This window comes from Phalangium opilio, unplaced genomic scaffold (genome assembly GCF_054372755.1).
Source record: "Phalangium opilio isolate 3A_F unplaced genomic scaffold, DU_Popi_V2 ptg001662l_1, whole genome shotgun sequence".
Taxonomy (NCBI): domain Eukaryota; kingdom Metazoa; phylum Arthropoda; class Arachnida; order Opiliones; family Phalangiidae; genus Phalangium; species Phalangium opilio.
This window is the reverse complement of record NW_028324260.1, coordinates 10,544-82,351: the sequence shown is the minus strand read 5'-3', so window position 1 is coordinate 82,351 and position 71,808 is coordinate 10,544. Positions and strand designations below refer to the sequence as shown.

Sequence of the window (71,808 nt, the reverse complement as noted above, 5' to 3'; positions counted from 1 at the left end):
TGGTAGACTGTATAACAACATAATGGCCAGTAGGTCGTCGTTTACAGCTACTCCCATGTCAGCCAACTTGTCTACTGCGTCGAAGAATTCTCGGACGTGGTCCCGAACATCTTCTCCCTCCTTCATTTTCTTGAGGGTCAGTTTCTTCAGCAGCGTCGCTTTCCGGGCAGGTCCACTGGACTGGTAGATGGATTCGAGCTTCTTCCATAGTTCCCGTGAGGTGGTGCAATTCTTTACTTGCTTCAACTCCGACGGACTGATCGCCAAGATTAGGTCCGCTCTTGCTTTTCGATCATTACTGTCCCAGGTAGCGACCGCCTGGGCGTTGCCTTCCGTTCCCCGTACCAGAGTTGGCCTTGTTGAAGTTCCATCTACGTACTCCCAGAGATCGTTCTTTTGAAGCAGGGCTTCCATTTGCATTTTCCAGGTATCATAATTATCTTTAGTTAACGTCTCGATTCGTCCCAGGTGATTTCCGGCCATTCTTCGTCTGACTCCGCACCTTAAAGGACAATCTTCCCGGCGTTGAACTTCGTATGACTTCTAAAACCTCTGCGCAGTGGAAGCGTGCTGGGCCCATAACTTGTTGTTGTTTGACGCAAGAACGACTCTGGGATTAACTGGTTATGAACTCTTTATTAAATTAAGTAAAACATTTATGTTAATTTCCGTGAACGCTACTGACAACTGATAACTGGGAACTGATCAGCTGTGAACTGACGACTGAGAACTGACAAACGTTATCGGAATGTTATCCGGTTATATAGTTAAGGCATCGCGATAAAAAATAAAGATTACAAGAATGACCGCGATGCATAAAAAACACAAGTATAGAAAATAGAATCTGGATATAGATAAAAAACAACCGGTATTATCTCTAATTTACAACAGATTTAGAACTCTAGATAAATTCCTAATCCAACTGCAAAAGTTTATATGGAAAACGAATTTTCAAGGTGAAAGATAACGTAGTGTAAAACGGATGATTTCGAAGTTCAGACTAAATAACAGAAAATCAATGAAACACCATCTCCCCATTAACATTAATTTATGTTTTGATATTATTGCAGTTTGGTTTCAAATAAGTTAATAGGTATTTACGTAACAGAAAACGTTATCAAATGACAGAATTGCGATTAAGTTTTCTTCACAGGAAACTAAAAAAGTGGATGAAAGTGACATGAAGTGTCTATAATTCATTTTAAAGTACCGGCAAAACACTAAAAATTCGTTAAAGTTTCGCTAAATGTTTAGTAAACGTTTCGTTATTCGACTTAAATATATCCGATATTGTTAATATATGACTATTATAAAACAGATAATGAAGTTGAATGACGAAAAAGAGGTCGAAAGTGTTGTTAATCTACTAAAATTCAGATGAAACTGATGTGAAATGAAAGCATTCGATTGAAAGCGAACTAATACGACTAAGGAAGTGGATCAAAGTTTTGTTAAACTACTAAAATGTGGTTCAAATCACATTCAAAGGAACTAAAAAGCAGTTGAACGTTCATGAAGTGACAAAGGTACGATTGTAAGTAATGTGTTTAATATTTTTATAAATTTAACACTTTGGAACAGAAAAACTCCAATGCAAAACCAGATGAACAGGCGTAGGTTCAATAGACAATGACCAGGGGAGGGCCGCCACACGCGTTTTTTCCCCCGGCGCGTGTTTTATTAGGCGGGCCCCTCCCGGTCATTGTCTATTGAACCTACGCATGTCCATCTGGTTTAGCATTGGAGTTTTTCTGTTCCAAAGTGGTTAAATTTATAAAAATATTAAACACATTACTTACAATCGTACCTTTGTCACTTCATGAACGTTCAACTGCTTTTTAGTTCCTTTGAATGTGATTTGAACCACATTTTAGTAGTTTAACAAAACTTTGATCCACTTCCTTAGTCGTATTAGTTCGCATTCAATCGAATGCTTTCATTTCACATCAGTTTCATCTGAATTTTAGTAGATTAACAACACTTTCGACCTCTTTTTCGTCATTCAACTTCATTATCTGTTTTATAATAGTCATATATTAACAATATCGGATATATTTAAGTCGAATAACGAAACGTTTACTAAACATTTAGCGAAACTTTAACGAATTTTTAGTGTTTTGCCGATACTTTAAAATGAATTATAGACACTTCATGTCACTTTCAACCACTTTTTTAGTTTCCTGTGAAGAAAACTTATTCGCAATTCTGTCATTTGATAACGTTTTCTGTTACGTAAATACCTATAAACTTAGTTGAAACCAAACTGCAATAATATCAAAACATAAATTAATGTTAATGGGGAGATGGTGTTTCATTGATTTTCTGTTATTTAGTCTGAACTTCGAAATCATCCGTTTTACACTACGTTATCTTTCACCTTAAAAATTCGTTTTCCATATAAACTTTTGAAGTTGGATTAGGAATTTATCTAGAGTTCTAAATCTCACAAAACTAAAGTAATTTAAAATCACGAATTAATGTATTCCGATTAAGAGTAAGACGTTTATATTCTAGGAATTCATACATTACTAGGTAATAAGGTATTCATCACATTTATATCACATGGGAATTTTGGATATGGAACTTTGAAATTCGATTTCAAAACCATAGAAGTTAGTAAAGCGATGTAGAATTTCGGAAAAAGTAATTTTAATCGCCGAAATAATAAAAATTAGAACAGAAACATGAAAAGCTTGGGGAAAAATAATAAATAAACTTGCAACAAAATAAGAAAAGTTTGAAACGTTTCAGTAGGAACAACAAAAGTTTGAAAAGAAATAAAAAACGTATCAGCAGAAATAACATAAGTTTGAACAGTAATAAAAAACCGTTTCAGCAGAAATAAGAAATGTCTGAACAGAAACAGGGAAAAATTGAACATAAATAGTAAAACTTTGAACATAAATAGTAAAACTTTGAACATAAATAGTAAAACTTTGAACATAAATAGTGAAACTTTAAACATAAATAGTGAAACTTTAAACAAAAAGACTGAAACTTTAAACAGAAAGATCGAAACTTTGAACATAAATAGTGGAACTTTGAACAATAGGGAAACTTTGAACAGAAAGAGTGAAACTTCGAACATACATAATGAGTAAAACTTTGAACAGAAATAGTGAAACTTTGAACATAAAGAGTGAAACTTTGAACATAAAGAGTGAAACTTTTAACAGAAAGAGTGAAACTTTTAACAGAAAGAGTGAAACTTTGAACATAAATAGTGAAACTTTGAACAGAAAGAGTGAAACTTTGAACAGAAAGAGTGAAACTTTGAACAGAAAGAGTGATACTTTGAACAGAAATAGTAAAACTTTGAACAGAAATAGTGAAACTTAAAACATAAATAGTAAAACTTTGAACAGAAATAGTGAAACTTTGAACAGAAATAAGAAAATTTTGAACAGTCATTAACAAAAGTTCGAACAGAAATAACAAGGGTTTGAACAAAAAAAAACAAAGAATTGAACAGAAATTCGAAATTTTTGAATAGTAAAAGGAAAAGTTAAGAATAATAAGAAATATTAAGCAGATGACGCGCAAATTTATCAGATGAAGGAATCATTAACTAGATAATTTGAAAATATAGTATATGAAGGAAAAATTAAGCAAAGGAACGAAAAATTAAAAAGTTTTAAAACAGAAATAAGAAAAGTTTGAACAGAAATAACAAACGTTTGAACAGAAATAACAAAGGTTTAAACAGAAATAACAGAGGTTTGAACAGGAATAACAAAGGTTTGAGTGAAAATAACACAGTTTTGAATAAATATAACAGAGGTTTGAATAAAAATAACAAACGTTTGAACAGTAATAGGAAACGTATGAAAAGTAATAGGAAAGGTGTGAACAGTAATAGGAAACGTATGAAAAGTAATAGGAGAGGTGTGAACAGTAATAGGAAACGTATGAAAAGTAATAGGAGAGGTGTGAACAGTAATAGGAAACGTATGAAAAGTAATAGGAAAGTTGTGAACAGTAAAAGGAAAGGTATGAACAGTAATAGGAAAGGTGTGAACAGTAATTGGAAAGGTGTGAACAGTAATTGGAAAGATGTGAACAGTAATAGGAAAGGTGTGAACAGTAATTGGAAAGGTTTGAACAGTAATTGGAAAGGTATGAACAGTATTAGTAAAGGTGTGAACAGTAATTGGAAAGGTGTGAACAGTAATAGGAAAGGTGTGAACAGTACTAGGAAAGGTGTGAACAGTAATTGGAAAGGTATGAACAGTAATAGGAAAGGTATGAACAGTAATAGGAAAGGTGTGAACGGAAATAGGAAAGGTGTGAACAGTAATTGGAAAGGTTTGAACAGTAATGGGAAAGGTATGAACAGTATTAGTAAAGGTGTGAACAGTAATTGGAAAGGTGTGAACAGTAATAGGAAAGGTGTGAACAGTAATTGGAAAGGTATGAACAGTAATAGGAAAGGTATGAACAGTAATAGGAAAGGTGTGAACGGAAATAGTGAAACACTGAACAGAAATAGTGATACACCGAACAGAAATAGTGAAACACCGAACAGAAATAGTGAAACACCGAACAGAAATAGTGAAACACCGAACAGAAATAGTGAAACACCGAACAGAAATAGTGAAACACCGAACAGAAATAGTGAAACTCTGAAAAGAAATAGTGAAACACTGAACAGAAGTAGTGAAACTGAACAGAAAGAGTGAAACTTTGAGCAGAAAGAGTGAAACTTTGAACGGAAAGAGTGAAACTGCACGGAAAGAGGGAAACACTGAACAGAAATAGTGAAACTCTGAAGAGAAATAGTGAAACTCTGAACAGAAATAGTGAAACACTGAACAGAAATAGTGAAACACTGAACAGAAATAGTGAAACTCTGAACAAAAATAGTGAAACACTGAACAGAAATAATGAAACACTGAACAGAAATAGTGAAACACCGAACAGAAATATTGAAACGCCGAACAGAAATAGTGAAACACCGAACAGAAATAGTGAAACTCTGAACAGAAATAGCGGAACACTGAACCGAAATAGTGAAACACTGAACAGAAATAGTGAAACACTGAACAGAAATAGTGAAACACTGAACAGAAATAGTGAAACACCGAACAGAAATAGTGAAACACCGAACAGAAATAGTGAAACTCTGAAAAGAAATAGTGAAACACTGAACAGAAGTAGTGAAACTGAACAGAAAGAGTGAAACTTTGAGCAGAAAGAGTGAAACTTTGAACGGAAAGAGTGAAACTGCACGGAAAGAGGGAAACACTGAACAGAAATAGTGAAACTCTGAAGAGAAATAGTGAAACTCTGAACAGAAATAGTGAAACACTGAACAGAAATAGTGAAACACTGAACAGAAATAGTGAAACTCTGAACAAAAATAGTGAAACACTGAACAGAAATAATGAAACACTGAACAGAAATAGTGAAACACCGAACAGAAATATTGAAACGCCGAACAGAAATAGTGAAACACCGAACAGAAATAGTGAAACTCTGAACAGAAATAGCGGAACACTGAACAGAAATAGTGAAACACTGAACAGAAATAGTGAAACACTGAACAGAAATAGTGAAACACTGAACAGAAATAGTGAAACACCGAACAGAAATAGTGAAACACCGAACAGAAATAGTGAAACTCTGAACAGAAATAGTGAAACTCTGAACAGAAATAGTGAAACTCTGAACAAAAATAGTGAAACTCTGAACAAAAATTGTGAAACTATGATCAAAAATTGTGAAACTATGATCAAAAATAGTGAAACTCTGAACAGAAATAGTGAAACTATGAACAAAAATAGTGAAACTCTAAAACAGAAATAGGGTAGGTTTGAACACTAATAGGAAAGTTTGCTCTAATCATGTTGACTTTAGAAATGAATTAAACGCATGGACTAAAGCGTGGGTAGTTCGAAAGTCTACCCGCCATATTTCTGAAATTAGTTCACTTCTGCACTTATCAATTTAACCTTTGCTTGCTCACGCTCGGAGGAAATTTACCGATGATTTTGAAATGAGTTTTACCCTTTTATCATTGTTTAGTAAGGTTTGAATTTGATTTTGTTTGTGTTTAGGAGATACAATTGCCATCTTTTCTATTTACTGTTAATCCATACTTTTAGGAAGATCAAATATTTGTTCATTTCCTCGACATGTATGTGAAAGAATGGATAAATCGAGGCATATGCTTTTATCATTTCAAAATCATTATTGGTTCTCTTATCAGATCGAAGGTTCACTTTGCTGTTGGCAATGTGAGACAGAGTTTATTTCCCTTATCAGTTCAAATAATAATATATTATGATAAGAGAAATTTTATGTTTTTAATAATAAAACTTAATAAAAAGAGTTTCATACAAGCGCTTATCATGATTTCTAATTATTGACATAGGCCGTTTATTTACCATTCGAGTTTCTCCATTCCCGTTCACCAACCTCGTATTTACATTTCCTATCCCTGAAATATGCCTATCAATAAGAGAAATTGGTTTAAGTTCAAATAATTTCTAAAGTTTATATTTAGAAGTATTAAGCTGAAATAGTATTAAATATGAATATAAATAGTATTAAATTTGAAATATGCTTATATTAAGGTTAATGAAAAAGTATTAAATTTGAATATTTATTATTTAAATTCATTTCTATGTATTATACGAATTTTTTAGAGTTGTATACACTTGAACTTAAATACAGTGTTAGTAACGATATCGGTTCTACCGTTATATACGTTTGAACCAATATATCCGAAAGGTAATATGACACAAAGGCCTAACATTTTCAGGGTGCGTCTGATTCACTGACGTCATAGGAGGACGTGTCATTGACGTCACAGCAGGATTGTGAGAAAAATGTTTGATTCGCTGGCACCATAAGAAGAAAAATGCTGTGGGCGCCATGTTTGATTCATTGACGCCATAAGAAGAAAAATGCGGTGGACGCCATGTTTGATTCATTGACGCCATTTTTACTGGTGCCATCTGACACGATGCTGGCACTGACTGACGACATGTCTGATTCATTGACGCCATATTTACTAGTGCCATCTGACACGATGCTGGCACTGACTGACGCCATGTTTGATTCATTGACGCCATATTTTTTAGACCAATCACGTTCTTATAGTGAACATGGCGTTTAATCCACGTGTATGACAAGGGTTATTTACCACGTTGTCGAATATGACGCTTAAGCCTAACATTGACGCCATGATTGATTCACTGAGCCAGACACGTCACTGACGTCACAACAGGATTGTCAGAAAAATGTTTGATTCACTGGTGCCATAAGAAGAAAAAATGCTGCGGGCGTCCATTGACGCCATATTTACTGGTGCCAGATTTGGCACGTGACGCCATGACCCCAATTCGGTACTTCTCTACTACTTAGCTTCCTTCGTTCACGATGTGAATCCGTGTATTCTGGTCCTCGTATGAGGGCGTGGGTTCGAATCCCACTTCTGACACGATATGTTTTATAAAAATAACTCGAAGAGATGTAATTTTAAACGTCTAAATTACTTAAAACCACGTCAGGATGGCCGAGCGGTCTTAGGCGCTAGACTCAAGGGGCTTAGTTTCCTTGGTTCACGATGTGAATCTGTGTATTCTGGTCCTTGTATGAGGGCGAGAGTTCGAATCCAATTTTGACACGATATGTTTTAAGAAAATAACTGGATGAGATGTAATTTTAAAACGTCCGAATTACACAAAACCACGTCTGGATGGCCGAGCCGTCTTAGGCGCGAGACTCAAGGGGCTTAGCTTCCTTCGTTCACGATGTGAATCTGTGTGTTCTGGTCCTCGTATGAGGGCGTGGGTTCGAATCCCACTTCTGACACGATATGTTTTAAGAAAATAACTGGGTGAGATATAATTTTAAAACGTCCAAATTACATAAAACCACGTCTGGATGGCCGAGCGGTCTAAGGCGCGAGACTCAAGGGGCTTAGCTTCCTTCGTTCACGATGTAAATCTGTGTATTCTGTTCCTTGTATGAGGGCGAGGGTTCGAATCCAATTTTGACACGATGTTTTAAGAAAATAACTGGATGAGATGTAATTTTAAAACGTCCGAATTACACAAAACCACGTCAGGATGGCCGAGCGGTCTAAGGCGCCAGACTCAAGGGGTTTAGCTTCCTTCGTTCACGATGTGAATCTGTGTGGCCGATCGGTCTTAGACGCTAGACTCAAGGGGCTTAGCTTCCTTCGTTCACGATGTGAATCATTGTATTCTGGTCCTCGTATGAGGGCGTGGGTTCGAATCCCACTTCTGACACGATATGTTTTAAGAAAATAACTGGGTGAGATATAATTTTAAAACGTCCAAATTACACAAAACCACGTCAGGATGGCTGAGCGGTCTAGGGCGCCAGACTCAAGGGGATTAGGTTCCTTCATTCACGATGTGAATCTGTGTATTTTGGTCCTCCTTTGAGGGCGTGGGTTCGAATCCCTCTTCTGACAAGATATGTTTTAAGAAAATAACTGGATGAGATGTAATTTTAAAACGTCCAAAGTACACAGAACCACGTCAGGATGGCCGAGCGGTCTAAGAAGCGAGACTCAAGGGGCTTAGCTTCCTTCGTTCACGATGTGAATCTGTGTATTCTGGTCCTCGTATGAGGGCATGGGTACGAATTCCACTTCTAACACGATATGTTTTATAAAAGTAACTCGAAGAGATGTAATTTTAAACGTCTAAATTTCTTAAAACCACGTCAGGATGGCCGTGCGGTCTTAGGCGCTAGACTCAAGGGGCTTAGCTTCCTTCGTTCACGATGTGAATCTGTGTATTCTAGTCCTCGTATGAGGGCGTGGGTTCGAATCCCACTTCTGACACGATATGTTTTAAGAAAATAACTGGGTGAGATATAATTTTAAAACGACCAAATTACATAAAACCACGTCTGGATGGCCGAGCGGTGTAAGGCGCGAGACTCAAGGGGCTTAGCTTCCTTCGTTCACGATGTGAATCTGTGTATTCTGGTCCTCGTATGAGGGCGTGGGTACGAATTCCACTTCTAACACGATATGTTTTATAAAAATAACTCGAAGAGATGTAATTTTAAACGTCTAAATTACTTAGAACCACGTCTGGACGGCCGAGCCGTCTTAGGCGCTAGACTCAAGGGGCTTAGTTTCCTTCGTTCACGATGTGAATCTGTGTATTCTGGTTATTGTATGAGGGCGAGTGTTCGAATCCAATTTTGACACGATATGTTTTAAGAAAATAACTGGATGAGATGTAATTTTAAAACGTCCGATTTACACAAAACCACGTCAGGATGGCCGAGCGGTCTAAGGCGCGAGACTCAAGGGGCTTAGCTTCCTTCGTTCACGATGTGAATCTGTGTATTCTGGTCCTCGTATGAGGGCGTGGGTTCGAATCCCACTTCTGAAACGATATTGTTTATGAAAATAACTGGATGAGATGTAATTTTAAAACGTCCAAATTACACAAAACCACGTCAGGATGGCCGAGCGGTCTAATGCGCCAGACTCAAGAGTCTTAGCTTCCTTCGTTCACGATCTGAATCTGTGTATTCTGGTCCTCCTTTGAGGGCGTGGGTTCGAATCCCTCTTCTGATACGATATGTTTTCAGAAAATAACTGGATGAGATATAATTTTGAAACTTCCAAATTACATAAAGCCACGTCAGGATGGCCGAGCGGTCTTAGGCGCCAGACTCAAGGGGCTTAGCTTCCTTCGCTCACGATGTGAATCTGTTTATTCTGGTCCTTGTATGAGGGCGAGGGTTCGAATCCAATTTTGACACGATATGTTTTAAGAAAATAACTGGATGAGATATAATTTTAAAACGTCCAAATTACATAAAACCACGTCTGGATGGCCGAGCGATCTACGGCGCGAGACTCAAGGGGCTTAGTTTCCTTCGTTCACGATGTAAATCTGTGTATTCTGGTCCTAGTATGAGGGCATGGATTCGAATACCACTTCTGATACGATATTGTTTATGAAAATAACTCGAAGGGATGTAATTTTAAACGTCTAAATTACTTAAAACCACGTCAGGATGGCCGAGCGGTCTTAGGCGCTAGACTCAAGGGGCTTAGCTTCCTTCGTTCACGATGTGAATCTGTGTATTCTGGTCCTCGTATGAGGGCGTGGATTCGAATCCCACTTCTGACACGATATTGTTTATGAAAATAACTGGATGAGATGTAATTTTAAAACGTCCAAAGTACACAGAACCACGTCAGGATGGCCGAGCGGTCTAAGAAGCGAGACTCAAGGGGCTTAGCTTCCTTCGTTCACGATGTGAATCTGTGTATTCTGGTCCTCGTATGAGGGCGTGGGTTCGAATTCCACTTCTAACACGATATGTTTTATAAAAGTAACTCGAAGAGATGTAATTTTAAACGTCTAAATTTCTTAAAACCACGTCAGGATGGCCGTGCGGTCTTAGGCGCTAGACTCAAGGGGCTTAGCTTCCTTCGTTCACGATGTGAATCTGTGTATTCTAGTCCTCGTATGAGGGCGTGGGTTCGAATCCCACTTCTGACACGATATGTTTTAAGAAAATAACTGGGTGAGATATAATTTTAAAACGACCAAATTACATAAAACCACGTCTGGATGGCCGAGCGGTGTAAGGCGCGAGACTCAAGGGGCTTAGCTTCCTTCGTTCACGATGTGAATCTGTGTATTCTGGTCCTCGTATGAGGGCGTGGGTTCGAATCCCACTTCTGAAACGATATTGTTTATGAAAATAACTGGATGAGATGTAATTTTAAAACGTCCAAATTACACAAAACCACGTCAGGATGGCCGAGCGGTCTAATGCGCCAGACTCAAGGGGCTTAGCTTCCTTCGTTCACGATGTGAATCTGTGTATTCTGGTCCTCGTATGAGGTCGTGGGTTCGAATCCCACTTCTGACACGATATGTTTTATAAAAATAACTCGAAGAGATGTAATTTTAAACGTCTAAATTACTTAGAACCACGTCTGGACGGCCGAGCCGTCTTAGGCGCTAGACTCAAGGGGCTTAGTTTCCTTCGTTCACGATGTGAATCTGTGTATTCTGGTTATTGTATGAGGGCGAGTGTTCGAATCCAATTTTGACACGATATGTTTTAAGAAAATAACTGGATGAGATGTAATTTTAAAACGTCCGATTTACACAAAACCACATCAGGATGGCCGAGCGGTCTAAGGCGCGAGACTCAAGGGGCTTAGCTTCCTTCGTTCACGATGTGAATCTGTGTATTCTGGTCCTCGTATGAGGGCGTGGGTTCGAATCCCACTTCTGAAACGATATTGTTTATGAAAATAACTGGATGAGATGTAATTTTAAAACGTCCAAATTACACAAAACCACGTCAGGATGGCCGAGCGGTCTAATGCGCCAGACTCAAGAGTCTTAGCTTCCTTCGTTCACGATCTGAATCTGTGTATTCTGGTCCTCCTTTGAGGGCGTGGGTTCGAATCCCTCTTCTGATACGATATGTTTTCAGAAAATAACTGGATGAGATATAATTTTGAAACTTCCAAATTACATAAAGCCACGTCAGGATGGCCGAGCGGTCTTTGGCGCCAGACTCAAGGGGCTTAGCTTCCTTCGCTCACGATGTGAATCTGTTTATTCTGGTCCTTGTATGAGGGCGAGGGTTCGAATCCAATTTTGACACGATATGTTTTAAGAAAATAACTGGATGAGATATAATTTTAAAACGTCCAAATTACATAAAACCACGTCTGGATGGCCGAGCGATCTACGGCGCGAGACTCAAGGGGCTTAGTTTCCTTCGTTCACGATGTAAATCTGTGTATTCTGGTCCTAGTATGAGGGCATGGATTCGAATACCACTTCTGATACGATATTGTTTATGAAAATAACTCGAAGGGATGTAATTTTAAACGTCTAAATTACTTAAAACCACGTCAGGATGGCCGAGCGGTCTTAGGCGCTAGACTCAAGGGGCTTAGCTTCCTTCGTTCACGATGTGAATCTGTGTATTCTGGTCCTTGTATGAGGGCGAGGGTTCGAATCCAATTTTGACACGATGTTTTAAGAAAATAACTGGATGAGATGTAATTTTAAAACGTCCGAATTACACAAAACCACGACAGGATGCCCGAGCGGTCTAAGACGCCAGACTCAAGGGGTTTAGCTTCCTTCTTTCACGATGTGAATCTGTGTGGCCGATCGGTCTTAGACGCTAGACTCAAGGGGCTTAGCTTCCTTCGTTCACGATGTGAATCATTGTTTTCTGGTCCTCGTATGAGGGCGTGGGTTCGAATCCCACTTCTGACACGATATGTTTTAAGAAAATAACTGGGTTAAATATAATTTTAAAACGTCCAAATTACACAAAACCATGTCAGGATGGCCGAGCGGTCTAGGGCGCCAGACTCAAGGGGATTAGCTTCCATCATTCACGATGTGAATCTGTGTATTTTGGTCCTCCTTTGAGGGCGTGGGTTCGAATCCCTCTTCTGACAAGATATGTTTTAAGAAAATAACTGGATGAGATGTAATTTTAAAACGTCCAAATGACACAGAACCACGTCAGGATGGCCGAGCGGTCTTAGGCGCTAGACTCAAGGGGCTTAGCTTCCTTCGTTCACGATGTGAATCTGTGTATTCTAGTCCTCGTATGAGGGCGTGGGTTCGAATCCCACTTCTGACACGATATGTTTTAAGAAAATAACTGGGTGAGATATAATTTTAAAACGACCAAATTACATAAAACCACGTCTGGATGGCCGAGCGGTGTAAGGCGCGAGACTCAAGGGGCTTAGCTTCCTTCGTTCACGATGTGAATCTGTGTATTCTGGTCCTCGTATGAGGGCGTGGGTTCAAATCCCACTTCTGAAACGATATTGTTTATGAAAATAACTCGAAGAGATGTAATTTTAAACGTCTAAATTACTTAAAACCACGTCAGGATGGCCGAGCGGTCTTAGGCGCTAGACTCAAGGGGCTTAGCTTCCTTCGTTCACGATATGAATCTGTGTATTCTGGTCCTCGTATGAGGGCGTGGGTTCGAATCAAATTTTGACACGATATGTTTTAAGAAAATAACTGGGTGAGATATAATTTTAAAACGTCCAAATTACATAAAACCACGTCAGGATGGCCGAGCGGTCTAAGGCGCGAGACTCAAGGGGCTTAGCTTCCTTCGTTCACGATATGAATCTGTGTATTCTGGTCCTCGTATGAGGGCGTGGGTTCGAATTCCACTTCTGACACGATATGTTTTATAAAAGTAACTCGAAGAGATGTAATTTTAAACGTCTAAATTACTTAAAACCACGTCAGGATGGCCGAGCGGTCTTAGGCGCTAGACTCAAGGGGCTTAGCTTCCTTCGTTCACGATGTGAATCTGTGTATTCTGGTCCTCGTATGAGGGCGTGGGTTCGAATCCCACTTCTGACACGATATTGTTTATGAAAATAACTGGATGAGGTGTAATTTTAAAACGTCCAAATTACACAAAACAACGTCAGGATGGCCGAGCGGTCTAAGGCGCGAGACTCAAGGGGCTTAGCTTCCTTCGTTCACGATATGAATCTGTGTATTCTGGTCCTCGTATGAGGGCGTGGGTTCGAATTCCACTTCTGACACGATATGTTTTATAAAAGTAACTCAAAGAGATGTAATTTTAAACGTCTAAATTACTTAAAACCACGTCAGGATGGCCGAGCGGTCTTAGGCGCTAGACTCAAGGGGCTTAGCTTCCTTCGTTCACGATGTGAATCTGTGTATTCTGGTCCTCGTATGAGGGCGTGGGTTCGAATCCCACTTCTGACACGATATGTTTTAAGAAAATAACTGGGTTAAATATAATTTTAAAACGTCCAAATTACACAAAACCATGTCAGGATGGCCGAGCGGTCTAGGGCGCCAGACTCAAGGGGATTAGCTTCCATCATTCACGATGTGAATCTGTGTATTTTGGTCCTCCTTTGAGGGCGTGGGTTCGAATCCCTCTTCTGACAAGATATGTTTTAAGAAAATAACTGGATGAGATGTAATTTTAAAACGTCCAAATTACACAGAACCACGTCAGGATGGCCGAGCGGTCTTAGGCGCTAGACTCAAGGGGCTTAGCTTCCTTCGTTCACGATGTGAATCTGTGTATTCTAGTCCTCGTATGAGGGCGTGGGTTCGAATCCCACTTCTGACACGATATGTTTTAAGAAAATAACTGGGTGAGATATAATTTTAAAACGACCAAATTACATAAAACCACGTCTGGATGGCCGAGCGGTGTAAGGCGCGAGACTCAAGGGGCTTAGCTTCCTTCGTTCACGATGTGAATCTGTGTATTCTGGTCCTCGTATGAGGGCGTGGGTTCAAATCCCACTTCTGAAACGATATTGTTTATGAAAATAACTCGAAGAGATGTAATTTTAAACGTCTAAATTACTTAAAACCACGTCAGGATGGCCGAGCGGTCTTAGGCGCTAGACTCAAGGGGCTTAGCTTCCTTCGTTCACGATATGAATCTGTGTATTCTGGTCCTCGTATGAGGGCGTGGGTTCGAATCAAATTTTGACACGATATGTTTTAAGAAAATAACTGGGTGAGATATAATTTTAAAACGTCCAAATTACATAAAACCACGTCAGGATGGCCGAGCGGTCTAAGGCGCGAGACTCAAGGGGCTTAGCTTCCTTCGTTCACGATATGAATCTGTGTATTCTGGTCCTCGTATGAGGGCGTGGGTTCGAATTCCACTTCTGACACGATATGTTTTATAAAAGTAACTCGAAGAGATGTAATTTTAAACGTCTAAATTACTTAAAACCACGTCAGGATGGCCGAGCGGTCTTAGGCGCTAGACTCAAGGGGCTTAGCTTCCTTCGTTCACGATGTGAATCTGTGTATTCTGGTCCTCGTATGAGGGCGTGGGTTCGAATCCCACTTCTGACACGATATTGTTTATGAAAATAACTGGATGAGGTGTAATTTTAAAACGTCCAAATTACACAAAACAACGTCAGGATGGCCGAGCGGTCTAAGGCGCGAGACTCAAGGGGCTTAGCTTCCTTCGTTCACGATATGAATCTGTGTATTCTGGTCCTCGTATGAGGGCGTGGGTTCGAATTCCACTTCTGACACGATATGTTTTATAAAAGTAACTCAAAGAGATGTAATTTTAAACGTCTAAATTACTTAAAACCACGTCAGGATGGCCGAGCGGTCTTAGGCGCTAGACTCAAGGGGCTTAGCTTCCTTCGTTCACGATGTGAATCTGTGTATTCTGGTCCTCGTATGAGGGCGTGGGTTCAAATCCCACTTCTGAAACGATATTGTTTATGAAAATAACTCGAAGAGATGTAATTTTAAACGTCTAAATTACTTAAAACCACGTCAGGATGGCCGAGCGGTCTTAGGCGCTAGACTCAAGGGGCTTAGCTTCCTTCGTTCACGATATGAATCTGTGTATTCTGGTCCTCGTATGAGGGCGTGGGTTCGAATCAAATTTTGACACGATATGTTTTAAGAAAATAACTGGGTGAGATATAATTTTAAAACGTCCAAATTACATAAAACCACGTCAGGATGGCCGAGCGGTCTAAGGCGCGAGACTCAAGGGGCTTAGCTTCCTTCGTTCACGATATGAATCTGTGTATTCTGGTCCTCGTATGAGGGCGTGGGTTCGAATTCCACTTCTGACACGATATGTTTTATAAAAGTAACTCGAAGAGATGTAATTTTAAACGTCTAAATTACTTAAAACCACGTCAGGATGGCCGAGCGGTCTTAGGCGCTAGACTCAAGGGGCTTAGCTTCCTTCGTTCACGATGTGAATCTGTGTATTCTGGTCCTCGTATGAGGGCGTGGGTTCGAATTTTACTTCTGACACGATATGTTTTAAGAAAATAACTGGGTGAGATATAATTTTAAAACGTCCAAATTACATAAAACCACGTCTGGATGGCCGAGCGGTCTAAGGCGCGAGACTCAAGGGGCTTAGCTTCCTTCGTTCACGATGTAAATCTGTGTATTCTGGTCCTTGTATGAGGGCGAGGGTTCGAATCCAATTTTGACACGATATGTTTTAAGAAAATAACTGGATGAGATGTAATTTTAAACCGTCCGAATTACACAAAACCACGTCAGGATGGCAGAGCGGTCTAAGGCGCCAGACTTAAGGGGCTTAGCTTCCTTCGTTCACGATGTGAATCTGTGTATTCTGGTCCTCGTATGAGGGCGTGGGTTCAAATCCCACTTCTGAAACGATATTGTTTATGAAAATAACTCGAAGAGATGTAATTTTAAACGTCTAAATTACTTAAAACCACGTCAGGATGGCCGAGCGGTCTTAGGCGCTAGACTCAAGGGGCTTAGCTTCCTTCGTTCACGATATGAATCTGTGTATTCTGGTCCTCGTATGAGGGCGTGGGTTCGAATCATATTTTGACACGATATGTTTTAAGAAAATAACTGGGTGAGATATAATTTTAAAACGTCCAAATTACATAAAACCACGTCAGGATGGCCGAGCGGTCTAAGGCGCGAGACTCAAGGGGCTTAGCTTCCTTCGTTCACGATATGAATCTGTGTATTCTGGTCCTCGTATGAGGGCGTGGGTTCGAATTCCACTTCTGACACGATATGTTTTATAAAAGTAACTCGAAGAGATGTAATTTTAAACGTCTAAATTACTTAAAACCACGTCAGGATGGCCGAGCGGTCTTAGGCGCTAGACTCAAGGGGCTTAGCTTCCTTCGTTCACGATGTGAATCTGTGTATTCTGGTCCTCGTATGAGGGCGTGGGTTCGAATCCCACTTCTGACACGATATTGTTTATGAAAATAACTGGATGAGGTGTAATTTTAAAACGTCCAAATTACACAAAACAACGTCAGGATGGCCGAGCGGTCTAAGGCGCGAGACTCAAGGGGCTTAGCTTCCTTCGTTCACGATATGAATCTGTGTATTCTGGTCCTCGTATGAGGGCGTGGGTTCGAATTCCACTTCTGACACGATATGTTTTATAAAAGTAACTCAAAGAGATGTAATTTTAAACGTCTAAATTACTTAAAACCACGTCAGGATGGCCGAGCGGTCTTAGGCGCTAGACTCAAGGGGCTTAGCTTCCTTCGTTCACGATGTGAATCTGTGTATTCTGGTCCTCGTATGAGGGCGTGGGTTCAAATCCCACTTCTGAAACGATATTGTTTATGAAAATAACTCGAAGAGATGTAATTTTAAACGTCTAAATTACTTAAAACCACGTCAGGATGGCCGAGCGGTCTTAGGCGCTAGACTCAAGGGGCTTAGCTTCCTTCGTTCACGATATGAATCTGTGTATTCTGGTCCTCGTATGAGGGCGTGGGTTCGAATCAAATTTTGACACGATATGTTTTAAGAAAATAACTGGGTGAGATATAATTTTAAAACGTCCAAATTACATAAAACCACGTCAGGATGGCCGAGCGGTCTAAGGCGCGAGACTCAAGGGGCTTAGCTTCCTTCGTTCACGATATGAATCTGTGTATTCTGGTCCTCGTATGAGGGCGTGGGTTCGAATTCCACTTCTGACACGATATGTTTTATAAAAGTAACTCGAAGAGATGTAATTTTAAACGTCTAAATTACTTAAAACCACGTCAGGATGGCCGAGCGGTCTTAGGCGCTAGACTCAAGGGGCTTAGCTTCCTTCGTTCACGATGTGAATCTGTGTATTCTGGTCCTCGTATGAGGGCGTGGGTTCGAATTTTACTTCTGACACGATATGTTTTAAGAAAATAACTGGGTGAGATATAATTTTAAAACGTCCAAATTACATAAAACCACGTCTGGATGGCCGAGCGGTCTAAGGCGCGAGACTCAAGGGGCTTAGCTTCCTTCGTTCACGATGTAAATCTGTGTATTCTGGTCCTTGTATGAGGGCGAGGGTTCGAATCCAATTTTGACACGATATGTTTTAAGAAAATAACTGGATGAGATGTAATTTTAAACCGTCCGAATTACACAAAACCACGTCAGGATGGCAGAGCGGTCTAAGGCGCCAGACTTAAGGGGATTAGCTTCCTTCGTTCACGATGTGAATCTGTGTATTCTGGTCCTCCTTTGAGGGCGTGGGTTCGAATCCCTCTTCTGACACGATATGTTTTAAGAAAATAACTGGATGAGATGTAATTTTAAAACGTCCAAATTACACAGAACCACGTCAGGATGGCCGAGCGGTCTAAGGCGCCTGACTCAAGGGGCTTAGCTTCCTTCGTTCACGATGTTAATCTGTGTATTCTGGTCCTCGTATGAGGGCGTGGGTTCGAATTCCACTTCTGACACTATATGTTTTAAGAAAATAACTGGGTGAGATATAATTTTAAAACGTCCAAATTACATAAAACCACGTCTGGATGGCCGAGCGGTCTAAGGCGCGAGACTCAAGGGGCTTAGCTTTCTTCGTTCACGAAGTAAATCTGTGTATTCTGGTCCTCGTATGAGGGCGTGGGTTCGAATCCCACTTCTGAAACGATATTGTTTATGAAAATAACTGGATGAGATGTAATTTTAAAAACGTCCAAATTACACAAAACCACGTCAGGATGGCCGAGCGGTCTAATGCGCCAGACTCAAGGGGCTTAGCTTCCTTCGTTCACGATGTGAATCTGTGTATTCTGGTCCTCCGTATGAGGGCGTGGGTTCGAATCCCACTTCTGACACGATATGTTTTATAAAAATAACTCGAAGAGATGTAATTTTAAACGTCTAAATTACTTAAAACCACGTCTGGATGGCCGAGCCGTCTTAGGCGCTAGACTCAAGAGGCTTAGTTTCCTTAATCACGATGTGAATCTGTGTATTCTGGTCCTTGTATGAGGGCGAGGGTTCGAATCCAATTTTGACACGATGTTTTAAGAAAATAACTGGATGAGATGTAATTTTAAAACGTCCGAATTACACAAAACCACGTCAGGATGCCCGAGCGGTCTAAGACGCCAGACTCAAGGGGTTTAGCTTCCTTCTTTCACGATGTGAATCTGTGTGGCCGATCGGTCTTAGACGCTAGACTCAAGGGGCTTAGCTTCCTTCGTTCACGATGTGAATCATTGTTTTCTGGTCCTCGTATGAGGGCGTGGGTTCGAATCCCACTTCTGACACGATATGTTTTAAGAAAATAACTGGGTTAAATATAATTTTAAAACGTCCAAATTACACAAAACCACGTCAGGATGGCCGAGCGGTCTAGGGCGCCAGACTCAAGGGGATTAGCTTCCATCATTCACGATGTGAATCTGTGTATTTTGGTCCTCCTTTGAGGGCGTGGGTTCGAATCCCTCTTCTGACAAGATATGTTTTAAGAAAATAACTGGATGAGATGTAATTTTAAAACGTCCAAATTACACAGAACCACGTCAGGATGGCCGAGCGGTCTTAGGCGCTAGACTCAAGGGGCTTAGCTTCCTTCGTTCACGATATGAATCTGTGTATTCTGGTCCTCGTATGAGGGCGTGGGTTCGAATCAAATTTTGACACGATATGTTTTAAGAAAATAACTGGGTGAGATATAATTTTAAAACGTCCAAATTACATAAAACCACGTCAGGATGGCCGAGCGGTCTAAGGCGCGAGACTCAAGGGGCTTAGCTTCCTTCGTTCACGATATGAATCTGTGTATTCTGGTCCTCGTATGAGGGCGTGGGTTCGAATTCCACTTCTGACACGATATGTTTTATAAAAGTAACTCGAAGAGATGTAATTTTAAACGTCTAAATTACTTAAAACCACGTCAGGATGGCCGAGCGGTCTTAGGCGCTAGACTCAAGGGGCTTAGCTTCCTTCGTTCACGATGTGAATCTGTGTATTCTGGTCCTCGTATGAGGGCGTGGGTTCGAATTTTACTTCTGACACGATATGTTTTAAGAAAATAACTGGGTGAGATATAATTTTAAAACGTCCAAATTACATAAAACCACGTCTGGATGGCCGAGCGGTCTAAGGCGCGAGACTCAAGGGGCTTAGTTTCCTTAATCACGATGTGAATCTGTGTATTCTGGTCCTCCTTTGAGGGCGTGGGTTCGAATCCCTCTTCTGACACGATATGTTTTAAGAAAATAACTGGATGAGATGTAATTTTAAAACGTCCAAATTAAACAGAACCACGTCAGGATGGCCGAGCGGTCTTAGACGCTAGACTCAAGGGGCTTAGCTTCCTTCGTTCACGATGTGAATCATTGTATTCTGGTCCTCGTATGAGGGCGTGGGTTCGAATCCCACTTCTGACACGATATGTTTTAAGAAAATAACTGGGTGAGATATAATTTTAAAACGTCCAAATTACACAAAACCACGTCAGGATGGCCGAGCGGTCTAGGGCGCCAGACTCAAGGGGATTAGCTTCCTTCATTCACGATGTGAATCTGTGTATTTTGGTCCTCCTTTGAGGGCGTGGGTTCGAATCCCTCTTCTGACAAGATATGTTTTAAGAAAATAACTGGATGAGATGTAATTATAAAACGTCCAAATTACACAGAACCACGTCAGGATGGCCGAGCGGTCTAAGAAGCGAGACTCAAGGGGCCTAGCTTCCTTCGTTCACGATGTGAATCTGTGTATTCTGGTCCTTGTATGAGGGCGAGGGTTCGAATCATATTTTGACACGATATGTTTTAAGAAAATAACTGGATGAGATGTAATTTTAAAACGTCCAAATTACACAAAAAAACGTCAGGATGGGCGAGCGGTCTAAGGCGCGAGACTCAAGGGGCTTAGCTTCCTTCGTTCACGATATGAATCTGTGTATTCTGGTCCTCGTATGAGGGCGTGGGTTCGAATTTCACTTCTGACACGATATGTTTTAAGAAAATAACTGGATGAGATGTAATTTTAAAACGTCCAAATTACACAAAACCACGTCAGGATGGCCGAGCGGTCTAAGGCGCGAGACTCAAGGGGCCTAGCTTCCTTCGTTCAAGATGTAAATCTGTGTATTCTGGTCCTCGTATGAGGGCGTGGGTTCGAATCCCACTTCTGACACGATATTGTTTATGAAAATAACTGGATGAGATGTAATTTTAAAACGTCCAAGTTACACAAAACCACGTCAGGATGGCCGAGCGGTCTAATGAGCCAGACTCAAGGGGCTTAGCTTCCTTTGTTCACGATGTGAATCTGTGTATTCTGGTCCTCGTATGAGGGCGTGGGTTCGAATCCCACTTCTGACACGATATGTTTTAAGAAAATAACTGGGTGAGATATAATTTTAAAACGTCCAAATTACATAAAATTACGTCTGGATGGCCTAGCGGTCTAAGGCGCGAGACCCAAGGGGCTTAGCTTCCTTCGTTCACGATGTAAATCTGTGTATTCTGGTCCTCGTATGAGGGCGTGGGTTCGAATCCCACTTCTGACACGATATTGTTTATGAAAATAACTGGATGAGATGTAATTTTAAACGTCTAAATTACTTAAAACCACGTCAGGATGGCCGAGCGGTCTTAGGCGCTAGACTCAAGGGGCTTAGCTTCCTTCGTTCACGATATGAATCTGTGTATTCTGGTCCTCGTATGAGGGCGTGGGTTCGAATCAAATTTTGACACGATATGTTTTAAGAAAATAACTGGGTGAGATATAATTTTAAAACGTCCAAATTACATAAAACCACGTCTGGATGGCCGAGCGGTCTAAGGCGCGAGACTCAAGGGGCTTAGCTTCCTTCGTTCACGATGTAAATCTGTGTTTCTGGTCCTCGTATGAGGGCGTGGGTTCGAATCCCACTTCTGACACGATATTGTTTATGAAAATAACTGGATGAGATGTAATTTTAAAACGTCCAAATTACACAAAACCACGTCAGGATGGCCGAGCGGTCTAATGCGCCAGACTCAAGGGGCTTAGCTTCCTTCGTTCACGATGTAAATCTGTGTAATCTGGTCCTCGTATGAGGGCGTGGGTTCGAATTTCACTTCTGACACGATATGTTTTAAGAAAATAACTGGATGAGATGTAATTTTAAAACGTCCAAATTACACAAAACCACGTCAGGATGGCCGAGCGGTCTAAGGCGCGAGACTCAAGGGGCCTAGCTTCCTTCGTTCAAGATGTAAATCTGTGTATTCTGGTCCTCGTATGAGGGCGTGGGTTCGAATCCCACTTCTGACACGATATTGTTTATGAAAATAACTGGATGAGATGTAATTTTAAAACGTCCAAGTTACACAAAACCACGTCAGGATGGCCGAGCGGTCTAATGAGCCAGACTCAAGGGGCTTAGCTTCCTTTGTTCACGATGTGAATCTGTGTATTCTGGTCCTCGTATGAGGGCGTGGGTTCGAATCCCACTTCTGACACGATATGTTTTAAGAAAATAACTGGGTGAGATATAATTTTAAAACGTCCAAATTACATAAAACCACGTCTGGATGGCCGAGCGGTCTAAGGCGCGAGACTCAAGGGGCTTAGCTTCCTTCGTTCACGATGTAAATTTGTGTTTCTGGTCCTCGTATGAGGGCGTGGGTTCGAATCCCACTTCTGACACGATATTGTTTATGAAAATAACTGGATGAGATGTAATTTTAAAACGTCCAAATTACACAAAACCACGTCAGGATGGCCGAGCGGTCTAATGCGCCAGACTCAAGGGGCTTAGCTTCCTTCGTTCACGATGTGAATCTGTGTATTCTGGTCCTCGTATGAGGGCGTGGGTTCGAATCCCACTTCCGACACGATATGTTTTAAGAAAATAACTGGGTGAGATATAACTTTAAAACGTCCAAATTACATAAAACCACGTATAGATGGCCGAGCGGTCTAAGGCGCGAGACTCAAGGGGCTTAGCTTCCTTCGTTCACGATGTAAATCTGTGTATTCTGGTCCTCGTATGAGGGCGTGGGTTCGAATCCCACTTCTGACAAGATATTGTTTATGAAAATAACTGGATGAGATGTAATTTTAAAACGTCCAAATTACACAAAACCACGTCAGGATGGCCGAGCGGTCTAAGGCGCGAGACTCAAGGGGCTTAGCTTCCTTCGTTCACGATTTGAATCTGTTTATTCTGGTCCTTGTATGAGGGCGAGGGTTCGAATCATATTTTGACACGATATGTTTTAAGAAAATAACTGGATGAGATGTAATTTTAAAACGTCCAAATTAATCAGAACCACGTCAGGATGGCCGAGCGGTCTAAGGCGCCGGACTCAAGGGGCTTAGCATACTTCGTTCACGATGTGAATCTGTGTATTCTGGTCCTCGTATGAGGGTGTGGGTTCGAATTCCACTTCTGACACGATATGTTTTAAGAAAATAACTGGATGAGATGTAATTTTAAAACGTCCAAGTTACACAAAACCACGTCAGGATGGCCGAGCGGTCTAATGAGCCAGACTCAAGGGGCTTAGCTTCCTTTGTTCACGATGTGAATCTGTGTATTCTGGTCCTCGTATGAGGGCGTGGGTTCGAATCCCACTTCTGACACGATATGTTTTAAGAAAATAACTGGGTGAGATATAATTTTAAAACGTCCAAATTACATAAAACCACGTCTGGATGGCCGAGCGGTCTAAGGCGCGAGACTCAAGGGGCTTAGCTTCCTTCGTTCACGATGTAAATTTGTGTTTCTGGTCCTCGTATGAGGGCGTGGGTTCGAATCCCACTTCTGACACGATATTGTTTATGAAAATAACTGGATGAGATGTAATTTTAAAACGTCCAAATTACACAAAACCACGTCAGGATGGCCGAGCGGTCTAATGCGCCAGACTCAAGGGGCTTAGCTTCCTTCGTTCACGATGTGAATCTGTGTATTCTGGTCCTCGTATGAGGGCGTGGGTTCGAATCCCACTTCCGACACGATATGTTTTAAGAAAATAACTGGGTGAGATATAACTTTAAAACGTCCAAATTACATAAAACCACGTATAGATGGCCGAGCGGTCTAAGGCGCGAGACTCAAGGGGCTTAGCTTCCTTCGTTCACGATGTAAATCTGTGTATTCTGGTCCTCGTATGAGGGCGTGGGTTCGAATCCCACTTCTGACAAGATATTGTTTATGAAAATAACTGGATGAGATGTAATTTTAAAACGTCCAAATTACACAAAACCACGTCAGGATGGCCGAGCGGTCTAAGGCGCGAGACTCAAGGGGCTTAGCTTCCTTCGTTCACGATTTGAATCTGTTTATTCTGGTCCTTGTATGAGGGCGAGGGTTCGAATCATATTTTGACACGATATGTTTTAAGAAAATAACTGGATGAGATGTAATTTTAAAACGTCCAAATTAATCAGAACCACGTCAGGATGGCCGAGCGGTCTAAGGCGCCGGACTCAAGGGGCTTAGCATACTTCGTTCACGATGTGAATCTGTGTATTCTGGTCCTCGTATGAGGGTGTGGGTTCGAATTCCACTTCTGACACGATATGTTTTAAGAAAATAACTGGATGAGATGTAATTTTAAAACGTCCAAATTACGCAAAACCACGTCAGGATGGCCGAGCGGTCTAAGGCGCCAGACTCAAGGGGCTTAGCATACTTCGTTCACGATGTGAATCTGTGTATTCTGGTCCTCGTATGAGGGTGTGGGTTCGAATTCCACTTCTGACACGATATGTTTTAAGAAAATAACTGGATGAGATGTAATTTTAAAACGTCCAAATTACGCAAAACCACGTCAGGATGGCCGAGCGGTCTAAGGCGCCAGACTCAAGGGGATTAGCTTCCTTCGTTCACGATGTGAATCTGTTTATTCTGGTCCTTGTATGAGGGCGAGGGTTCGAATTCAATTTTGACACGATATGTTTTAAGAAAATAACTGGATGAGATGTAATTTTAAAACGTCCAAATTACACAGAACCACGTCAGGATGGCCGAGCGGTCTAAGGCGCGAGACTCAAGGGGCTTAGCATACTTCGTTCACGATGTGAATCTGTGTATTCTGGTCCTCGTATGAGGGCGTGGGTTCGAATTCCACTTCTGACACGATATGTTTTAAGAAAATAACTGGATGAGATGTAATTTTAAAACGTCCAAATTACGCAAAACCACGTCAGGATGGCCGAGCGGTCTAAGGCGCCAGACTCAAGGGGCTTAGCTTCCTTCGTTCACGATGTAAATCTGTGTATTCTGGTCCTCGTATGAGGGCGTGGGTTCGAATCCCACTTCTGACACGATATTGTTTATGAAAATAACTGGATGAGATGTAATTTTAAAACGTCCAAATTACACAAAACCACGTCAGGATGGCCGAGCGGTCTAAGGCGCGAGACTCAAGGTGCTTAGCTTCCTTCGTTCACGATAAGAATCTGTGTATTCTGGTCCTCGTATGAGGGCGTGGGTTCGAATTCCATTTCTGACACGATATGTTTTATAAAAGTAACTCGAAGAGATGTAATTTTAAACGTCTAAATTACTCAAAACCTCGTCAGGATGGCCGAGCGGTCTTAGGCGCTAGACTCAAGGGGCTTAGCTTCCTTCGTTCACGATATGAATCTGTGTATTCTGGTCCTCGTATGAGGGCGTGGGTTCGAATCAAATTTTGACACGATATGTTTTAAGAAAATAACTGGGTGAGATATAATTTTAAAACGTCCAAATTACATAAAACCACGTCTGGATGGCCGAGCGGTCTAAGGCGCGAGACTCAAGGGGCTTAGCTTCCTTCGTTCACGATGTAAATTTGTGTTTCTGGTCCTCGTATGAGGGCGTGGGTTCGAATCCCACTTCTGACACGATATTGTTTATGAAAATAACTGGATGAGATGTAATTTTAAAACGTCCAAATTACACAAAACCACGTCAGGATGGCCGAGCGGTCTAATGCGCCAGACTCAAGGGGCTTAGCTTCCTTCGTTCACGATGTGAATCTGTGTATTCTGGTCCTCGTATGAGGGCGTGGGTTCGAATCCCACTTCCGACACGATATGTTTTAAGAAAATAACTGGGTGAGATATAACTTTAAAACGTCCAAATTACATAAAACCACGTATGGATGGCCGAGCGGTCTAAGGCGCGAGACTCAAGGGGCTTAGCTTCCTTCGTTCACGATTTGAATCTGTTTATTCTGGTCCTTGTATGAGGGCGAGGGTTCGAATCATATTTTGACACGATATGTTTTAAGAAAATAACTGGATGAGATGTAATTTTAAAACGTCCAAATTAATCAGAACCACGTCAGGATGGCCGAGCGGTCTAAGGCGCCAGACTCAAGGGGCTTAGCATACTTCGTTCACGATGTGAATCTGTGTATTCTGGTCCTCGTATGAGGGCGTGGGTTCGAATTCCACTTCTGACACGATATGTTTTAAGAAAATAACTGGATGAGATGTAATTTTAAAACGTCCAAATTACGCAAAACCACGTCAGGATGGCCGAGCGGTCTAAGGCGCCAGACTCAAGGGGATTAGCTTCCTTCGTTCACGATGTGAATCTGTTTATTCTGGTCCTTGTATGAGGGCGAGGGTTCGAATTCAATTTTGACACGATATGTTTTAAGAAAATAACTGGATGAGATGTAATTTTAAAACGTCCAAATTACACAGAACCACGTCAGGATGGCCGAGCGCTCTAAGGCGCGAGACTCAAGGGGCTTAGCTTCCTTCGTTCACGATGTGAATCTGTGTATTCTGGTCCTCGTATGAGGGCGTGGGTTCGAATTCCACTTCTGACACGATATGTTTTATAAACGTAATTCGAAGAGATGTAATTTTAAACGTCTAAATTACTTAAAACCACGTCTGGATGGCTGAGTGGTCTTAGGCGCTAGACTCAAGGGGCTTAGTTTCCTTCGTTCACGATGTGAATCTGTGTATTCTGGTCCTTGTATGAGGGCGAGGGTTCGAATCAAATTTTGACACGATATGTTTTAAGATAATAACTGGATGAGATGTAATTTTAAACCGTCCGAATTACACAAAACCACGTCAGGATGGCAGAGCGGTCTAAGGCGCCAGACTTAAGGGGATTAGCTTCCTTCGTTCACGATGTGAATCTGTGTATTCTGGTCCTCCTTTGAGGGCGTGGGTTCGAATCCCTCTTCTGACACGATATGTTTTAAGAAAATAACTGGATGAGATGTAATTTTAAAACGTCCAAATTACACAGAACCACGTCAGGATGGCCGAGCGGTCTAAGGCGCCTGACTCAAGGGGCTTAGCTTCCTTCGTTCACGATGTTAATCTGTGTATTCTGGTCCTCGTATGAGGGCGTGGGTTCGAATTCCACTTCTGACACTATATGTTTTAAGAAAATAACTGGGTGAGATATAATTTTAAAACGTCCAAATTACATAAAACCACGTCTGGATGGCCGAGCGGTCTAAGGCGCGAGACTCAAGGGGCTTAGCTTTCTTCGTTCACGAAGTAAATCTGTGTATTCTGGTCCTTGTATGAGGGCGAGGGTTCGAATCCAATTTTGACACGATATGTTTTAAGAAAATAACTGGATGAGATGTAATTTTAAACCGTCCGAATTACACAAAACCACGTCAGGATGGCAGAGCGGTCTAAGGCGCCAGACTTAAGGGGATTAGCTTCCTTCGTTCACGATGTGAATCTGTGTATTCTGGTCCTCCTTTGAGGGCGTGGGTTCGAATCCCTCTTCTGACACGATATGTTTTAAGAAAATAACTGGATGAGATGTAATTTTAAAACGTCCAAATTACACAGAACCACGTCAGGATGGCCGAGCGGTCTAAGGCGCCTGACTCAAGGGGCTTAGCTTCCTTCGTTCACGATGTTAATCTGTGTATTCTGGTCCTCGTATGAGGGCGTGGGTTCGAATTCCACTTCTGACACTATATGTTTTAAGAAAATAACTGGGTGAGATATAATTTTAAAACGTCCAAATTACATAAAACCACGTCTGGATGGCCGAGCGGTCTAAGGCGCGAGACTCAAGGGGCTTAGCTTTCTTCGTTCACGAAGTAAATCTGTGTATTCTGGTCCTCGTATGAGGGCGTGGGTTCGAATCCCACTTCTGAAACGATATTGTTTATGAAAATAACTGGATGAGATGTAATTTTAAAAACGTCCAAATTACACAAAACCACGTCAGGATGGCCGAGCGGTCTAATGCGCCAGACTCAAGGGGCTTAGCTTCCTTCGTTCACGATGTGAATCTGTGTATTCTGGTCCTCCGTATGAGGGCGTGGGTTCGAATCCCACTTCTGACACGATATGTTTTATAAAAATAACTCGAAGAGATGTAATTTTAAACGTCTAAATTACTTAAAACCACGTCTGGATGGCCGAGCCGTCTTAGGCGCTAGACTCAAGAGGCTTAGTTTCCTTAATCACGATGTGAATCTGTGTATTCTGGTCCTTGTATGAGGGCGAGGGTTCGAATCCAATTTTGACACGATGTTTTAAGAAAATAACTGGATGAGATGTAATTTTAAAACGTCCGAATTACACAAAACCACGTCAGGATGCCCGAGCGGTCTAAGACGCCAGACTCAAGGGGTTTAGCTTCCTTCTTTCACGATGTGAATCTGTGTGGCCGATCGGTCTTAGACGCTAGACTCAAGGGGCTTAGCTTCCTTCGTTCACGATGTGAATCATTGTTTTCTGGTCCTCGTATGAGGGCGTGGGTTCGAATCCCACTTCTGACACGATATGTTTTAAGAAAATAACTGGGTTAAATATAATTTTAAAACGTCCAAATTACACAAAACCACGTCAGGATGGCCGAGCGGTCTAGGGCGCCAGACTCAAGGGGATTAGCTTCCATCATTCACGATGTGAATCTGTGTATTTTGGTCCTCCTTTGAGGGCGTGGGTTCGAATCCCTCTTCTGACAAGATATGTTTTAAGAAAATAACTGGATGAGATGTAATTTTAAAACGTCCAAATTACACAGAACCACGTCAGGATGGCCGAGCGGTCTTAGGCGCTAGACTCAAGGGGCTTAGCTTCCTTCGTTCACGATATGAATCTGTGTATTCTGGTCCTCGTATGAGGGCGTGGGTTCGAATCAAATTTTGACACGATATGTTTTAAGAAAATAACTGGGTGAGATATAATTTTAAAACGTCCAAATTACATAAAACCACGTCAGGATGGCCGAGCGGTCTAAGGCGCGAGACTCAAGGGGCTTAGCTTCCTTCGTTCACGATATGAATCTGTGTATTCTGGTCCTCGTATGAGGGCGTGGGTTCGAATTCCACTTCTGACACGATATGTTTTATAAAAGTAACTCGAAGAGATGTAATTTTAAACGTCTAAATTACTTAAAACCACGTCAGGATGGCCGAGCGGTCTTAGGCGCTAGACTCAAGGGGCTTAGCTTCCTTCGTTCACGATGTGAATCTGTGTATTCTGGTCCTCGTATGAGGGCGTGGGTTCGAATTTTACTTCTGACACGATATGTTTTAAGAAAATAACTGGGTGAGATATAATTTTAAAACGTCCAAATTACATAAAACCACGTCTGGATGGCCGAGCGGTCTAAGGCGCGAGACTCAAGGGGCTTAGTTTCCTTAATCACGATGTGAATCTGTGTATTCTGGTCCTCCTTTGAGGGCGTGGGTTCGAATCCCTCTTCTGACACGATATGTTTTAAGAAAATAACTGGATGAGATGTAATTTTAAAACGTCCAAATTAAACAGAACCACGTCAGGATGGCCGAGCGGTCTTAGACGCTAGACTCAAGGGGCTTAGCTTCCTTCGTTCACGATGTGAATCATTGTATTCTGGTCCTCGTATGAGGGCGTGGGTTCGAATCCCACTTCTGACACGATATGTTTTAAGAAAATAACTGGGTGAGATATAATTTTAAAACGTCCAAATTACACAAAACCACGTCAGGATGGCCGAGCGGTCTAGGGCGCCAGACTCAAGGGGATTAGCTTCCTTCATTCACGATGTGAATCTGTGTATTTTGGTCCTCCTTTGAGGGCGTGGGTTCGAATCCCTCTTCTGACAAGATATGTTTTAAGAAAATAACTGGATGAGATGTAATTATAAAACGTCCAAATTACACAGAACCACGTCAGGATGGCCGAGCGGTCTAAGAAGCGAGACTCAAGGGGCCTAGCTTCCTTCGTTCACGATGTGAATCTGTGTATTCTGGTCCTTGTATGAGGGCGAGGGTTCGAATCATATTTTGACACGATATGTTTTAAGAAAATAACTGGATGAGATGTAATTTTAAAACGTCCAAATTACACAAAAAAACGTCAGGATGGGCGAGCGGTCTAAGGCGCGAGACTCAAGGGGCTTAGCTTCCTTCGTTCACGATATGAATCTGTGTATTCTGGTCCTCGTATGAGGGCGTGGGTTCGAATTTCACTTCTGACACGATATGTTTTAAGAAAATAACTGGATGAGATGTAATTTTAAAACGTCCAAATTACACAAAACCACGTCAGGATGGCCGAGCGGTCTAAGGCGCGAGACTCAAGGGGCCTAGCTTCCTTCGTTCAAGATGTAAATCTGTGTATTCTGGTCCTCGTATGAGGGCGTGGGTTCGAATCCCACTTCTGACACGATATTGTTTATGAAAATAACTGGATGAGATGTAATTTTAAAACGTCCAAGTTACACAAAACCACGTCAGGATGGCCGAGCGGTCTAATGAGCCAGACTCAAGGGGCTTAGCTTCCTTTGTTCACGATGTGAATCTGTGTATTCTGGTCCTCGTATGAGGGCGTGGGTTCGAATCCCACTTCTGACACGATATGTTTTAAGAAAATAACTGGGTGAGATATAATTTTAAAACGTCCAAATTACATAAAATTACGTCTGGATGGCCTAGCGGTCTAAGGCGCGAGACCCAAGGGGCTTAGCTTCCTTCGTTCACGATGTAAATCTGTGTATTCTGGTCCTCGTATGAGGGCGTGGGTTCGAATCCCACTTCTGACACGATATTGTTTATGAAAATAACTGGATGAGATGTAATTTTAAACGTCTAAATTACTTAAAACCACGTCAGGATGGCCGAGCGGTCTTAGGCGCTAGACTCAAGGGGCTTAGCTTCCTTCGTTCACGATATGAATCTGTGTATTCTGGTCCTCGTATGAGGGCGTGGGTTCGAATCAAATTTTGACACGATATGTTTTAAGAAAATAACTGGGTGAGATATAATTTTAAAACGTCCAAATTACATAAAACCACGTCTGGATGGCCGAGCGGTCTAAGGCGCGAGACTCAAGGGGCTTAGCTTCCTTCGTTCACGATGTAAATCTGTGTTTCTGGTCCTCGTATGAGGGCGTGGGTTCGAATCCCACTTCTGACACGATATTGTTTATGAAAATAACTGGATGAGATGTAATTTTAAAACGTCCAAATTACACAAAACCACGTCAGGATGGCCGAGCGGTCTAATGCGCCAGACTCAAGGGGCTTAGCTTCCTTCGTTCACGATGTAAATCTGTGTAATCTGGTCCTCGTATGAGGGCGTGGGTTCGAATTTCACTTCTGACACGATATGTTTTAAGAAAATAACTGGATGAGATGTAATTTTAAAACGTCCAAATTACACAAAACCACGTCAGGATGGCCGAGCGGTCTAAGGCGCGAGACTCAAGGGGCCTAGCTTCCTTCGTTCAAGATGTAAATCTGTGTATTCTGGTCCTCGTATGAGGGCGTGGGTTCGAATCCCACTTCTGACACGATATTGTTTATGAAAATAACTGGATGAGATGTAATTTTAAAACGTCCAAGTTACACAAAACCACGTCAGGATGGCCGAGCGGTCTAATGAGCCAGACTCAAGGGGCTTAGCTTCCTTTGTTCACGATGTGAATCTGTGTATTCTGGTCCTCGTATGAGGGCGTGGGTTCGAATCCCACTTCTGACACGATATGTTTTAAGAAAATAACTGGGTGAGATATAATTTTAAAACGTCCAAATTACATAAAACCACGTCTGGATGGCCGAGCGGTCTAAGGCGCGAGACTCAAGGGGCTTAGCTTCCTTCGTTCACGATGTAAATTTGTGTTTCTGGTCCTCGTATGAGGGCGTGGGTTCGAATCCCACTTCTGACACGATATTGTTTATGAAAATAACTGGATGAGATGTAATTTTAAAACGTCCAAATTACACAAAACCACGTCAGGATGGCCGAGCGGTCTAATGCGCCAGACTCAAGGGGCTTAGCTTCCTTCGTTCACGATGTGAATCTGTGTATTCTGGTCCTCGTATGAGGGCGTGGGTTCGAATCCCACTTCCGACACGATATGTTTTAAGAAAATAACTGGGTGAGATATAACTTTAAAACGTCCAAATTACATAAAACCACGTATAGATGGCCGAGCGGTCTAAGGCGCGAGACTCAAGGGGCTTAGCTTCCTTCGTTCACGATGTAAATCTGTGTATTCTGGTCCTCGTATGAGGGCGTGGGTTCGAATCCCACTTCTGACAAGATATTGTTTATGAAAATAACTGGATGAGATGTAATTTTAAAACGTCCAAATTACACAAAACCACGTCAGGATGGCCGAGCGGTCTAAGGCGCGAGACTCAAGGGGCTTAGCTTCCTTCGTTCACGATTTGAATCTGTTTATTCTGGTCCTTGTATGAGGGCGAGGGTTCGAATCATATTTTGACACGATATGTTTTAAGAAAATAACTGGATGAGATGTAATTTTAAAACGTCCAAATTAATCAGAACCACGTCAGGATGGCCGAGCGGTCTAAGGCGCCGGACTCAAGGGGCTTAGCATACTTCGTTCACGATGTGAATCTGTGTATTCTGGTCCTCGTATGAGGGTGTGGGTTCGAATTCCACTTCTGACACGATATGTTTTAAGAAAATAACTGGATGAGATGTAATTTTAAAACGTCCAAATTACGCAAAACCACGTCAGGATGGCCGAGCGGTCTAAGGCGCCAGACTCAAGGGGCTTAGCATACTTCGTTCACGATGTGAATCTGTGTATTCTGGTCCTCGTATGAGGGTGTGGGTTCGAATTCCACTTCTGACACGATATGTTTTAAGAAAATAACTGGATGAGATGTAATTTTAAAACGTCCAAATTACGCAAAACCACGTCAGGATGGCCGAGCGGTCTAAGGCGCCAGACTCAAGGGGCTTAGCTTCCTTCGTTCACGATGTGAATCTGTGTATTCTGGTCCTCGTATGAGGGCGTGGGTTCGAATCCCACTTCCGACACGATATGTTTTAAGAAAATAACTGGGTGAGATATAACTTTAAAACGTCCAAATTACATAAAACCACGTATAGATGGCCGAGCGGTCTAAGGCGCGAGACTCAAGGGGCTTAGCTTCCTTCGTTCACGATGTAAATCTGTGTATTCTGGTCCTCGTATGAGGGCGTGGGTTCGAATCCCACTTCTGACAAGATATTGTTTATGAAAATAACTGGATGAGATGTAATTTTAAAACGTCCAAATTACACAAAACCACGTCAGGATGGCCGAGCGGTCTAAGGCGCGAGACTCAAGGGGCTTAGCTTCCTTCGTTCACGATTTGAATCTGTTTATTCTGGTCCTTGTATGAGGGCGAGGGTTCGAATCATATTTTGACACGATATGTTTTAAGAAAATAACTGGATGAGATGTAATTTTAAAACGTCCAAATTAATCAGAACCACGTCAGGATGGCCGAGCGGTCTAAGGCGCCGGACTCAAGGGGCTTAGCATACTTCGTTCACGATGTGAATCTGTGTATTCTGGTCCTCGTATGAGGGTGTGGGTTCGAATTCCACTTCTGACACGATATGTTTTAAGAAAATAACTGGATGAGATGTAATTTTAAAACGTCCAAATTACGCAAAACCACGTCAGGATGGCCGAGCGGTCTAAGGCGCCAGACTCAAGGGGCTTAGCATACTTCGTTCACGATGTGAATCTGTGTATTCTGGTCCTCGTATGAGGGTGTGGGTTCGAATTCCACTTCTGACACGATATGTTTTAAGAAAATAACTGGATGAGATGTAATTTTAAAACGTCCAAATTACGCAAAACCACGTCAGGATGGCCGAGCGGTCTAAGGCGCCAGACTCAAGGGGATTAGCTTCCTTCGTTCACGATGTGAATCTGTTTATTCTGGTCCTTGTATGAGGGCGAGGGTTCGAATTCAATTTTGACACGATATGTTTTAAGAAAATAACTGGATGAGATGTAATTTTAAAACGTCCAAATTACACAGAACCACGTCAGGATGGCCGAGCGGTCTAAGGCGCGAGACTCAAGGGGCTTAGCATACTTCGTTCACGATGTGAATCTGTGTATTCTGGTCCTCGTATGAGGGCGTGGGTTCGAATTCCACTTCTGACACGATATGTTTTAAGAAAATAACTGGATGAGATGTAATTTTAAAACGTCCAAATTACGCAAAACCACGTCAGGATGGCCGAGCGGTCTAAGGCGCCAGACTCAAGGGGCTTAGCTTCCTTCGTTCACGATGTAAATCTGTGTATTCTGGTCCTCGTATGAGGGCGTGGGTTCGAATCCCACTTCTGACACGATATTGTTTATGAAAATAACTGGATGAGATGTAATTTTAAAACGTCCAAATTACACAAAACCACGTCAGGATGGCCGAGCGGTCTAAGGCGCGAGACTCAAGGTGCTTAGCTTCCTTCGTTCACGATAAGAATCTGTGTATTCTGGTCCTCGTATGAGGGCGTGGGTTCGAATTCCATTTCTGACACGATATGTTTTATAAAAGTAACTCGAAGAGATGTAATTTTAAACGTCTAAATTACTCAAAACCTCGTCAGGATGGCCGAGCGGTCTTAGGCGCTAGACTCAAGGGGCTTAGCTTCCTTCGTTCACGATATGAATCTGTGTATTCTGGTCCTCGTATGAGGGCGTGGGTTCGAATCAAATTTTGACACGATATGTTTTAAGAAAATAACTGGGTGAGATATAATTTTAAAACGTCCAAATTACATAAAACCACGTCTGGATGGCCGAGCGGTCTAAGGCGCGAGACTCAAGGGGCTTAGCTTCCTTCGTTCACGATGTAAATTTGTGTTTCTGGTCCTCGTATGAGGGCGTGGGTTCGAATCCCACTTCTGACACGATATTGTTTATGAAAATAACTGGATGAGATGTAATTTTAAAACGTCCAAATTACACAAAACCACGTCAGGATGGCCGAGCGGTCTAATGCGCCAGACTCAAGGGGCTTAGCTTCCTTCGTTCACGATGTGAATCTGTGTATTCTGGTCCTCGTATGAGGGCGTGGGTTCGAATCCCACTTCCGACACGATATGTTTTAAGAAAATAACTGGGTGAGATATAACTTTAAAACGTCCAAATTACATAAAACCACGTATGGATGGCCGAGCGGTCTAAGGCGCGAGACTCAAGGGGCTTAGCTTCCTTCGTTCACGATTTGAATCTGTTTATTCTGGTCCTTGTATGAGGGCGAGGGTTCGAATCATATTTTGACACGATATGTTTTAAGAAAATAACTGGATGAGATGTAATTTTAAAACGTCCAAATTAATCAGAACCACGTCAGGATGGCCGAGCGGTCTAAGGCGCCAGACTCAAGGGGCTTAGCATACTTCGTTCACGATGTGAATCTGTGTATTCTGGTCCTCGTATGAGGGCGTGGGTTCGAATTCCACTTCTGACACGATATGTTTTAAGAAAATAACTGGATGAGATGTAATTTTAAAACGTCCAAATTACGCAAAACCACGTCAGGATGGCCGAGCGGTCTAAGGCGCCAGACTCAAGGGGATTAGCTTCCTTCGTTCACGATGTGAATCTGTTTATTCTGGTCCTTGTATGAGGGCGAGGGTTCGAATTCAATTTTGACACGATATGTTTTAAGAAAATAACTGGATGAGATGTAATTTTAAAACGTCCAAATTACACAGAACCACGTCAGGATGGCCGAGCGCTCTAAGGCGCGAGACTCAAGGGGCTTAGCTTCCTTCGTTCACGATGTGAATCTGTGTATTCTGGTCCTCGTATGAGGGCGTGGGTTCGAATTCCACTTCTGACACGATATGTTTTATAAACGTAATTCGAAGAGATGTAATTTTAAACGTCTAAATTACTTAAAACCACGTCTGGATGGCTGAGTGGTCTTAGGCGCTAGACTCAAGGGGCTTAGTTTCCTTCGTTCACGATGTGAATCTGTGTATTCTGGTCCTTGTATGAGGGCGAGGGTTCGAATCAAATTTTGACACGATATGTTTTAAGATAATAACTGGGTGAGATGTAATTTTAAAACGTCCGAATTACACAAAACCACGTCAGGATGGCCGAGCGGTCTAAGGTGCCAGACTCAAGGGGCTTATCTTCCTTTGTTCACGATGTGAATCTGTGTATTCTGGTCCTCGTATGAGGGCGTGGGTTCGAATCCCACTTCTGACACGATTTGTTTTAAGAAAATAACTGGATGAGATATAATTTTAAAACGTCCAAATTACATAAAACCACGTCTGGATGGCCGAGCGGTCTAATGCGCCAGACTCAAGGGGCTTAGCTTCCTTCGTTCACGATATGAATCTGTGTATTCTGGTCCTTGTATGAGGGCGTGGGTTCGAATCCCACTTCTGACACGATTTGTTTTAAGAAAATAACTGGATGAGATATAATTTTAAAACGTCCAAATTACATAAAACCACGTCAGGATGGCCGAGCGGTCTAATGCGCCAGACTCAAGGGGCTTAGCTTCCTTCGTTCACGATGTGAATCTGTGTATTCTGGTCCTCGTATGAGGGCGTGGGTTCGAGTCAAATTTTGACACGATATGTTTTAAGAAAATAACTGGGTGAGATATAATTTTAAAACGTCCAAATTACATAAAACGACGTCTGGATGGCCGAGCGGTCTAAGGCGCGAGACTCAAGAGGCTTAGCTTCCTTGGTTCACGATGTAAATCTGTGTATTCTGGTCCTTGTATGAGGGCGTGGGTTCGAATCCCACTTCTGACACGATATTGTTTATGAAAATAACTGGATGAGATGTAATTTTAAAACGTCCAAATTACACAAAACCACGTCAGGATGGCCGAGCGGTCTAAGGCGCGAGACTCAAGGGGCTTAGCTTCCTTCGTTCACGATATGAATCTGTGTATTCTGGTCCTCGTATGAGGGCGTGGGTTCGAATCCCACTTCTGACACGATATGTTTTATAAAAATAACTAAAAGAGATGTAATTTTAACGTCTAAATTACTTAAAAGCACGTCAGGATGGCCGAGCGGTCTAAGGCGCCAGACTCAAGGGGCTTAGCTTCCTTCGTTCACGATTTGAATCTGTTTATTCTGGTCCTTGTATGAGGGCGAGGGTTGAATCATATTTTGACACGATATGTTTTAAGAAAATAACTGGATGAGATGTAATTTTAAAACGTCCAAATTAATCAGAACCACGTCAGGATGGCCGAGCGGTCTAAGGCGCCAGACTCAAGGGGCTTAGCTTCCTTCGTTCACGATGTGAATCTGTGCATTCTGGTCCTCGTATGAGGGCGTGGGTTCGAATCCCTCTTCTGACACGAAATGTTTTATAAAAATAACTCGAAGAGATGTAAATTTAAACGTCTAAATTACTTAAAACCACGTCTGGATGGCCGAGCCGTCTTAGGCGCTAGACTCAAGGGGCTTAGTTTCCTTCGTTCACGATGTGAATCTGTGTATTCTGGTCCTTGTATGAGGGCGAGGGTTCGAATCAAATTTTGACACGATATGTTTTAAGATAATAACTGGATGAGATGTAATTTTAAAACGTCCGAAATACACAAAACCACGTCAGGATGGCCGAGCGGTCTAAGGTGCCAGACTCAAGGGGCTTAGCTTCCTTTGTTCACGATGTGAATCTGTGTATTCTGGTCCTCGTATGAGGGCGTGGGTTCGAATCCCACTTCTGACACGATTTGTTTTAAGAAAATAACTGGATGAGATATAATTTTAAAACGTCCAAATTACATAAAACCACGTCTGGATGGCCGAGGGTTTAATGCGCCAGACTCAAGGGGCTTAGCTTCCTTCGTTCACGATATGAATCTGTGTATTCTGGTCCTTGTATGAGGGCGTGGGTTCGAATCAAATTTTGACACGATATGTTTTAAGAAAATAACTGGGTGAGATATAATTTTAAAACGTCCGAAATACACAAAACCACGTCAGGATGGCCGAGCGGTCTAAGGTGCCAGACTCAAGGGGCTTAGCTTCCTTTGTTCACGATGTAAATCTGTGTATTCTGGTCCTCGTATGAGGGCGTGGGTTCGAATCCCACTTCTGACACGATATTGTTTATGAAAATAACTGGATGAGATGTAATTTTAAATCGTCCAAATTACACAAAACCACGTCAGGATGGCCGAGCGGTCTAAGGCGCGAGACTCAGGGGGCTTAGCTTCCTTCGTTCACGATGTAAATCTGTGTATTCTGGTCCTCGTATGAGGGCGTGGGTTCGAATCCCACTTCTGACACGATATTGTTTATGAAAATAACTGGATGAGATGTAATTTTAAATCGTCCAAATTACACAAAACCACGTCAGGATGGCCGAGCGGTCTAAGGCGCGAGACTCAAGGGGCTTAGATTCCTTCGTTCACGATGTAAATCTGTGTATTCTGGTCCTCGTATGAGGGCGTGGGTTCGAATTCCACTTCTGACACGATATGTTTTAAGAAAATAACTGGATGAGATGTAATTTTAAAACGTCCAAATCACACAAAACCACGTCAGGATGGCCGAGCGGTCTAAGGCGCCAGACTCAAGGGGATTAGCTTCCTTCGTTCACGATGTGAATCTGTTTATTCTGGTCCTTGTATGAGGGCGAGGGTTCGAATTCAATTTTGACACGATATGTTTTAAGAAAATAACTGGATGAGATGTAATTTTAAAACGTCCAAATTACACAGAACCACGTCAGGATGGCCGAGCGGTCTAAGGCGCGAGACTCAAGGGGCTTAGCTTCCTTCGTTCACGATGTGAATCTGTGTATTCTGGTCCTTGTATGAGGGCGAGGGTTCGAATCAAATTTTGACACGATATGTTTTAAGATAATAACTGGATGAGATGTAATTTTAAAACGTCCAAATTACACAGAACCACGTCAGGATGGCCGAGCGGTCTAAGGCGCGAGACTCAAGGGGCTTAGCTTCCTTAGTTCACGATGTGAATCTGTGTATTCTGGTCCTCGTATGAGGGCGTGGGTTCGAATCCCACTTCTGACACGATTTGTTTTAAGAAAATAACTGGATGAGATATAATTTTAAAACGTCCAAATTACATAAAACCACGTCTGGATGGCCGAGCGGTCTAATGCGCCAGACTCAAGGGGCTTAGCTTCCTTCGTTCACGGTATGAATCTGTGTATTCTGGTCCTTGTATGAGGGCGTGGGTTCGAATCCCACTTCTGACACGATTTGTTTTAAGAAAATAACTGGATGAGATATAATTTTAAAACGTCCAAATTACATAAAACCACGTCAGGATGGCCGAGCGGTCTAATGCGCCAGACTCAAGGGGCTTAGCTTCCTTCGTTCACGGTATGAATCTGTGTATTCTGGTCCTTGTATGAGGGCGTGGGTTCGAATCCCACTTCTGACACGATTTGTTTTAAGAAAATAACTGGATGAGATATAATTTTAAAACGTCCAAATTACATAAAACCACGTCTGGATGGCCGAGCGGTCTAAGGCGCGAGGCTCAAGGGGCTTAGCTTCCTTCGTTCACAATGTAAATCTGTGTATTCTGGTCCTCGTATGAGCGCGTGGGTTCGAATCCCACTTCTGACACGATATTGTTTATGAAAATAACTGGATGAGATGTAATTTTAAAACGTCCAAATTACACAAAACCACGTCAGGATGGCCGAGCGATCTAATGCGCCAGACTCAAGGGGCTTAGCTTCCTTCGTTCACGATGTGAATCTGTGTATTCTGGTCCTCGAATGAGGGCGTGGGTTCGAATCCCACTTCCGACAAGATATGTTTTAAAAAAGTAACTCGAAGAGATGTAATTTTAAACGTCTAAATTACTTAAAACCACGTCAGGATGGCCGAGCGGTCTTAGGCACTAGACTCAAGGGGCTTAGCTTCCTTCGTTCACGATGTGAATCTGTGTATTCTGGTCCTCGTATGAGGGCGTCGGTTCGAATCCCACTTCTGACACGATATTGTTTATGAAAATAACTGGTTGAGATGTAATTTTAAAACGTCCAAATTACACAAAACCACGTCAGGATGGCCGAGCGGTCTAAGGCGCGAGACTCAAGGGGCTTAGCTTCCTTCGTTCACGATATGAATCTGTGTATTCTGGTCCTCGTATGAGGGCGTGGGTTCGAATCCCACTTCTGACACGATATGTTTTATAAAAATAACTAAAAGAGATGTAATTTTAACGTCTAAATTACTTAAAACCACGTCAGGATGGCCGAGCGGTCTAAGGCGCCAGACTCAAGGGGCTTAGCTTCCTTCGTTCACGATTTGAATCTGTTTATTCTGGTCCTTGTATGAGGGCGAGGGTTCGAATCATATTTTGACACGATATGTTTTAAGAAAATAACTGGATGAGATGTAATTTTAAAACGTCCAAATTACACAGAACCACATCAGGATGGCCGAGCGGTCTAAGGCGCGAGACTCAAGGGGCTTAGCTTCCTTCGTTCACGATGTGAATCTGTGTATTCTGGTCCTTGTATGAGGGCGAGGGTTCGAATCAAATTTTGACACGATATGTTTTAAGATAATAACTGGATGAGATGTAATTTTAAAACGTCCAAATTACACAGAACCACGTCAGGATGGCCGAGCGGTCTAAGGCGCGAGACTCAAGGGGCTTAGCTTCCTTAGTTCACGATGTGAATCTGTGTATTCTGGTCCTCGTATGAGGGCGTGGGTTCGAATCCCACTTCTGACACGATTTGTTTTAAGAAAATAACTGGATGAGATATAATTTTAAAACGTCCAAATTACATAAAACCACGTCTGGATGGCCGAGCGGTCTAAGGCGCGAGACTCAAGGGGCTTAGCTTCCTTAGTTCACGATGTGAATCTGTGTATTCTGGTCCTCGTATGAGGGCGTGGGTTCGAATCCCACTTCTGACACGATTTGTTTTAAGAAAATAACTGGATGAGATATAATTTTAAAACGTCCAAATTACATAAAACCACGTCTGGATGGCCGAGCGGTCTAATGCGCCAGACTCAAGGGGCTTAGCTTCTTTCGTTCACGGTATGAATCTGTGTATTCTGGTCCTTGTATGAGGGCGTGGGTTCGAATCCCACTTCTGACACGATTTGTTTTAAGAAAATAACTGGATGAGATATAATTTTAAAACGTCCAAATTACATAAAACCACGTCAGGATGGCCGAGCGGTCTAATGCGCCAGACTCAAGGGGCTTAGCTTCCTTCGTTCACGGTATGAATCTGTGTATTCTGGTCCTTGTATGAGGGCGTGGGTTCGAATCCCACTTCTGACACGATTTGATTTAAGAAAATAACTGGATGAGATATAATTTTAAAACGTCCAAATTACATAAAACCACGTCTGGATGGCCGAGCGGTCTAAGGCGCGAGACTCAAGGGGCTTAGCTTCCTTCGTTCACGATGTAAATCTGTGTATTCTGGTCCTCGTATGAGCGCGTGGGTTCGAATCCCACTTCTGACACGATATTGTTTATGAAAATAACTGGATGAGATGTAATTTTAAAACGTCCAAATTACACAAAACCACGTCAGGATGGCCGAGCGATCTAATGCGCCAGACTCAAGGGGCTTAGCTTCCTTCGTTCACGATGTGAATCTGTGTATTCTGGTCCTCGAATGAGGGCGTGGGTTCGAATCCCACTTCCGACAAGATATGTTTTAAAAAATTAACTCGAAGAGATGTAATTTTAAACGTCTAAATTACTTAAAACCACGTCAGGATGGCCGAGCGGTCTTAGGCACTAGACTCAACGGGCTTAGCTTCCTTCGTTCACGATGTGAATCTGTGTATTCTGGTCCTCGTATGAGGGCGTCGGTTCGAATCCCACTTCTGACACGATATTGTTTATGAAAATAACTGGATGAGATGTAATTTTAAAACGTCCAAATTACACAAAACCACGTCAGGATGGCCGAGCGGTCTAAGGCGCGAGACTCAAGGGGCTTAGCTTCCTTAGTTCACGATGTGAATCTGTGTATTCTGGTCCTCGTATGAGGGCGTGGGTTCGAATCCCACTTCTGACACGATTTGTTTTAAGAAAATAACTGGATGAGATATAATTTTAAAACGTCCAAATTACATAAAACCACGTCTGGATGGCCGAGCGGTCTAAGGCGCGAGACTCAAGGGGCTTAGCTTCCTTAGTTCACGATGTGAATCTGTGTATTCTGGTCCTCGTATGAGGGCGTGGGTTCGAATCCCACTTCTGACACGATTTGTTTTAAGAAAATAACTGGATGAGATATAATTTTAAAACGTCCAAATTACATAAAACCACGTCTGGATGGCCGAGCGGTCTAATGCGCCAGACTCAAGGGGCTTAGCTTCTTTCGTTCACGGTATGAATCTGTGTATTCTGGTCCTTGTATGAGGGCGTGGGTTCGAATCCCACTTCTGACACGATTTGTTTTAAGAAAATAACTGGATGAGATATAATTTTAAAACGTCCAAATTACATAAAACCACGTCAGGATGGCCGAGCGGTCTAATGCGCCAGACTCAAGGGGCTTAGCTTCCTTCGTTCACGGTATGAATCTGTGTATTCTGGTCCTTGTATGAGGGCGTGGGTTCGAATCCCACTTCTGACACGATTTGATTTAAGAAAATAACTGGATGAGATATAATTTTAAAACGTCCAAATTACATAAAACCACGTCTGGATGGCCGAGCGGTCTAAGGCGCGAGACTCAAGGGGCTTAGCTTCCTTCGTTCACGATGTAAATCTGTGTATTCTGGTCCTCGTATGAGCGCGTGGGTTCGAATCCCACTTCTGACACGATATTGTTTATGAAAATAACTGGATGAGATGTAATTTTAAAACGTCCAAATTACACAAAACCACGTCAGGATGGCCGAGCGATCTAATGCGCCAGACTCAAGGGGCTTAGCTTCCTTCGTTCACGATGTGAATCTGTGTATTCTGGTCCTCGAATGAGGGCGTGGGTTCGAATCCCACTTCCGACAAGATATGTTTTAAAAAATTAACTCGAAGAGATGTAATTTTAAACGTCTAAATTACTTAAAACCACGTCAGGATGGCCGAGCGGTCTTAGGCACTAGACTCAACGGGCTTAGCTTCCTTCGTTCACGATATGAATCTGTGTATTCTGGTCCTTGTATGAGGGCGTGGGTTCGAATCCCACTTCTGACACGATTTGATTTAAGAAAATAACTGGATGAGATATAATTTTAAAACGTCCAAATTACATAAAACCACGTCAGGATGGCCGAGCGGTCTAATGCGCCAGACTCAAGGGGCTTAGCTTCCTTCGTTCACGGTATGAATCTGTGTATTCTGGTCCTCGTATGAGCGCGTGGGTTCGAATCCCACTTCTGACACGATATTGTTTATGAAAATAACTGGATGAGATGTAATTTTAAAACGTCCAAATTACACAAAACCACGTCAGGATGGCCGAGCGATCTAATGCGCCAGACTCAAGGGGCTTAGCTTCCTTCGTTCACGATGTGAATCTGTGTATTCTGGTCCTCGAATGAGGGCGTGGGTTCGAATCCCACTTCCGACAAGATATGTTTTAAAAAATTAACTCGAAGAGATGTAATTTTAAACGTCTAAATTACTTAAAACCACGTCAGGATGGCCGAGCGGTCTTAGGCACTAGACTCAACGGGCTTAGCTTCCTTCGTTCACGATGTGAATCTGTGTATTCTGGTCCTCGTATGAGGGCGTCGGTTCGAATCCCACTTCTGACACGATATTGTTTATGAAAATAACTGGATGAGATGTAATTTTAAAACGTCCAAATTACACAAAACCACGTCAGGATGGCCGAGCGGTCTAAGGCGCGAGACTCAAGGGGCTTAGCTTCCTTCGTTCACGATATGAATCTGTGTATTCTGGTCCTCGTATGAGGGCGTGGGTTCGAATCCCACTTCTGACACGATATGTTTTATAAAAATAACTAAAAGAGATGTAATTTTAACGTCTAAATTACTTAAAACCACGTCAGGATGGCCGAGCGGTCTAAGGCGCCAGACTCAAGGGGCTTAGCTTCCTTCGTTCACGATTTGAATCTGTTTATTCTGGTCCTTGTATGAGGGCGAGGGTTCGAATCATATTTTGACACGAAATGTTTTAAGAAAATAACTGGATGAGATGTAATTTTAAAACGTCCAAATTACACAGAACCACGTCAGGATGGCCGAGCGGTCTAAGGCGCGAGACTCAAGGGGCTTAGATTCCTTCGTTCACGATGTAAATCTGTGTATTCTGGTCCTCGTATGAGGGCGTGGGTTCGAATTGCACTTCTAACACGATATGTTTTAAGTAAATAACTGGATGAGATGTAATTTTAAAACGTCCAAATTACACAAAACCACGTCAGGATGGCCGAGCGGTCTAAGGCGCCAGACTCAAGGGGATTAGCTTCCTTCGATCACGATGTGAATCTGTTTATTCTGGTCCTTGTATGAGGGCGAGGGTTCGAATTCAATTTTGACACGATATGTTTTAAGAAAATAACTGGATGAGATGTAATTTTAAAACGTCCAAATTACACAGAACCACGTCAGGATGGCCGAGCGGTGTAAGGCGCGAGACTCAAGGGGCTTAGCTTCCTTCGTTCACGATGTGAATCTGTGTATTCTGGTCCTCGTATGAGGGCGTGGGTTCGAATCCCACTGCTGACACGATTTGTTTTAAGAAAATAACTGGATGAGATATAATTTTAAAACGTCCAAATTACATAAAACCACGTCTGGATGGCCGAGCGGTCTAATGCGCCAGACTCAAGGGGCTTAGCTTCCTTCGTTCACGGTATGAATCTGCCCTAGTAGCACTGCCGACGTAGGGCCTACATGGTCGGCTTTGTGTGTCACCGACGAGTTGGTAAAAAGTCACTAATAAGTTGGGAGAGTAATGGTTTGAAAGTCGAAATGTCCGCCTGGAGGGACGACGGCCCGCCGGTTTTCCTACTGTTATGAGGCGACTATAAAAGGACTGTTGGCCGACTATATGTCGGCGTCATTATGCCTACCTAAAGCCGCGCTCAATCCGACGATTTCGCGGCTTTTTAGTATAGGAACGGTAAATCGTCGGTAAAGGGCAGGTAGAGTAAGGGTTTGAGAATCGAAATGTCCGCCCGGTGGGACGACGGCCCACTGGTTCACCGACTGTTACGATACGAATGAAATTCGACCCTCATCCAACACGTTTGAGAGTCGACTTAACCGCCTGTCAGCAAGAGGTCCGACGCTTTTGCGACGATCAAACCTTAACTCGAGGCCCGACGGTTTTGCGACGATCAAGCCTTAACTCAAGGCTTCACTCGATTATAGTAAAGGATACTGATACCTAGTATTGAAATTTCTTTAATAAATTTTCAATGAAAATCACTTTTTTTGTACTTTGAATATTTCAAATAACATACAGGTTGAGCATCAATTATAACAATTTCAAATATTAAACAATGTATTCGATATTACACGACTAGTCGAATGGAAATATTAGCTGCCTAGCTAATTGGTTGTAACAAAAAGTAAAATTTTTCAGGGCGAGTATAATATTTACATCAATTAAAGCATTTATTAATATTCATTGTTAATATCTTAAATTACAAAAATCTTAATGAAAAATATACAGGGTTGCCACGAAATTTTCTGAACCAAATTCCCTGACTTTTCCAGGTTTTCCCTGACCTTTTTCTCAGATTTTCCCTGACCCTTTTCTCAGATTTTCCCTGACCTTTTAGAGCGGTAGGGTAAATGCTTACAGCACGTTTTAAGTGCTTATAATTAAATACTCTCTACGTTAAGTTTTCCAATGTATTAGTTGCACCAAAATGAATAAGAATCATTTTAACTATAAATAACAGTCTTAAGAGCTTTTTTAAAGGCATTTACTTTATAAAAGCAATTCTAGACATTTTTAAGGATTGCTCATGGAGTTGTCTGTGTTAAGAGAGGATAAGGAGAAACTTTCATTACTCTTTCAATAAGTACTTTTACCCACAAAAATCAAATTCCCAGAATTTGCTAAAATTTTTAAAATTCCCAGACTTTTCCAGGATTTCCAGGTACTGTGGCAACCCTGATATACACTTACAGATTTTTTTAAGGAAAAAGAAAAACATACAATTCTAAAGGGTATTATTTCACACTTTTTTCTCTTAAAATGTTTGAAACCGCAAAAACGTTCTGTAACTAAAACAAATTGAGATCTATTTTGGAATTCAGTATTATTTTCACAACCAAAAATCTTTAATATATAAGGTTTTTGAACTCCAAGCGCCCCAAAGCACTTGCTTCTTTTATATTCAAACAAAGAAACTGAAGGTATACATAAACGTTTAAGTTTTGGTTTCACTTGATAGGGGTATGGTTCCTAGCAGATGAGAAGCTAGGTAAAAAGCAAAGGCTTATGCATAAAACTGGCTCTAAGAGGTAGATAAATTGATAATTCAATAACAAAATTCAAACCTTACTTGACAAACGAAGACGTTTATAGTTTATGTAGTGTGACAATGAACCTTAGCGATGAAATTAAAAGTTAGCAAGCCTAGAACTAATCATTTTCACCACAAAAATCTCGTTTAAACATTCTAAAGACCCAGCCGCGTCAGAGATACTGGAAAGGCTGACTTGCTTTCGCACTAGCAGCGCCCTCTTCGATGATGACGTGAATGGCGTTACCTTAGTTACGCCAAAGAGGGTAGAAAGAGGGGGAGTAGAAGCTAGCGGCTTTGGCAAGGCATTTTGGGTGTTCTCGCTTTTATTTTTTATTTATTTGTTATATTTTCCGCCTAATATCCGGTTGACGGTATTTCAACCAATAAGAGGGCTGAGCAAGATGCGCGCGCACACCGGAAGCTTAGAGGTAAACTTTCAAAGCGAGAACACTCCAGCCAAGCCTTCTACTCCCCCTCTTTCTACCCTCTTTGGTTTCGCCAATAGAACAGAGGCGTGTCACCTGACCCGAGAAATTACAGGAGGGAAAGTTCAAACTAGAAAATCAGATGTGTTTTCTTGCTTTTTCAAGTTTTGTGTAACGTTATGTTTCTAGTGTTGCAAAAAATATAGTATTATCAACTTCTGATAGACCATTCCATTATTGACATGGCTGAAGAGAACTTAACAGGGGCTAGAGGTGTTTTGAGAAGCACCGCTAGAGGCAGAGCGAGTTGCCTAGCCTCCCGCGTTTAGTGAACTGTGGCTCAATCTGGCGTTGCCTCTTAGCGAGTCGAAAGACACCTCTCCGCCCCTGCAGGTTTGTTTCTCTACAAGTATTTACAGGAATGGTCTATTGTGGGTCGAAATATAGTATAAGTTAAATATATAACAAAAAAAATTTGGTGACATATGCGGAATAGTAAAAGTCAAAAAAACCGTCCCACGGAAAAAGAAGGCCTACAAACAACTTCGTTTTTCATTTTACTCTTTTTAAACGTGACGATACCGAATCAATTGGAAAAAATGGGTTACATGTTTAGGACGGTAGGCAAGCCTACTTCATATCACCACAGTTCCAACTGCCGGATAAATGTCGGTTACTAAATGGCCTAAGAATAACTTTGCTTTTAATTTTACTCTTCATAAACGTCACAATACCGACTAGCGCGAGGGAGTTGGTAATCAATTGGCAAAAAATGTGTTGGAATTTTCTAGACGGTAGGCAAGCCTACTTTAAACCATCTCAGTTCCAACTGTCGGATAAATGTCGGTTACTAAACCGCCGAAGCATAACTTTGCTTTTAATTTTAATCTTCTTAAACGTCACAATACCGACTAGCGCGAGAGAGTCGGTAATCAATTGGCAAAAAAATAAGTTGGAATTTTCTAGACGGTAGGCAAGCCTACTATAAACCATCTCAGTTCCAACTGTCAGATAGATGTCGGCATTGCCAACTAAAAGAAGTAGTCGGCTTCATGAGTCGGAAAAGTGTCGGAATAAGCACGGTACAGCCGACTGGACCGTAAACCGACTATTCGACCTTTAACCGACTGTTATGCGGAAGGCTTGTGCTACTGGGGTGTGTATTCTGGTCCTTGTATGAGGGCGTGGGTTCGAATCCCACTTCTGACACGATTTGTTTTAAGAAAATAACTGGATGAGATATAATTTTAAAACGTCCAAATTAAATAAAACCACGTCTGGATGGCCGAGCGGTCTAAGGCGCGAGACTCAAGGGGCTTAGCTTCCTTCGTTCACGATGTAAATCTGTGTATTCTGGTCCTCGTATGAGCGCGTGGGTTCGAATCCCACTTCTGACACTATATTGTTTATGAAAATAACTGGATGAGATGTAATTTTAAAACGTCCAAATTACACAAAACCACGTCAGGATGGCCGAGCGATCTAATGCGCCAGACTCAAGGGGCTTAGCTTCCTTCGTTCACGATGTGAATCTGTGTATTCTGGTCCTCGAATGAGGGCGTGGGTTCGAATCCCACTTCCGACAAGATATGTTTTAAAAAAGTAACTCGAAGAGATGTAATTTTAAACGTCTAAATTACTTAAAACCACGTCAGGATGGCCGAGCGGTCTTAGGCACTAGACTCAAGGGGCTTAGCTTCCTTCGTTCACGATGTGAATCTGTGTATTCTGTTCCTCGTATGAGGGCGTCGGTTCAAATCCCACTTCTGACACGATATTGTTTATGAAAATAACTGGATGAGATGTAATTTTAAAACGTCCAAATTACACAAAACCACGTCAGGATGGCCGAGCGGTCTAAGGCGCGAGACTCAAGGGGCTTAGCTTCCTTCGTTCACGATATGAATCTGTGTATTCTGGTCCTCGTATGAGGGCGTGGGTTCGAATCCCACTTCTGACACGATGTGTTTTATAAAAATAACTAAAAGAGATGTAATTTTAAGGTCTAAATTACTTAAAACCACGTCAGGATGGCCGAGCGGTCTAAGGCGCCAGACTCAAGGGGCTTAGCTTCCTTCGTTCACGATTTGAATCTGTTTATTCTGGTCCTTGTATGAGGGCGAGGGTTCGAATCATATTTTGACACGATATGTTTTAAGAAAATAACTGGATGAGATGTAATTTTAAAACGTCCAAATTACACAGAACCACGTCAGGATGGCCGAGCGGTCTAAGGCGCGAGACTCAAGGGGCTTAGATTCCTTCGTTCACGATGTAAATCTGTGTATTCTGGTCCTCGTATGAGGGCGTGGGTTCGAATTCCACTTCTGACACGATATGTTTTAAGAAAATAACTGGATGAGATGTAATTTTAAAACGTCCAAATTACACAAAACCACGTCAGGATGGCCGAGCGGTCTAAGGCGCCAGACTCAAGGGGATTAGCTTCCTTCGATCACGATGTGAATCTGTTTATTCTGGTCCTTGTATGAGGGCGAGGGTTCGAAATCAATTTTGACACGATATGTTTTAAGAAAATAACTGGATGAGATGTAATTTTAAAACGTCCAAATTACACAGAACCACGTCAGGATGGCCGAGCGGTCTAAGGCGCGAGACTCAAGGGGCTTAGCTTCCTTCGTTCACGATGTGAATCTGTGTATTCTGGTCATTGTATGAGGGCGAGGGTTCGAATCAAATTTTGACACGATATGTTTTAAGATAATAACTGGATGAGATGTAATTTTAAAACGTCCAAATTACACAGAACCACGTCAGGATGGCCCTGACACGATTTGTTTTAAGAAAATAACTGGATGAGATATAATTTTAAAACGTCCAAATTACATAAAACCACGTCTGGATGGCCGAGCGGTCTAATGCGCCAGACTCAAGGGGCTTAGCTTCCTTCGTTCACGGTATGAATCTGTGTATTCTGGTCCTTGTATGAGGGCGTGGGTTCGAATCCCACTTCAGACACGATTTGTTTTAAGAAAATAACTGGATGAGATATAATTTTAAAACGTCCAAATTACATAAAACCACGTCAGGATGGCCAAGCGGTCTAATGCGCCAGACTCAAGGGGCTTAGCTTCCTTCGTTCACGGTATGAATCTGTGTATTCTGGTCCTTGTATGAGGGCGTGGGTTCAAATCCCACTTCTGACACGATTTGTTTTAAGAAAATATTTGGATGAGATATAATTTTAAAACGTCCAAATTACATAAAACCACGTCTGGATGGCCGAGCGATCTAATGCGCCAGACTCAAGGGGCTTAGCTTCCTTCGTTTACGATGTGAATCTGTGTATTCTGGTCCTCGAATGAGGGCGTGGGTTCGAATCCCACTTCCGACAAGATATGTTTTAAAAAAGTAACTCGAAGAGATGTAATTTTAAACGTCTAAATGACTTAAAACCACGTCAGGATGGCTGAGCGGTCTTAGGCACTAGACTCAAGGGGCTTAGCTTCCTTCGTTCACGATGTGAATCTGTGTATTCTGGTCCTCGTATGAGGGTGTCGGTTCGAATCCCACTTCTGACACGATATTGTTTATGAAAATAACTGGATGAGATGTAATTTTAAAACGTCCAAATTGCACAAAACCACGTCAGGATGGCCGAGCGGTCTAAGGCGCGAGACTCAAGGGGCTTAGCTTCCTTCGTTCACGATATGAATCTGTGTATTCTGGTCCTCGTATGAGGGCGTGGGTTCGAATCCCACTTCTGACACGATATGTTTTATAAAAATAACTAAAAGAGATGTAATTTTAACGTCTAAATTACTTAAAACCACGTCAGGATGGCCGAGCGGTCTAAGGCGCCAGACTCAAGGGGCTTAGCTTCCTTCGTTCACGATTTGAATCTGTTTATTCTGGTCCTTTTATGAGGGCGAGGGTTCGAATCATATTTTGACACGATATGTTTTAAGAAAATAACTGGATGAGATGTAATTTTAAAACGTCCAAATTAATCAGAACCACGTCAGGATGGCCGAGCGGTCTAAGGCGCCAGACTCAAGGGGCTTAGCTTCCTTCGTTCACGATGTGAATCTGTGCATTCTGGTCCTCGTATGAGGGCGTGGGTTCGAATCCCACTTCTGACACGAAATGTTTTATAAAAATAACTCGAAGAGATGTAATTTTAAACGTCTAAATTACTTAAAACCACGTCTGGATGGCCGAGCCGTATTAGGCGCTAGACTCAATGGGCTTAGTTTCCTTCGTTCACGATGTGAATCTGTGTATTCTGGTCCTTGTATGAGGGCGAGGGTTCAAATCAAATTTTGACACGATATGTTTTAAGATAATAACTGGATGAGATGTAATTTTAAAACGTCCGAAATACACAAAACCACGTCAGGATGGCCGAGCGGTCTAAGGTGCCAGACTCAAGGGGCTTAGCTTCCTTTGTTCACGATGTGAATCTGTGTATTCTGGTCCTCGTATGAGGGCGTGGGTTCGAATCGCACTTCTGACACGATTTGTTTTAAGAAAATAACTGGATGAGATATAATTTTAAAACGTCCAAATTACATAAAACCACGTCTGGATGGCCGAGCGGTCTAATGCGCCAGACTCAAGGGGCTTAGCTTCCTTCGTTCACGATATGAATCTGTGTATTCTGGTCCTTGTATGAGGGCGTGGGTTCGAATCAAATTTTGACACGATATGTTTTAAGAAAATAACTGGGTGAGATATAATTTTAAAACGTCCAAATTACACAAAACCACGTCTGGATGGCCGAGCGGTCTATGGCGCGAGACTCAAGGGGCTTAGCTTCCTTCGTTCACGATGTAAATCTGTGTATTCTGGTCCTCGTATGAGGGCGTGGGTTCGAATCCCACTTCTGACACGATATTGTTTATGAAAATAACTGGATGAGATGTAATTTTAAATCGTCCAAATTACACAAAACCACGTCAGGATGGCCGAGCGGTCTAAAGCGCGAGACTCAAGGGGCTTAGCTTCCTTCGTTCACGATGTAAATCTGTGTATTCTGGTCCTCGTATGAGGGCGTGGGTTCGAATCCCACTTCTGACACGATATGTTTTATAAAAATAACTCGAAGAGATGTAATTTTAACGTCTAAATTACTTAAAACCACGTCAGGATGGCCGAGCGGTCTAAGGCGCCAGACTCAAGGGGCTTAGCTTCCTTCGTTCACGATTTGAATCTGTTTATTCTGGTCCTTGTATGAGGGCGAGGGTTCGAATTCAATTTTGACACTATATGTTTTAAGAAAATAACTGGATGAGATGTAATTTTAAAACGTCGAAATTACACAGAACCACGTCAGGATGGCCGAAGCGGTCTAAGGCGCGAGACTCAAGGGGCTTAGCTTCCTTCGTTCACGATGTGAATCTGTGTATTCTGGTCCTCGTATGAGGGCGTGGGTTCGAATTCCACTTCTGACACGATATGTTTTATAAAAGTAATTCGAAGTGATGTAATTTTAAACGTCTAAATTACTTAAAACCACGTCAGGATGGCCGAGCGGTCTTAGGCACTAGACTCAAGGGGCTTAGCTTCCTTGGTTCACGATGTGAATCTGTGTATTCTGGTCCTCGTATGAGGGCGTGGGTTCGAATCCCACTTCTGACACGATATTGTTTATGAAAATAACTGGATGAGATGTAATTTTAAAACGTCCAAATTACACAAAAGCACGTCAGGATGGCCGAGCGGTCTAAGGCGCGAGACTCAAGGGGCTTAGTTTCCTTCGTTCACGATTTGAATCTGTGTATTCTGGTCCTCGTATGAGGGCGTGGGTTCGAATCCCACTTCTGACACGATATGTTTTATAAAAATAACTCGAAGAGATGTAATTTTAACGTCTAAATTACTTAAAACCACGTCAGGATGGCCGAGCGGTCTAAGGCGCCAGACTCAAGGGGCTTAGCTTCCTTCGTTCACGATTTGAGTCTGTTTATTCTGGTCCTTGTATGAGGGCGAGGGTTCGAATCATATTTTGACACGATATGTTTTAAGAAAATAACTGGATGAGATGTAATTTTAAAACGTCCAAATTAATCAGAACCACGTCAGGATGGCCGAGCGGTCTAAGGCGCCAGACTCAAGGGGCTTAGCTTCCTTCGTTCACGATGTGAATCTGTGTATTCTGGTCCTCGTATGAGGGCGTGGGTTCGAATTCCACTTCTGACACGATATGTTTTAAGAAAATAACTGGATGAGATGTAATTTTAAAACGTCCAAATTACACAAAACCATGGCAGGATGGCCGAGCGGTCTAAGGCGCCAGACTCAAGGGGATTAGCTTCCTTCGTTCACGATGTGAATCTGTTTATTCTCTTCCTTGTATGAGGGCGAGGGTTCGAATTCAATTTTGACACGATATGTTTTAAGAAAATAACTGGATGAGATGTAATTTTAAAACGTCCAAATTACACAGAACCACGTCAGGATGGCCGAGCGGTCTAAGGCGCGAGACTAAAGGGGATTAGCTTCCTTCGTTCACGATGTGAATCTGTGTATTCTGGTCCTCGTATGAGGGCGTGGGTTCGAATTCCACTTCTGACACGATATGTTTTATAAAAGTAATTCGAAGAGATGTAATTTTAAACGTCTAAATTACTTAAAACCACGTCAGGATGGCCGAGCGGTCTAAGGCGCCAGACTCAAGGGGATTAGCTTCCTTCGTTCACGATGTGAATCTGTTAATTCTGGTCCTTGTATGAGGGCGAGGGTTCGAATTCAATTTTGACACGATATGTTTTAAGAAAATAACTGGATGAGATGTAATTTTAAAACGTCTAAATTACACAGAACCACGTCAGGATGGCCGAGCGGTCTTAGGCACTAGACTCAAGGGGCTTAGCTTCCTTGGTTCACGATGTGAATCTGTGTATTCTGGTCCTCGTGTGAGGGCGTGGGTTCGAATCCCACTTCTGACACGATATTGTTTATGAAAATAACTGGATGAGATGTAATTTTAAAACGTCCAAATTACACAAAACCACGTCAGGATGGCCGAGCGGTCTAAGGCGCGAGACTCAAGGGGCTTAGCTTCCTTCGTTCACGATTTGAATCTGTGTATTCTGGTCCTCGTATGAGGGCGTGGGTTCGAATCCCACTTCTGACACGATATGTTTTATAAAAATAACTCGAAGAGATGTAACTTTAACGTCTAAATTACTTAAAACCACGTCAGGATGGCCGAGCGGTCTAAGGCGCCAGACTCAAGGGGCTTAGCTTCCTTCGTTCACGATTTGAATCTGTTTATTCTGGTCCTTGTATGAGGGCGAGGGTTCGAATCATATTTTGACACGATATGTTTTAAGAAAATAACTGGATGAGATGTAATTTTAAAACGTCCAAATTAATCAGAACCACGTCAGAATGGCCGAGCGGTCTAAGGCGCCAGACTCAAGGGGCTTAGCTTCCTTCGTTCACGATGTGAATCTGTGTATTCTGGTCCTCGTATGAGGGCGTGGGTTCGAATTCCACTTCTGACACGATATGTTTTAAGAAAATAACTGGATGAGATGTAATTTTAAAACGTCCAAATTACACAAAACCATGTCAGGATGGCCGAGCGGTCTAAGGCGCCAGACTCAAGGGGCTTAGCTTCCTTCGTTCACGATGTGAATCTGTGCATTCTGGTCCTCGTATGAGGGCGTGGGTTCGAATCCCACTTCTGACACGAAATGTTTTATAAAAATAACTCGAAGAGATGTAATTTTAAACGTCTAAATTACTTAAAACCACGTCTGGATGGCCGAGCCGTCTTAGGCGCTAGACTCAATGGGCTTAGTTTCCTTCGTTCACGATGTGAATCTGTGTATTCTGGTCCTTGTATGAGGGCGAGGGTTCGAATCAAATTTTGACACGATATGTTTTAAGATAATAACTGGATGAGATGTAATTTTAAAACGTCCGAAATACACAAAACCACGTCAGGATGGCCGAGCGGTCTAAGGTGCCAGACTCAAGGGGCTTAGCTTCCTTTGTTCACGATGTGAATCTGTGTATTCTGGTCCTCGTATGAGGGCGTGGGTTCGAATCCCACTTCTGACACGATTTGTTTTAAGAAAATAACTGGATGAGATATAATTTTAAAACGTCCAAATTACATAAAACCACGTCTGGATGGCCGAGCGGTCTAATGCGCCAGACTCAAGGGGCTTAGCTTCCTTCGTTCACGATATGAATCTGTGTATTCTGGTCCTTGTATGAGGGCGTGGGTTCGAATCAAATTTTGACACGATATGTTTTAAGAAAATAACTGGGTGAGATATAATTTTAAAACGTCCAAATTACACAAAACCACGTCTGGATGGCCGAGCGGTCTATGGCGCGAGACTCAAGGGGCTTAGCTTCCTTCGTTCACGATGTAAATCTGTGTATTCTGGTCCTCGTATGAGGGCGTGGGTTCGAATCCCACTTCTGACACGATATTGTTTATGAAAATAACTGGATGAGATGTAATTTTAAATCGTCCAAATTACACAAAACGACGTCAGGATGGCCGAGCGGTCTAAGGCGCGAGACTCAAGAGGCTTAGCTTCCTTCGTTCACGATGTAAATCTGTGTATTCTGGTCCTCGTATGAGGGCGTGGGTTCGAATCCCACTTCTGACACGATTTTGTTTATGAAAATAACTGGATGAGATGTAATTTTAAAACGTCCAAATTACACAAAACCACGTCAGGATGGCCAAGGGGTCTAAGGCGCCAGACTCAAGGGGCTTAGCTTCCTTCGTTCACGATATGAATCTGTGTATTCTGGTCCTCGTATGAGGGCGTGGGTTCGAATTCCACTTCTGACACGATATGTTTTATAAAAGTAACTCGAAGAGATGTAATTTTAAACGTCTAAATTACTTAAAACCACGTCAGGATGGCCGAGCGGTCTTAGGCACTAGACTCAAGGGGCTTAGCTTCCTTGGTTCACGATGTGAATCTGTGTATTCTGGTCCTCGTATGAGGGCGTGGGTTCGAATCCCACTTCTGACACGATATTGTTTATGAAAATAACTGGATGAGATGTAATTTAAAACGTCCAAATTACACAAAACCACGTCAGGATGGCCGAGCGGTCTAAGGCGCGAGACTCAAGGGGCTTAGCTTCCTTCGTTCACGATTTGAATCTGTGTATTCTGGTCCTCGTATGAGGGCGTGGGTTCGAATCCCACTTCTGACACGATATGTTTTATAAAAATAACTCGAAGAGATGTAATTTTAACGTCTAAATTACTTAAAACCACGTCAGGATGGCCGAGCGGTCTAAGGCGCCAGACTCAAGGGGCTTAGCTTCCTTCGTTCACGATTTGAATCTGTTTATTCTGGTCCTTGTATGAGGGCGAGGGTTCGAATCATATTTTGACACGATATGTTTTAAGAAAATAACTGGATGAGATGTAATTTTAAAACGTCCAAATTAATCAGAACCACGTCAGGATGGCCGAGCGGTCTAAGGCGCCAGACTCAAGGGGCTTAGCTTCCTTCGTTCGCGATGTGAATCTGTGTATTCTGGTCCTTGTATGAGGGCGAGGGTTCGAATTCAATTTTGACACTATGTGTTTTAAGAAAATAACTGGATGAGATGTAATTTTAAAACGTCCAAATTACACAGAACCACGTCAGGATGGCCGAGCGGTCTAAGGCGCGAGACTCAAGGGGCTTAGCTTCCTTGGTTCACGATGTGAATCTGTGTATTCTGGTCCTCGTATGAGCGCGTGGGTTCGAATCCCACTTCTGACACGATATTGTTTATGAAAATAACTGGATGAGATGTAATTTTAAAACGTCCAAATTACACAAAACCACGTCAGTATGGCCGAGCGGTCTAAGGCGCGAGACTCAAGGGGCTTAGCTTCCTTCGTTCACGATATGAATCTGTGTATTCTGGTCCTCGTATGAGGGCGTGGGTTCGAATCCCACTTCTGACACGATATGTTTTATAAAAATAACTCGAAGAGATGTAATTTTAACGTCTAAATTACTTAAAAGCACGTCAGGATGGCCGAGCGGTCTAAGGCGCCAGACTCAAGGGGCTTAGCTTCCTTCGTTCACGATTTGAATCTGTTTATTCTGGTCCTTGTATGAGGGCGAGGGTTCGAATCATATTTTGACACGATATGTTTTAAGAAAATAACTGGATGAGATGTAATTTTAAAACGTCCAAATTAATCAGAACCACGTCAGGATGGCCGAGCGGTCTAAGGCGCCAGACTCAAGGGGCTTAGCTTCCTTCGTTCACGAAGTGAATCTGTGTATTCTGGTCCTCGTATGAGGGCGTGGGTTCGAATTCCGCTTCTGACACGATATGTTTTATAAAAGTAATTCGAAGAGATGTAATTTTAAACGTCTAAATTACTTAAAACCACGTCAGGATGGCCGAGCGGTCTTAGGCACTAGACTCAAGGGGCTTAGCTTCCTAGGTTCACGATGTGAATCTGTGTATTCTGGTCCTCGTATGAGGGCGTGGGTTCGAATCCCACTTCCGACACGATTTTGTTTATGAAAATAACTGGATGAGATGTAATTTTAAAACGTCCAAATTACACAAAACCACGTCAGGATGGCCGAGGGGTCTAAGGCGCCAGACTCAAGGGGCTTAGCTTCCTTCGTTCACGATATGAATCTGTGTATTCTGGTCCTCGTATGAGGGCGTGGGTTCGAATTCCACTTCTGACACGATATGTTTTATAAAAGTAACTCGAAGAGATGTAATTTTAAACGTCTAAATTACTTAAAACCACGTCAGGATGGCCGAGCGGTCTTAGGCACTAGACTCAAGGGGCTTAGCTTCCTTGGTTCACGATGTGAATCTGTGTATTCTGGTCCTCGTATGAGGGCGTGGGTTCGAATCCCACTTCTGACACGATATTGTTTATGAAAATAACTGGATGAGATGTAATTTTAAAACGTCCAAATTACACAAAACCACGTCAGGATGGCCGAGCGGTCTAAGGCGCGAGACTCATGGGGCTTAGCTTCCTTCGTTCACGATTTGAATCTGTGCATTCTGGTCCTCTAATGAGGGCGTGGGTTCGAATCCCACTTCTGACACGATATGTTTTATAAAAATAACTCGAAGAGATGTTATTTTAACGTCTAAATTACTTAAAACCACGTCAGGATGGCCGAGCGGTCTAAGGCGCCAGACTCAAGGGGCTTAGCTTCCTTCGTTCACGATTTGAATCTGTTTATTCTGGTCCTTGTATGAGGGCGAGGGTTCGAATCATATTTTGACACGATATGTTTTAAGTAAATAACTGGATGAGATGTAATTTTAAAACGTCCAAATTAATCAGAACCACGTCAGGATGGCCGAGCGGTCTAAGGCGCCAGACTCAAGGGGCTTAGCTTCCTTCGTTCACGATGTGAATCTGTGTATTCTGGTCCTTGTATGAGGGCGAGGGTTCGAATTCAATTTTGACACTATATGTTTTAAGAAAATAACTGGATGAGATGTAATTTTAAAACGTCCAAATTACACAGAACCACGTCAGGATGGCCGAGCGGTCTAAGGCGCGAGACTCAAGGGGCTTAGCTTCCTTGGTTCACGATGTGAATCTGTGTATTCTGGTCCTCGTATGAGCGCGTGGGTTCGAATCCCACTTCTGACACGATATTGTTTATGAAAATAACTGGATGAGATGTAATTTTAAAACGTCCAAATTACACAAAACCACGTCAGGATGGCCGAGCAGTCTAAGGCGCGAGACTCAAGGGGCTTAGCTTCCTTCGTTCACGATTTGAATCTGTGTATTCTGGTCCTCGTATGAGGGCGTGGGTTCGAATCCCACTTCTGACACGATATGTTTTATAAAAATAACTCGAAGAGATGTAATTTTAACGTCTAAATTACTTAAAAGCACGTCAGGATGGCCGAGCGGTCTAAGGCGCCAGACTCAAGGGGCTTAGCTTCCTTCGTTCACGATTTGAATCTGTTTATTCTGGTCCTTGTATGAGGGCGAGGGTTCGAATCATATTTTGACACGATATGTTTTAAGAAAATAACTGGATGAGATGTAATTTTAAAACGTCCAAATTAATCAGAACCACGTCAGGATGGCCGAGCGGTCTAAGGCGCCAGACTCAAGGGGCTTAGCTTCCTTCGTTCACGAAGTGAATCTGTGTATTCTGGTCCTCGTATGAGGGCGTGGGTTCGAATTCCGCTTCTGACACGATATGTTTTATAAAAGTAATTCGAAGAGATGTAATTTTAAACGTCTAAATTACTTAAAACCACGTCAGGATGGCCGAGCGGTCTTAGGCACTAGACTCAAGGGGCTTAGCTTCCTAGGTTCACGATGTGAATCTGTGTATTCTGGTCCTCGTATGAGGGCGTGGGTTCGAATCCCACTTCCGACACGATTTTGTTTATGAAAATAACTGGATGAGATGTAATTTTAAAACGTCCAAATTACACAAAACCACGTCAGGATGGCCGAGGGGTCTAAGGCGCCAGACTCAAGGGGCTTAGCTTCCTTCGTTCACGATATGAATCTGTGTATTCTGGTCCTCGTATGAGGGCGTGGGTTCGAATTCCACTTCTGACACGATATGTTTTATAAAAGTAACTCGAAGAGATGTAATTTTAAACGTCTAAATTACTTAAAACCACGTCAGGATGGCCGAGCGGTCTTAGGCACTAGACTCAAGGGGCTTAGCTTCCTTGGTTCACGATGTGAATCTGTGTATTCTGGTCCTCGTATGAGGGCGTGGGTTCGAATCCCACTTCTGACACGATATTGTTTATGAAAATAACTGGATGAGATGTAATTTTAAAACGTCCAAATTACACAAAACCACGTCAGTATGGCCGAGCGGTCTAAGGCGCGAGACTCAAGGGGCTTAGCTTCCTTCGTTCACGATATGAATCTGTGTATTCTGGTCCTCGTATGAGGGCGTGGGTTCGAATCCCACTTCTGACACGATATGTTTTATAAAAATAACTCGAAGAGATGTAATTTTAACGTCTAAATTACTTAAAAGCACGTCAGGATGGCCGAGCGGTCTAAGGCGCCAGACTCAAGGGGCTTAGCTTCCTTCGTTCACGATTTGAATCTGTTTATTCTGGTCCTTGTATGAGGGCGAGGGTTCGAATCATATTTTGACACGATATGTTTTAAGAAAATAACTGGATGAGATGTAATTTTAAAACGTCCAAATTAATCAGAACCACGTCAGGATGGCCGAGCGGTCTAAGGCGCCAGACTCAAGGGGCTTAGCTTCCTTCGTTCACGAAGTGAATCTGTGTATTCTGGTCCTCGTATGAGGGCGTGGGTTCGAATTCCGCTTCTGACACGATATGTTTTATAAAAGTAATTCGAAGAGATGTAATTTTAAACGTCTAAATTACTTAAAACCACGTCAGGATGGCCGAGCGGTCTTAGGCACTAGACTCAAGGGGCTTAGCTTCCTAGGTTCACGATGTGAATCTGTGTATTCTGGTCCTCGTATGAGGGCGTGGGTTCGAATCCCACTTCCGACACGATTTTGTTTATGAAAATAACTGGATGAGATGTAATTTTAAAACGTCCAAATTACACAAAACCACGTCAGGATGGCCGAGGGGTCTAAGGCGCCAGACTCAAGGGGCTTAGCTTCCTTCGTTCACGATATGAATCTGTGTATTCTGGTCCTCGTATGAGGGCGTGGGTTCGAATTCCACTTCTGACACGATATGTTTTATAAAAGTAACTCGAAGAGATGTAATTTTAAACGTCTAAATTACTTAAAACCACGTCAGGATGGCCGAGCGGTCTTAGGCACTAGACTCAAGGGGCTTAGCTTCCTTGGTTCACGATGTGAATCTGTGTATTCTGGTCCTCGTATGAGGGCGTGGGTTCGAATCCCACTTCTGACACGATATTGTTTATGAAAATAACTGGATGAGATGTAATTTTAAAACGTCCAAATTACACAAAACCACGTCAGGATGGCCGAGCGGTCTAAGGCGCGAGACTCATGGGGCTTAGCTTCCTTCGTTCACGATTTGAATCTGTGCATTCTGGTCCTCTAATGAGGGCGTGGGTTCGAATCCCACTTCTGACACGATATGTTTTATAAAAATAACTCGAAGAGATGTTATTTTAACGTCTAAATTACTTAAAACCACGTCAGGATGGCCGAGCGGTCTAAGGCGCCAGACTCAAGGGGCTTAGCTTCCTTCGTTCACGATTTGAATCTGTTTATTCTGGTCCTTGTATGAGGGCGAGGGTTCGAATCATATTTTGACACGATATGTTTTAAGTAAATAACTGGATGAGATGTAATTTTAAAACGTCCAAATTAATCAGAACCACGTCAGGATGGCCGAGCGGTCTAAGGCGCCAGACTCAAGGGGCTTAGCTTCCTTCGTTCACGATGTGAATCTGTGTATTCTGGTCCTTGTATGAGGGCGAGGGTTCGAATTCAATTTTGACACTATATGTTTTAAGAAAATAACTGGATGAGATGTAATTTTAAAACGTCCAAATTACACAGAACCACGTCAGGATGGCCGAGCGGTCTAAGGCGCGAGACTCAAGGGGCTTAGCTTCCTTGGTTCACGATGTGAATCTGTGTATTCTGGTCCTCGTATGAGCGCGTGGGTTCGAATCCCACTTCTGACACGATATTGTTTATGAAAATAACTGGATGAGATGTAATTTTAAAACGTCCAAATTACACAAAACCACGTCAGGATGGCCGAGCAGTCTAAGGCGCGAGACTCAAGGGGCTTAGCTTCCTTCGTTCACGATTTGAATCTGTGTATTCTGGTCCTCGTATGAGGGCGTGGGTTCGAATCCCACTTCTGACACGATATGTTTTATAAAAATAACTCGAAGAGATGTAATTTTAACGTCTAAATTACTTAAAACCACGTCAGGATGGCCGAGCGGTCTAAGGCGCCAGACTCAAGGGGCTTAGCTTCCTTCGTTCACGATTTGAATCTGTTTATTCTGGTCCTTGTATGAGGGCGAGGGTTCGAATCATATTTTGACACGATATGTTTTAAGTAAATAACTGGATGAGATGTAATTTTAAAACGTCCAAATTAATCAGAACCACGTCAGGATGGCCGAGCGGTCTAAGGCGCCAGACTCAAGGGGCTTAGCTTCCTTCGTTCACGATGTGAATCTGTGTATTCTGGTCCTTGTATGAGGGCGAGGGTTCGAATTCAATTTTGACACTATATGTTTTAAGAAAATAACTGGATGAGATGTAATTTTAAAACGTCCAAATTACACAGAACCACGTCAGGATGGCCAAGCGGTCTAAGGCGCGAGACTCAAGGGGCTTAGCTTCCTTGGTTCACGATGTGAATCTGTGTATTCTGGTCGTCGTATGAGCGCGTGGGTTCGAATCCCACTTCTGACACGATATTGTTTATGAAAATAACTGGATGAGATGTAATTTTAAAACGTCCAAATTACACAAAACCACGTCAGTATGGCCGAGCGGTCTAAGGCGCGAGACTCAAGGGGCTTAGCTTCCTTCGTTCACGATATGAATCTGTGTATTCTGGTCCTCGTATGAGGGCGTGGGTTCGAATCCCACTTCTGACACGATATGTTTTATAAAAATAACTTGAAGAGATGTAATTTTAACGTCTAAATTACTTAAAACCACGTCAGGATGGCCGAGCGGTCTAAGGCGCCAGACTCAAGGGGCTTAGCTTCCTTCGTTCACGATTTGAATCTGTTTATTCTGGTCCTTGTATGAGGGCGAGGGTTCGAATCATATTTTGACACGATATGTTTTAAGAAAATAACTGGATGAGATGTAATTTTAAAACGTCCAAATTAATCAGAACCACGTCAGGATGGCCGAGCGGTCTAAGGCGCCAGACTCAAGGGGCTTAGCTTCCTTCGTTCACGAAGTGAATCTGTGTATTCTGGTCCTCGTATGAGGTAGTGGGTTCGAATTCCACTTCTGACACGATATGTTTTATAAAAGTAATTCGAAGAGATGTAATTTTAAACGTCTAAATTACTTAAAACCACGTCAGGATGGCCGAGCGGTCTTAGGCACTTGACTCAAGGGGCTTAGCTTCCTAGGTTCACGATGTGAATCTGTGTATTCTGGTCCTCGTATGAGGGCGTGGGTTCGAATCCCACTTCTGACACGATATTGTTTATGAAAATAACTGGATGAGATGTAATTTTAAAACGTCCAAATTACACAAAACCACGTCAGGATGGCCGAGGGGTCTAAGGCGCCAGACTCAAGGGGCTTAGCTTCCTTCGTTCACGATATGAATCTGTGTATTCTGGTCCTCGTATGAGGGCGTGGGTTCGAATTCCACTTCTGACACGATATGTTTTATAAAAGTAACTCGAAGAGATGTAATTTTAAACGTCTAAATTACTTAAAACCACGTCAGGATGGCCGAGCGGTCTTAGGCACTAGACTCAAGGGGCTTAGCTTCCTTGGTTCACGATGTGAATCTGTGTATTCTGGTCCTCGTATGAGGGCGTGGGTTCGAATCCCACTTCTGACACGATTTTGTTTATGAAAATAACTGGATGAGATGTAATTTTAAAACGTCCAAATTACACAAAACCACGTCAGGATGGCCGAGGGGTCTAAGGCGCCAGACTCAAGGGGCTTAGCTTCCTTCGTTCACGATATGAATCTGTGTATTCTGGTCCTCGTATGAGGGCGTGGGTTCGAATTCCACTTCTGACACGATATGTTTTATAAAAGTAACTCGAAGAGATGTAATTTTAAACGTCTAAATTACTTAAAACCACGTCAGGATGGCCGAGCGGTATTAGGCACTAGACTCAAGGGGCTTAGCTTCCTTGGTTCACGATGTGAATCTGTGTATTCTGGTCCTCGTATGAGGGCGTGGGTTCGAATCCCACTTCTGACACGATATTGTTTATGAAAATAACTGGATGAGATGTAATTTTAAAACGTCCAAATTACACAAAACCACGTCAGGATGGCCGAGCGGTCTAAGGCGCGAGACTCATGGGGCTTAGCTTCCTTCGTTCACGATTTGAATCTGTGCATTCTGGTCCTCTAATGAGGGCGTGGGTTCGAATCCCACTTCTGACACGATATGTTTTATAAAAATAACTCGAAGAGATGTAATTTTAACGTCTAAATTACTTAAAACCACGTCAGGATGGCCGAGCGGTCTAAGGCGCCAGACTCAAGGGGCTTAGCTTCCTTCGTTCACGATTTGAATCTGTTTATTCTGGTCCTTGTATGAGGGCGAGGGTTCGAATCATATTTTGACACGATATGTTTTAAGTAAATAACTGGATGAGATGTAATTTTAAAACGTCCAAATTAATCAGAACCACGTCAGGATGGCCGAGCGGTCTAAGGCGCCAGACTCAAGGGGCTTAGCTTCCTTCGTTCACGATGTGAATCTGTGTATTCTGGTCCTTGTATGAGGGCGAGGGTTCGAATTCAATTTTGACACTATATGTTTTAAGAAAATAACTGGATGAGATGTAATTTTAAAACGTCCAAATTACACAGAACCACGTCAGGATGGCCAAGCGGTCTAAGGCGCGAGACTCAAGGGGCTTAGCTTCCTTGGTTCACGACGTGAATCTGTGTATTCTGGTCGTCGTATGAGCGCGTGGGTTCGAATCCCACTTCTGACACGATATTGTTTATGAAAATAACTGGATGAGATGTAATTTTAAAACGTCCAAATTACACAAAACCACGTCAGTATGGCCGAGCGGTCTAAGGCGCGAGACTCAAGGGGCTTAGCTTCCTTCGTTCACGATATGAATCTGTGTATTCTGGTCCTCGTATGAGGGCGTGGGGTCGAATCCCACTTCTGACACGATATGTTTTATAAAAATAACTTGAAGAGATGTAATTTTAACGTCTAAATTACTTAAAACCACGTCAGGATGGCCGAGCGGTCTAAGGCGCCAGACTCAAGGGGCTTAGCTTCCTTCGTTCACGATTTGAATCTGTTTATTCTGGTCCTTGTATGAGGGCGAGGGTTCGAATCATATTTTGACACGATATGTTTTAAGAAAATAACTGGATGAGATGTAATTTTAAAACGTCCAAATTAATCAGAACCACGTCAGGATGGCCGAGCGGTCTAAGGCGCCAGACTCAAGGGGCTTAGCTTCCTTCGTTCACGAAGTGAATCTGTGTATTCTGGTCCTCGTATGAGGGCGTGGGTTCGAATTCCACTTCTGACACGATATGTTTTATAAAAGTAATTCGAAGAGATGTAATTTTAAACGTCTAAATTACTTAAAACCACGTCAGGATGGCCGAGCGGTCTTAGGCACTAGACTCAAGGGGCTTAGCTTCCTAGGTTCACGATGTGAATCTGTGTATTCTGGTCCTCGTATGAGGGCGTGGGTTCGAATCCCACTTCTGACACGATATTGTTTATGAAAATAACTGGATGAGATGTAATTTTAAAACGTCCAAATTACACAAAACCACGTCAGGATGGCCGAGGGGTCTAAGGCGCCAGACTCAAGGGGCTTAGCTTCCTTCGTTCACGATATGAATCTGTGTATTCTGGTCCTCGTATGAGGGCGTGGGTTCGAATTCCACTTCTGACACGATATGTTTTATAAAAGTAACTCGAAGAGATGTAATTTTAAACGTCTAAATTACTTAAAACCACGTCAGGATGGCCGAGCGGTCTTAGGCACTAGACTCAAGGGGCTTAGCTTCCTTGGTTCACGATGTGAATCTGTGTATTCTGGTCCTCGTATGAGGGCGTGGGTTCGAATCCCACTTCTGACACGATTTTGTTTATGAAAATAACTGGATGAGATGTAATTTTAAAACGTCCAAATTACACAAAACCACGTCAGGATGGCCGAGGGGTCTAAGGCGCCAGACTCAAGGGGCTTAGCTTCCTTCGTTCACGATATGAATCTGTGTATTCTGGTCCTCGTATGAGGGCGTGGGTTCGAATTCCACTTCTGACACGATATGTTTTATAAAAGTAACTCGAAGAGATGTAATTTTAAACGTCTAAATTACTTAAAACCACGTCAGGATGGCCGAGCGGTATTAGGCACTAGACTCAAGGGGCTTAGCTTCCTTGGTTCACGATGTGAATCTGTGTATTCTGGTCCTCGTATGAGGGCGTGGGTTCGAATCCCACTTCTGGCACGATATTGTTTATGAAAATAACTGGATGAGATGTAATTTTAAAACGTCCAAATTACACAAAACCACGTCAGGATGGCCGAGCGGTCTAAGGCGCGAGACTCATGGGGCTTAGCTTCCTTCGTTCACGATTTGAATCTGTGCATTCTGGTCCTCTAATGAGGGCGTGGGTTCGAATCCCACTTCTGACACGATATGTTTTATAAAAATAACTCGAAGAGATGTAATTTTAACGTCTAAATTACTTAAAACCACGTCAGGATGGCCGAGCGGTCTAAGGCGCCAGACTCAAGGGGCTTAGCTTCCTTCGTTCACGATTTGAATCTGTTTATTCTGGTCCTTGTATGAGGGCGAGGGTTCGAATCATATTTTGACACGATATGTTTTAAGTAAATAACTGGATGAGATGTAATTTTAAAACGTCCAAATTAATCAGAACCACGTCAGGATGGCCGAGCGGTCTAAGGCGCCAGACTCAAGGGGCTTAGCTTCCTTCGTTCACGATGTGAATCTGTGTATTCTGGTCCTTGTATGAGGGCGAGGGTTCGAATTCTATTTTGACACTATATGTTTTAAGAAAATAACTGGATGAGATGTAATTTTAAAACGTCCAAATTACACAGAACCACGTCAGGTTGGCCGAGCGGTCTAAGGCGCGAGACTCAAGGGGCTTAGCTTCCTTGGTTCACGATGTGAATCTGTGTATTCTGGTCCTCGTATGAGCGCGTGGGTTCGAATCCCACTTCTGACACGATATTGTTTATGAAAATAACTGGATGAGATGTAATTTTAAAACGTCCAAATTACACAAAACCACGTCAGGATGGCCGAGCAGTCTAAGGCGCGAGACTCAAGGGGCTTAGCTTCCTTCGTTCACGATTTGAATCTGTGTATTCTGGTCCTCGTATGAGGGCGTGGGTTCGAATCCCACTTCTGACACGATATGTTTTATAAAAATAACTCGAAGAGATGTAATTTTAACGTCTAAATTACTTAAAACCACGTCAGGATGGCCGAGCGGTCTAAGGCGCCAGACTCAAGGGGCTTAGCTTCCTTCGTTCACGATTTGAATCTGTTTATTCTGGTCCTTGTATGAGGGCGAGGGTTCGAATCATATTTTGACACGATATGTTTTAAGTAAATAACTGGATGAGATGTAATTTTAAAACGACCAAATTAATCAGAACCACGTCAGGATGGCCGAGCGGTCTAAGGCGCCAGACTCAAGGGGCTTAGCTTCCTTCGTTCACGATGTGAATCTGTGTATTCTGGTCCTTGTATGAGGGCGAGGGTTCGAATTCAATTTTGACACTATATGTTTTAAGAAAATAACTGGATGAGATGTAATTTTAAAACGTCCAAATTACACAGAACCACGTCAGGATGGCCGAGCGGTCTAAGGCGCGAGACTCAAGGGGCTTAGCTTCCTTGGTTCACGATGTGAATCTGTGTATTCTGGTCGTCGTATGAGCGCGTGGGTTCGAATCCCACTTCTGACACGATATTGTTTATGAAAATAACTGGATGAGATGTAATTTTAAAACGTCCAAATTACACAAAACCACGTCAGTATGGCCGAGCGGTCTAAGGCGCGAGACTCAAGGGGCTTAGCTTCCTTCGTTCACGATATGAATCTGTGTATTCTGGTCCTCGTATGAGGGCGTGGGTTCGAATCCCACTTCTGACACGATATGTTTTATAAAAATAACTTGAAGAGATGTAATTTTAACGTCTAAATTACTTAAAACCACGTCAGGATGGCCGAGCGGTCTAAGGCGCCAGACTCAAGGGGCTTAGCTTCCTTCGTTCACGATTTGAATCTGTTTATTCTGGTCCTTGTATGAGGGCGAGGGTTCGAATCATATTTTGACACGATATGTTTTAAGAAAATAACTGGATGAGATGTAATTTTAAAACGTCCAAATTAATCAGAACCACGTCAGGATGGCCGAGCGGTCTAAGGCGCCAGACTCAAGGGGCTTAGCTTCCTTCGTTCACGAAGTGAATCTGTGTATTCTGGTCCTCGTATGAGGGCGTGGGTTCGAATTCCACTTCTGACACGATATGTTTTATAAAAGTAATTCGAAGAGATGTAATTTTAAACGTCTAAATTACTTAAAACCACGTCAGGATGGCCGAGCGGTCTTAGGCACTAGACTCAAGGGGCTTAGCTTCCTTGGTTCACGATGTGAATCTGTGTATTCTGGTCCTCGTATGAGCGCGTGGGTTCGAATCCCACTTCTGACACGATATTGTTTATGAAAATAACTGGATGAGATGTAATTTTAAAACGTCCAAATTACACAAAACCACGTCAGGATGGCCGAGCAGTCTAAGGCGCGAGACTCAAGGGGCTTAGCTTCCTTCGTTCACGATTTGAATCTGTGTATTCTGGTCCTCGTATGAGGGCGTGGGTTCGAATCCCACTTCTGACACGATATGTTTTATAAAAATAACTCGAAGAGATGTAATTTTAACGTCTAAATTACTTAAAACCACGTCAGGATGGCCGAGCGGTCTAAGGCGCCAGACTCAAGGGGCTTAGCTTCCTTCGTTCACGATTTGAATCTGTTTATTCTGGTCCTTGTATGAGGGCGAGGGTTCGAATCATATTTTGACACGATATGTTTTAAGTAAATAACTGGATGAGATGTAATTTTAAAACGACCAAATTAATCAGAACCACGTCAGGATGGCCGAGCGGTCTAAGGCGCCAGACTCAAGGGGCTTAGCTTCCTTCGTTCACGATGTGAATCTGTGTATTCTGGTCCTTGTATGAGGGCGAGGGTTCGAATTCAATTTTGACACTATATGTTTTAAGAAAATAACTGGATGAGATGTAATTTTAAAACGTCCAAATTACACAGAACCACGTCAGGATGGCCGAGCGGTCTAAGGCGCGAGACTCAAGGGGCTTAGCTTCCTTGGTTCACGATGTGAATCTGTGTATTCTGGTCGTCGTATGAGCGCGTGGGTTCGAATCCCACTTCTGACACGATATTGTTTATGAAAATAACTGGATGAGATGTAATTTTAAAACGTCCAAATTACACAAAACCACGTCAGTATGGCCGAGCGGTCTAAGGCGCGAGACTCAAGGGGCTTAGCTTCCTTCGTTCACGATATGAATCTGTGTATTCTGGTCCTCGTATGAGGGCGTGGGTTCGAATCCCACTTCTGACACGATATGTTTTATAAAAATAACTTGAAGAGATGTAATTTTAACGTCTAAATTACTTAAAACCACGTCAGGATGGCCGAGCGGTCTAAGGCGCCAGACTCAAGGGGCTTAGCTTCCTTCGTTCACGATTTGAATCTGTTTATTCTGGTCCTTGTATGAGGGCGAGGGTTCGAATCATATTTTGACACGATATGTTTTAAGAAAATAACTGGATGAGATGTAATTTTAAAACGTCCAAATTAATCAGAACCACGTCAGGATGGCCGAGCGGTCTAAGGCGCCAGACTCAAGGGGCTTAGCTTCCTTCGTTCACGAAGTGAATCTGTGTATTCTGGTCCTCGTATGAGGGCGTGGGTTCGAATTCCACTTCTGACACGATATGTTTTATAAAAGTAATTCGAAGAGATGTAATTTTAAACGTCTAAATTACTTAAAACCACGTCAGGATGGCCGAGCGGTCTTAGGCACTAGACTCAAGGGGCTTAGCTTCCTAGGTTCACGATGTGAATCTGTGTATTCTGGTCCTCGTATGAGGGCGTGGGTTCGAATCCCACTTCTGACACGATATTGTTTATGAAAATAACTGGATGAGATGTAATTTTAAAACGTCCAAATTACGCAAAACAACGTCAGGATGGCCGAGCGGTCTAAGGCGCGAGACTCAAGGGGCTTAGCTTCCTTCGTTCACGATTTGAATCTGTGTATTCTGGTCCTCGTATGAGGGCGTGGGTTCGAATCCCACTTCTGACACGATATGTTTTAAGAAAATAACTGGATGAGATGTAATTTTAAAACGTCCAAATTACACAGAACCACGTCAGGATGGCCGAGCGGTCTAAGGCGCGAGACTCAAGGGGCTTAGCTTCCTTCGTTCACGATGTGAATCTGTGTATTCTGGTCCTCGTATGTGGGCGTGGGTTCGAATTCCACTTCTGACACGATATGTTTTATAAAAGTAATTCGAAGAGATGTAATTTTAAACGTCTAAATTACTTAAAACCACGTCAGGATGGCCGAGCGGTCTAAGGCGCCAGACTCAAGGGGATTAGCTTCCTTCGTTCACGATGTGAATCTGTTTATTCTGGTCCTTGTATGAGGGCGAGGGTTCGAATTCAATTTTGACACGATATGTTTTAAGAAAATAACTGGATGAGATGTAATTTTAAAACGTCCAAATTACACAGAACCACGTCAGGATGGCCGAGCGGTCTTAGGCACTAGACTCAAGGGGCTTAGCTTCCTTGGTTCACGATGTGAATCTGTGTAATCTGGTCCTCGTATGAGGGCGTGGGTTCGAATCCCACTTCTGACACGATATTGTTTATGAAAATAACTGGATGAGATGTAATTTTAAAACGTCCAAATTACACAAAACCACGTCAGGATGGCCGAGCGGTCTAAGGCGCGAGACTCAAGGGGCTTAGCTTCCTTCGTTCACGATTTGAATCTGTGTATTCTGGTCCTCGTATGAGGGCGTGGGTTCGAATCCCACTTCTGACACGATATGTTTTATAAAAATAACTCGAAGAGATGTAATTTTAACGTCTAAATTACTTAAAACCACGTCAGGATGGCCGAGCGGTCTAAGGCGCCAGACTCAAGGGGCTCAGCTTCCTTCGTTCACGATTTGAATCTGTTTATTCTGGTCCTTGTATGAGGGCGAGGGTTCGAATCATATTTTGACATGATATGTTTTAAGAAAATAACTGGATGAGATGTAATTTTAAAACGTCCAAATTAATCAGAACCACGTCAGGATGGCCGAGCGGTCTAAGGCGCCAGACTCAAGGGGCTTAGCTTCCTTCGTTCACGAAGTGAATCTGTGTATTCTGGTCCTCGTATGAGGGCGTGGGTTCGAATTCCACTTCTGACACGATATGTTTTAAGAAAATAACTGGATGAGATGTAATTTTAAAACGTCCAAATTACACAAAACCATGTCAGGATGGCCGAGCGGTCTAAGGCGCCAGACTCAAGGGGATTAGCTTCCTTCGTTCACGATGTGAATCTGTTTATTCTGGTCCTTGTATGAGGGCGAGGGTTCGAATTCAATTTTGACACGATATGTTTTAAGAAAATAACTGGATGAGATGTAATTTTAAAACGTCCAAATTACACAAAACCACGTCAGGATGGCCGAGCGGTCTAAGGCGCCAGACTCAAGGGGCTTAGCTTCCTTCGTTCACGATGTGAATCTGTGTATTCTGGTCCTCGTATGAGGGCGTGGGTTCGAATTCCACTTCTGACACGATATGTTTTATAAAAGTAATTCGAAGAGATGTAATTTTAAACGTCTAAATTACTTAAAACCACGTCAGGATGGCCGAGCGGTCTAAGGCGCCAGACTCAAGGGGATTAGCTTCCTTCGTTCACGATGTGAATCTGTTTATTCTGGTCCTTGTATGAGGGCGAGGGTTCGAATTCAATTTTGACACGATATGTTTTAAGAAAATAACTGGATGAGATGTAATTTTAAAACGTCCAAATTACACAGAACCACGTCAGGATGGCCGAGCGGTCTTAGGCACTAGACTCAAGGGGATTAGCTTCCTTCGTTCACGATGTGAATCTTTGTATTCTGGTCCTCGTATGAGGGCGTGGGTTCGAATCCCACTTCTGACACGATATTGTTTATGAAAATAACTGGATGAGATGTAATTTTAAAACGTCCAAATTACACAAAACCACGTCAGGATGGCCGAGCGGTCTAAGGCGCGAGACTCAAGGGG

General features: G+C 42.6%; 13 non-coding genes across 13 annotated transcripts; all 13 read left to right on the top strand.

Moving 5' to 3' along the window:
- The first annotated feature begins 8,069 nt into the window (after positions 1-8,069).
- On the top strand, positions 8,070-8,258 carry TRNAL-CAA (transfer RNA leucine (anticodon CAA)). Its single transcript has 2 exons — positions 8,070-8,107; positions 8,213-8,258. It is a non-coding gene; the product is annotated as a tRNA-Leu (tRNA).
- A 4,256-nt stretch (positions 8,259-12,514) lies between these two features.
- Positions 12,515-12,636, top strand: TRNAL-CAA (transfer RNA leucine (anticodon CAA)). Its single transcript has 2 exons — positions 12,515-12,552; positions 12,591-12,636. It is a non-coding gene; the product is annotated as a tRNA-Leu (tRNA).
- A 1,378-nt stretch (positions 12,637-14,014) lies between these two features.
- TRNAL-CAA (transfer RNA leucine (anticodon CAA)) lies at positions 14,015-14,136 on the top strand. Its single transcript has 2 exons — positions 14,015-14,052; positions 14,091-14,136. It is a non-coding gene; the product is annotated as a tRNA-Leu (tRNA).
- A 10,818-nt stretch (positions 14,137-24,954) lies between these two features.
- Positions 24,955-25,076, top strand: TRNAL-CAA (transfer RNA leucine (anticodon CAA)). Its single transcript has 2 exons — positions 24,955-24,992; positions 25,031-25,076. It is a non-coding gene; the product is annotated as a tRNA-Leu (tRNA).
- A 7,821-nt stretch (positions 25,077-32,897) lies between these two features.
- Positions 32,898-33,019, top strand: TRNAL-CAA (transfer RNA leucine (anticodon CAA)). Its single transcript has 2 exons — positions 32,898-32,935; positions 32,974-33,019. It is a non-coding gene; the product is annotated as a tRNA-Leu (tRNA).
- A 1,192-nt stretch (positions 33,020-34,211) lies between these two features.
- TRNAL-CAA (transfer RNA leucine (anticodon CAA)) lies at positions 34,212-34,333 on the top strand. Its single transcript has 2 exons — positions 34,212-34,249; positions 34,288-34,333. It is a non-coding gene; the product is annotated as a tRNA-Leu (tRNA).
- A 1,751-nt stretch (positions 34,334-36,084) lies between these two features.
- TRNAL-CAA (transfer RNA leucine (anticodon CAA)) lies at positions 36,085-36,206 on the top strand. The gene is made up of 2 exons: positions 36,085-36,122; positions 36,161-36,206. It is a non-coding gene; the product is annotated as a tRNA-Leu (tRNA).
- A 1,375-nt stretch (positions 36,207-37,581) lies between these two features.
- TRNAL-CAA (transfer RNA leucine (anticodon CAA)) lies at positions 37,582-37,703 on the top strand. The gene is made up of 2 exons: positions 37,582-37,619; positions 37,658-37,703. It is a non-coding gene; the product is annotated as a tRNA-Leu (tRNA).
- A 252-nt stretch (positions 37,704-37,955) lies between these two features.
- Positions 37,956-38,077, top strand: TRNAL-CAA (transfer RNA leucine (anticodon CAA)). The gene is made up of 2 exons: positions 37,956-37,993; positions 38,032-38,077. It is a non-coding gene; the product is annotated as a tRNA-Leu (tRNA).
- A 66-nt stretch (positions 38,078-38,143) lies between these two features.
- On the top strand, positions 38,144-38,265 carry TRNAL-CAG (transfer RNA leucine (anticodon CAG)). The gene is made up of 2 exons: positions 38,144-38,181; positions 38,220-38,265. It is a non-coding gene; the product is annotated as a tRNA-Leu (tRNA).
- A 12,541-nt stretch (positions 38,266-50,806) lies between these two features.
- TRNAL-CAA (transfer RNA leucine (anticodon CAA)) lies at positions 50,807-50,928 on the top strand. The gene is made up of 2 exons: positions 50,807-50,844; positions 50,883-50,928. It is a non-coding gene; the product is annotated as a tRNA-Leu (tRNA).
- A 3,435-nt stretch (positions 50,929-54,363) lies between these two features.
- TRNAL-CAA (transfer RNA leucine (anticodon CAA)) lies at positions 54,364-54,485 on the top strand. The gene is made up of 2 exons: positions 54,364-54,401; positions 54,440-54,485. It is a non-coding gene; the product is annotated as a tRNA-Leu (tRNA).
- Positions 54,486-54,737: 252 nt separating this feature from the next.
- On the top strand, positions 54,738-54,859 carry TRNAL-CAA (transfer RNA leucine (anticodon CAA)). Its single transcript has 2 exons — positions 54,738-54,775; positions 54,814-54,859. It is a non-coding gene; the product is annotated as a tRNA-Leu (tRNA).
- Positions 54,860-71,808: the final 16,949 nt, after the last annotated feature.